This window comes from Bufo gargarizans, chromosome 9 (assembly GCF_014858855.1).
Source record: "Bufo gargarizans isolate SCDJY-AF-19 chromosome 9, ASM1485885v1, whole genome shotgun sequence".
In the NCBI taxonomy this organism is placed as follows: Eukaryota; Metazoa; Chordata; class Amphibia; order Anura; family Bufonidae; genus Bufo; species Bufo gargarizans.
This window is the reverse complement of record NC_058088.1, coordinates 167,928,681-168,000,769: the sequence shown is the minus strand read 5'-3', so window position 1 is coordinate 168,000,769 and position 72,089 is coordinate 167,928,681. Positions and strand designations below refer to the sequence as shown.

Here is a 72,089-nt window from a genome sequence, read left to right as displayed (position 1 = left end):
GAAAAAAAACACAAACCACACATATTAGGTATCGCCGCGTCCATAATGACAGGCTCTATAAATATATCACATGATCCCCCCTGTCCGATAAATACCATAAATAAATAAAAATCGGTATAAAAAAAAACATTTTTGACACCTTACATCACAAAAGGTGTAAAACCAAGTGGTCAAAAAGGCGTTAATAGTACCAATTTAACCGTCACCTCATTCCGCAATAAATGAGCCCCTACCTAAGACAATCACCCAAAAAATAAAAAAAACTATGGCTCAGAATATGGAGACACTAAAACATCATTTTTTTTTGTTTAAAAAATGCTGGTATTGTGTAAAACTTAAAGGGCTTCTGTCACCCCACTAAACGCATTTTTTTTTGTCTACTTATAATCCCTATCCTGCCATATTGCCATACATTATGTTATTAATAATTTTTGTTCAGTAGATTTAGCCAAAAACTTACTTTTATGATATGCAAATTACCTTTCTACCAGCAAGTAGGGCGTCTACTTGCTGGTAGCAGCCGCAGAAAACCGCCCCCTCCTTGTGTTGATTGACAGGGCCAGCCGCGATCTCCTCCTCCGGCCAGGCGCTCTGAGATAAGGAGGCTCGCCTCCACAGCACTCCCTCGATGACGTCACCGAAAGAAAAGACGTCATCGGCGCAGGCGCACTGAGGGAGTGCTGAGGAGGCGAGCCTCCTTAACTCAGAGCGCCTGTGCCGAATCAACACAGGCGCACGATTTTTGAAAAGCTGACAGGGCTGGCCGGAGGAGGAGATCGCGGCTGGCCCTGTCAATCAACACAAGGATGAGGCGGTTTTCTGCGGCTGCTACCAGCAAGTAAACGCCCTACTTGCTGGTAGAAAGGTAATTAGCATATCATAAAAGTACGTTTTTGGCTAAATCTACTGAATGGAAATTATTAATAACATAATGTATGGCAATATGGCAGGATAGGGATTATAAGTAGACAAAAAAAAAAATGCGTTTAGTGGGGTGACAGAAGCCCTTTAAGTAAATATAAAAAAGTATAGATATTAGGTATCGCCACGTCCGTAAGAACCTTCTCTATAAAAATATCACATGACCTAACCCCTCAGGTGAATACCGTAAAAAAAAAAAAAAACATTTTTTGTCACCTTACATCACAAAAAGTGTAATAGCAAGCGATCAAAAAGTCATACGCACCCCAAAATAGTGCCAATCAAACAGTCATCTCATCCCACAAAAATCATACTCTATCCAAGATAATCACCCAAAAACTGAAAAAAACTATGGTTCTGAAACTATGGAGACACTAAAACATGATTTTTTTTTTAAATGTAATCATTGTGTAAAACTTACATAAATAAAAAAAGTATACATATTAGGTATCGCCGCGTCCATAATAACCTGCTATATAAAAATATCACATGATCCTAACCCCTCAGGTGAATACCGTAAAAAAATATATAAAAACGGTGTAAAAAAAAGTTTTGGGTCACCTTACATCACAAAAAGTGTAGTAGCAAGCGATCAAAAAGTCATACGCACCGCAAAATAGTGACAAACCGTCATCTCATTCCGAAAAAAAATTGCCCCTACACAAGACACTAAAGAATCTTTTTTTTTTAAAATGCTTTGTATGTAAAACTGAAACAAATAACCAAAAAAAGTAGTCATATTTGGTATTGTCGCGTCCGTGACAACCTGCTCTATAAAAATACCACATGATCTAACTTTTCAGATGAATGTTGTAAATAACACAAAATAAAAACGGTGCCAATACAGCTATTTCTTGTTGCCTTGCCTCACAAAAAGTGTAATATAGAGCAACCAAAAATCATATGTTCCCTAAAATAGTACAAACAAAACTGCCACCCTATCCCGTAGTTTCTAAAATGGGGTCACTTTTTTGGAGTTTCTACTCTAGGGGTGCATCAGGGGGGCTTCAAATAGGACATGGTGTCAAAAAAACAGTCCAGCAAAGTCTGCCTTCCAAAAACCGTATGGCATTCCTTTCCTTCTTTTCTTTCCAAACGTCCAGACTTCAAAGACCTCTGCTCCAGTGCACTACATCCAACACCTGGCAGACCCAACAATCAGCTGCTTCAGGCTGTCGCCTGTGCCAGAAACTATACAGTGGACGCAGTGAGAAGCAGAAGGCTCTGTCCACTGTGTAGTGGCCATGCCAGTGTACTGCTGCTCAGCTCTCATTCAAGTGAATGGGAGATGAACTGCAGTATGCTGATGCGTCTACTGTATAGTTTCCCACACGAGCAGCTGCTATAAACAGCTGTTCAATGTGGATTTTGAGTTTTGGCCCCCCACAATCTTATATTGATGAGTTCTATCCTGAACTATCTGCAGAGACCCTCTGAGGGGCCGAATAGGAGTTGTATTAGTCCTGATGATGATGTGTCACTGTGTTGTTCCTCAGGCTGTCACTCCCTGGGGTTGGTGCAGTGAAGGATTGGCATCCTTTGTTCCACTGCCTGTAGCCATAGGTTCCCTGCCTGATGGTAGTTTGGGTGTGCCCATGGTGTTAATCTTCATGTGGGTGCTAGGCAGGGAATATGACGGAACAGCAATGGACACCATGTGGTATAAAGAGAGTCAGAGACTAAACCAGATTTAACATAACAAAAGTCTCTCTTGACTGCATGCACAATAGGAGTTATACTACATCCAGCAATTATCTGTACATAGTGCACATTTCTCCCAAATGTCCAATCATGATAGGCAATTTATTGCACCAATGGCTCTCTGGTTACTCTTGATTCAGTCCATGTTCTCTGGCTTACAATTGCAATCTGGTAATGTGGCTGTAGAATCCACAAATCTTAAGTATAGAGAGTGTCTTAACAGGTTATCCCTCTCCAGCAGCAGGGTCTGGAACTAATTATGCTGGGTTACCTTGCTGACTCTCACTCTATAGCCATGCAAATCTTCCTTGAGATCTTATTCTCTTTCATCCTCTGGAGCTTGTGTAGGTTTGGAAGGCTCCTGGGCTTGAACCCGGAGTCTGAGGGAGAAGAGCATATGGAGACTGCTCCTGCCTCCTCCCTCTCTATAGCTACATTTACTGGAATCTTCCAGAACAAGGGAGTGGAGCCAGCCCACACCCTAAGCATCAGAGAGGGCTGGACCAGGATTGTTAACTCTGGCTATGACTGGCTCTTGCTGGAACAACTGAGTTTACTCTCTCTTTGTTCTTCCTCAAATGCGCGCAAATGACTCTGGTAATGTAACGGGATTATCCAGGACTTAAATATTGATGACCTATCCTAAGTATCTGATCGGTTGAGGCTGCCTCCTGGCACCCCTGTTGACCAGGTGTTGGTTAGGGCTGTGGCATTATCAAATGGCCTTTCTGCAGGTAATGTGATTGAGCTGCAATATCAGTTATATCTGCTATATAATGAATGCCGCTTTGCATGGTGAGTAGAGGCTGCAGCACTCGTCTGAGCACCGTGACCCCTTCTAACAGCTCATTAGTGTGGGTGTTAGGAATCAAACCCCCATCAATGAGGTACCGATGGCCTATCCTGACAATCTGGTATATTTATGTCCTGGACAAACCCTTTAAATGCATTTCAAGCCACTGTCAACTGTGGGCAAGATTTAGGAGCCCTATTTCATATTTTGTTGTGAGATCTCGGAAATTCTTACCCCTGGTGCTCTATTCCACAAGGCTGCAAATGTCTGAAAACTAGAACTATCCTTTGAAAACCAGGGCAATTAGAATGCGCGAAGCCATAAACCTGAGGTTCTGTGATCACAGTTGACCATAAGCTTTGTACTGACGGCCCCTTGGAACTGTCTCCTCTAGTCATTTTCTGTATCAGCTTCATGCATATGCAAATGCTCCTTCCAGGTTAGAGATAACAGACCATATATGCACACCGTTATAATGTTTAATGCACAAGGTTTGCCAGCACCCGCCTACTACAAGTGCCCATATAAGTTCACCTACCTGCGTTCCAGTATCAGATCAGTATACAAATGCATACATATATCCAGGGAGGGAATGATTCTATTTACCCGAGCCTAATGCTTTTTATAATTGTTTTGAAAACAGATTTCGCTTGGTCCCAGGATGGCACCATCATTGTAAATTAAAGCATAATTAGCCTCTTCCCTTTTTATATTCATTAACTCTCCGGCGTTAATGATGCGGAGGGATGGAACGAGAAAGAGGGGAAAAAAGAGAGGAAAAAAAAACAATTTGGATTGGGGAGTCCAGGAATTAAAGCGGTGATTTAGATAACGCGCTGGATGTATTGCCGCTTACGCATAATTAAACAATTGCTCAATTTAAACTTGGAAACGGGAGTGAATGTTGATTATACGGATTTGAGCTTGTGGGCTTTTAACCCCTTGGCAACTAGAGAGGCCTGCGCAAACGCTTTCCTCGTATTACATAGGTTGGAAAATCACAGTCAGTAGTTTCATCATACTGCATCTTACCTCATTGATTTTATCAAAGTTAGGGTGGGTTCACACTAGCGTTATGGAGTCCGTTATGGCTTTCCGTTATAACAGGGTTATAACGGAATCCATAGGATGGAATGCAAGCCTTTAAGAGGCATTCCGTTTGTTTCCGTCCTAATGGAAGTCTATGGGAAAGCATAACGGATCCGTCTGGGTCCCCTTTATGCAAGACGGAAAACAAAGTCCTGTCGACGGGACTTTGTTTTCCGTCTTGCATAACGGGACCCAGACGGATCCGTTTTGATTCCCACAGACTTCTTTTTGGATGGAAAGGAAACGGAATGCCTTTTAAAGGCGTCCGTTTTGCATTCCGTCATAATACAAGTCTATAGGCAGAAGAACGGATCCGTCCTTCCGTCTTATGGATTCCGTTATTTTCCGTTATAACTATGTTAAAACGGAAAGCCATAACGGAATCCCTAACGCTAGTGTGAACCCACCCTTAGGCTGGTCAAGTAATGTTGGACAATAATTCCCATCATGCCCCACATTATGCTTCTTTTATTACATGTAATTTGCATAGCAATAGCTATAATACACATGCAAACCCACCTGATAACAGCAGCATCCAGCCAATGGAGGCAGACCACGCAGTTGCTATGGAGCCTGCCAGGTTGGGGGTCCATATGTGCTGAACAGCCCAGCCCCCAAGGCTGTAGGGGGTCCCTGCTCTTCTCTGTGCAGTCATGGTTTAGCCCCTTCCACTTTGAGAGTCTGTATGTCAGCACTTTTTTCCAGATTATCTCTGCTGGGTGTTGCTCACAGGACCTGCTGTATGGGGGGCAGAAACCTTACCAGTTAAGCCACAGACTAAACTGTAATCAATGAAATGCCTTTAATTTTTCTTTAACTTCTAAATAAATCACACTTTTGCTTTTGCTTTTACTTTTAATCTTTAAGAAAAAAATATTTGTACTGCAGTGTACTGGTATCTATAGGGAGGCATCTGTAGATACCAGTACAGTATGCATGAGAAAAATACTATCAATGCTTTATGTGTACCCCCCTGCCTAATAATATGATGGTAGGCAGGCTAGTCATTACCCAACATATCCCTATGGCATTTTTTGAGAATGCACTACCAGCCATGACCAGTAGACAGTGTTTTACTATTCTAATTTCTATAACCACATATGACAAGTCTATATTACCATCTATGGCGATTGGGGAGTACCCTACCGCCACACAGCATTTGTTTTCATATCTTCATCATTAACTTTAGCCACCAAGCCGTGCCATACCATTTCTACTGGTATAACAACAAATATAATACATTTTAGGCTCCCAAAGCCAATTACTGTTGGTTCTAAAGGAAAAACACTACCTAAGTCAAGAGCTAGGTTGACTTGTTGTACTATAGTATTAAGGCCGTTTTTGTACCACGCCGGAGGAAAACTACAATGGATGACAGGCAGGATATATGGGAAACCAGCCTAAGTCTTCAGTCGACAGAAGATTGGGAGTCTGTAAAGAGTTCAGATCATGTTGGTACAGGGTTTCTCAACTCCGGTCCTCGGGACCCACCTACCAGTCTGGATTTGAGAAAATCCCACAGAATGAATACCTGTGGTAAGTCCTGATGCATTGACACTAATTATATCACCTGCTCAATACTAAGGAAATCCTGAAAACATGACTGGTAGGTGGGTCCCGAGGACCAGAGTTGAGAAACCCTGTGTTGGTAGGACAATGTGGATGTTGGTAGCTTGACGTTTAACTCATTTGGTTGTTCATTCATCTTACTGTTGACATATATTAAAAGTTTTCTAAGGCCAACTTACATCTATGCATCGTGCTCGGTGCTTATTTTGTACTTGTGGAAATATGTAATACCAACATAGCCAGCTTTAAAAGATATCATAACTTGAATGAATATTCTGGTTGGGGAAGGATAGGTCAACAATTTCAGATTGGTGGAGGTCTATCTCTCGGCACCCCTGCCGATCAGCTGCTTGAAGGGGCTGCTGCGCTAGTGCGAGCGAGCTAGTCCTTTTCAATCCACCTGCATGCCGTACGGTGGCGGTGTAGGTTAATTACAGCTGTTTATTCCATTCAAGTGAATGAAAGAGGAAGCTGTAATTACGCTAAACCACCACTACAATGTAGACCGCGTGCAGGTAATTACTGGAGAGGACACAGGTCTAGCTCATCAGCACAGTCGGACCTTCACTAATAGGAAATTGTTGACCTACTGTATCCTGGGGTTAGATTATCAATATGAAAAAAGAATACTCCTTTAAGTCAGCACAATACCAGTTTATAATAAGGGGTTAAAACTATTTGGACTTTTTGGCTGCTATGGTGGACCCTGGCTCTCATTAAACAGATCCATTGGTTGTATGGAGGCTTATTTTTCAGGCAGTGTTTCATAAGGAAATTGCGGCCGAAACCAGAGACTCCTCTAAGAGAGACCCATTTTTGGGCTGCTGTCTTGGGGTTTTTGCCTCATAATTGGTATAGATAAGGTACAGGTTGGCTTGATGAAATGCCTTGTGTGTAGCTTGGAGGGCGGAAGGGGGGGGGGGTGTTAGTGATTCTCTAATTTGTGGACCTTTTGACTAGTGAGACAATACAGTTTAGAATTCTATAGCAGGATACACCAGTAAGCAGAATTTACTAGGGTTTACAGTGAGAATAATGTTGCCTTGTCACCACCTCTGTAAGAGAAGTGGTTGCCTACATGTGGTTGTTTTCTATTATAGTCAATGGGAAGCATACTTCCATAGCTGTTTCTGCATAGCCCCATAGAATTTAAGAAAGGGCCATTTACTGTATGACAGTCAGAATTTATACCAATTTAACCAAAATAATGTGTACATTTGTACTGCATGCAGTAAAGATAGTGTCTAACTACCATTTGTAAAGATTTTGTTCTGGCCTATGTAGGTAAATAATACCATCTTAAAGAGATAGTGCACCTTTGGGAGGGGGGTTGGGAAACCCCCTCTTGGGCAGACCTGCTGTCACGAGGGTGTCATGACCTATCACTGACCCTGTTGTCAGAAGGTCGCAGCGGGTGGCTATGCGCTCCGTTTCACAAAGGGATCGCTCCATGACCTAATGGTGAGAATGGATTCCGGTCCAGGTTTTCCTGCTTATGTTTCCTGCTTAGGTTTGCGATCCTTTTTGTCCCATTTAGGAATCTGTAGCTTTTCCTTTCAGTTTTTCTCTGTCAGCCACTCCCAGCTACTATATATTCTCCCTTTCTGCTTCCCTAGTTGCCAGATATAGACCTTCCTTCCAGATCTTCTATTCTCACCTCAAGTGGACAACTGCTGCTGTGGAGCCGTTGGAAGTGGAGCTGTTGGTTCTCTGGTTCACTCCTGTTGTTGTCTCCTGTTGATGCTGTCTCCCTTCGGGGATTGTATGTGGTGTTAGTGTTTGTCCTTTCCCTGTTGTTACCCTAGGTGTCAGTGGTGAGGACTAGTGCTACTACCGAGGCACGTGATTGGCGTACGGGTGAGCAGCCCGTCTAGGGACGCCAGGGCAGCCAGGTGCCATTTCCAGGTTAGCTAGGGGTCACCACTCCTCCCTCTCCCTAGTGGACGGGTACTCCTCTTCCCTCCCTTCTGCGCCGCACGTCTGTTACCTGCCATTTCAGACATGATACCTGCAAAGGAAAGACAACTTACCTGCTTCCCAGCGCTGGCTCCTCACTCCTCCTCTCCTTGGCCTCAGCTGCTCCTCTGGCTCCCAGGATGTAAACTTCCCTTTTGACACCACTACAGCCAATCACTAGCCGCAGAGGTGACCTGCTCCCCTTGAGTCATGTCAAATGATCACTTGATGCAAAGGGAGAATGCCAGTGACTGGCTACAGCAGTGTCAACAGGGAAATTTGACATCCTGGAAGCGCAGCAAAGCAGCCAAGGCCATGGAGGGAGGGACCTTCGCAGGTCTGCCCAAGAGGGGAGGGGTTTGCCAACCCGCCTCCAATTTGTACGACCCCTTTAAAGGGACACTTACATTAAAATCTATTGTATCAAATGCTATATTAACAACATACATGTAAATATTCTATGTCATTCTTTTTTAAAACAGGGTGAATGGTTTTCTAGGTTTAATTTTGTGAAGTCCCTCCATGTATTCTACTTCCTGTCCTGGCTCTTTTAGTTCCTCTTTGGTTAGCATTTTGCATGGCAAACAGCTTTGCTTGGCTTTCTCAATCAGACCATCACTGTGGTCAGAGACATCCTCCCTGTAGTGATTAAATTTAAGCATCACACACTACACTGATTCATGCAATGCCCTACTGTACAAATGTCATACTATTATCCTAATTGTACACATACTTTTATCAAGATGATTACCCTTCAGATAACATCTTCCCCACACAATTGATTCCCTATATATTCTATATAGGAGTTGTATCCCTCCATGCTGACTGGTACAGAAAGATGATTTTTAAAATGAACTGAAAACAGCCAAAAAGTCTTAAATGTATTTTATGAATAATGGCTAAAATTGTCTAATGTGTCTTCACCAAAAATCTGTCTAAAAAGTGGTGCAAATTGGCGCATCTAGGGTTTCTACACTTTTTTCCAACCTGTTTGACAAGGAGATGGGGTCAGGGGTGGTTTGGCCATAGACTTTACTCGGAAATATCACAGTGGGTCGATGCCCAGGGGGCCGCCTGAGCCCTCCCCATGGCCGGCCAGTGGAAGTTTTTGGGGATGTAGTTTATGCTGCTGGCAGCAGCATTTTGTGATGGGCTGTAGTATTTGACTCTGTTGGGGTGGTATAATGTGCCACAATATGGTACTGCGGGCCCTGCTGGACCCGACTACAAAACTGGACCACTTTTAGTATTTTTTCGAGGGCCAGTTTTAGTTTCCAGTCTGCCCCTGGATGTGGCTTAAAAGAATGAGAGTGGAGTTTTGTGGAAATGGGCAGGGCCTAAGATGTGCAATTTTGCACCAAAAGTGCACCACGCTACTGGTGAAAAAATTCTGTCTCAAAGTAGGCCAACCATTAGTAGGTAAGTGTCTATCCCTGCACCAGATTTACTATCTAGCCTGAACCCCTGTGATAAATGTGGTGCAGATCTAGACAGCCTGTCTACGTTTACTTTATTTATAGCATTAGTAAATGCTGACTACCCTTTTTTGGTAGAAGTGTCTCTTTACCCTTTAAGGTTAGTTTGATATGTCTGCAGTATAACATCCATGTTACGGCCACAAGATCTGTAATTCCCAACACCCTTCCCAAAAATTGAAGCCTTTTCTGCAAATGCAGCTTCATTAGTAGAGGTGCAGTGACCATCCATCTCCATATGCAGTAGGGTGAGCTGAACTGTCGTTTTAGACACATGTCTTGTAGCTCCCTGGTTCATTTTGGTGGCGAGCTCTTCCACTTTAGCGTGTCTGTCCGTCCGTCCTCACACACCTTCGTAGCCGACATTCACCTTTCACATCAATGGCACGTGGTGCTCCACAGTTTCCACGTCACTTATTCACAATGGTGCCATTTGTCCACTCACCACATTCATCAGAGCAGCACAAGAACAGTTAAAAAACTGTGCAGTTTCAGAAATACTGCCACGCTTTGCCCAAAAGCCAATAATTATCCTTTTGTGCTGCCCATGACAGCAACGAGGGACATGTTTGCATGCAGCCTATCACACACCTTATATACCTACCAAGCACATGTGACTTCCTTCATGACTATGTACTGCTAATGTCGAAAGTAGGAAGAGGTCATAATAATGGAGTTTTTGCTCTGGTAGACAGGATTAGCGGACGCAATATAGAGGCAACAACAAGTTCTTTGGATCAAACAGTTCAGTGTTTTTTTCACACTTTAGGCAAGTGACAAAACAAGCAGTCATAAACAAGCAAAAAGTCACCTTGCGGTGTTGGTGGTACTTGAGAGTACAAAGAGTCCTTGAGCATAGCAGCACCAACCTGTTTTCACGCCAAACAGGTAGCAAGCCTTTATACAGACACAAGGCTCCCAGATCCGAACACAGAGACCTTGCTTCGGGAAAACATCTCCATTAACTCCTTAGCTATGAGTTTGGCCGAGGTACAGTACAGACCAAAAGTTTTGGACACACCTTCTCATTCAAAGAGTGTTCTTTATTTTCATGACTATGAAAATTGTAGATTCACACTGAAGGCATCAAAACTATGAATTAACACATGTGGAATTATATACATAACAAAAAAGTGTGAAACATCAGAAAATATGTCATATTCTAGGTTCTTCAAAGTAGCCACCTTTTGCTTTGATTACTGCTTTGCACACTCTTGGCATTCTCTTGATGAGCTTCAAGAGGTAGTCACCTGAAATGGTCTTCCAACAGTCTTGAAGGAGTTCCCAGAGATGCTTAGCACTTGTTGGCACTTTCGCCTTCACTCTGCGGTCCAGCTCACCCCAAACCATCTCGATTGGGTTCAGGTCCGGTGACTGTGGAGGCCAGGTCATCTGGCGCAGCACCCCATCACTCTCCTTCATGGTCAAATAGCCCTTACACAGCTTGGAGGTGTGTTTGGGGTCATTGTCTTGTTGAAAAATAAATGATGGTCCAACTAAATGCAAACCGGATGGAATAGCATGCTGCTGCAAGATGCTGTGGTAGCCATGCTGGTTCAGTATGCCTTCAATTTTGAATAAATCCCCAACAGTGTCACCAGCAAAGCACACCCACACCATCACACCTCCTCCTCCATGCTTCACGGTGGGAACCAGGCATGTAGAGTCCATCCGTTCACCTTTTCTGCGTCGCACAAAGACACGGTGGTTGGAACCAAAGATCTCAAATTTGGACTCATCAGACCAAAGCACAGATTTCCACTGGTCTAATGTCCATTCCTTGTGTTCTTTAGCCCAAAAAAGTCTCTTCTGCTTGTTGCCTGTCCTTAGCAGTGGTTTCCTAGCAGATATTATACCATGAAGGCCTGATTCACACAGTCTCCTCTGAACAGTTCAAGAGATGTGTCTGCTGCTAGAACTCTGTGTGGCATTGACCTGGTCTCTAATCTGAGCTGCTGTTAACCTGCGATTTCTGAGGCTGGTGACTCGGATGAACTTATCCTCCACAGCAGAGGTGACTCTTGGTCTTCCTTTCCTGGGGCGGTCCGCATGTGAGCCAGTTTCTTTGTAGCGCTTGATGGTTTTTGTGACTGCACTTGGGGACACTTTCAAAGTTTTCCCAATTTTTCGGACTGACTGACCTTCATTTCTTAAAGTAATGATGGCCACTTGTTTTTCTTTACTTAGCTGCTTTTTTCTTGCCATAATCCAAATTCTAACAGTCTATTCAGTAGGACTATCAGCTGTGTATCCACCTGACTTCTCCACAACGCAACTGATGGTCCCAACCCCATTTATAAGGGAAGAAATCCCACTTTTTAAACCTGACAGGGCACACCTGTGAAGTGAAAACCATTTCAGGTGACTACCTCTTGAAGCTCATCAAGAGAATGCCAAGAGTGTGCAAAGCAGTAATCAAAGCAAAAGGTGGCTACTTTGAAGAACCTAGAATATGGCATATGTTCAGTTGTTTCACACGTTTTTGTTATGTATATAATTCCACATGTGTTAATTCATAGTTTTGATGCCTTCAGTGTGAATCTACAATTTTCATAGTCATGAAAATAAAGAAAACTCTTTGAATGAGAAGGTGTGTCCAAACTTTTGGTCTGTACTGAATATATATATATATATATATATATATATATATATATATACTCTGTAAAGCGCAGCATTTATGTATTGTTCATCAGTCACATGCGGAAGCTTTGTTTCTGCATGTAAAGTTTTACAGAATCACTGTTTCACCACTGGCTATAACTTCCCTTGTTACACCATCAGATTGGTAACGACTCCATATAGCTCATTCTGTTAATTCAGTGTTGACCATTGTTCATTGCAAGAGGCAGCAGGTTGCCAGGTATTAGTTATGTCGTAGATGTAATAATACCTATTTGCCTGCAAGCAAATCTGCCTGTTTATTGCACATTTCCGAACACTTCATGATTTCCTCCAGCTATAAAGCAACTTCAGATACCTCTGTTAGGATTTTTTGAATTTGCCAGGAGCAGAACATTTAACAGAACTATAGACTTTATCCAGGCTGCCAAAACACGATGAGAACATGTTCGGTTCTCCGAGCAATCAGCGAGAATTTTATTATCCCCATCTGTTTATGCCAACAAACAATTTTCTAGCCAGGAACTTGTAAAAAGAAGATTTGGCTACTGTGACCTGCATCAGTTTATCCCATAAAATTGCAACAGCCAAAGCAATTTAGCTGCTAAACACTTACACCGAATTGTGACTCATTCATTCCCTAAAACAATGACCTGTTCTAAGGTTGAGTTGAATTCATGTAAGTAAAGTGCATAGTCAAGAAAAAAATAAAATAAACTAGCGTAAAATAAAAAAAAAGGAACACCTGGTAAATGTAATGTGATTGAGCTGAGATCCGCAAAGTATAAACTGCTAGTGGTGCTTCATCATACAATCAAGGTGATGCCCCCTTTATATTTGGTTCTGCAGCAAGATATATGTTGAGGCAGGGTTACATTAAAACTGGGTGGCATCTTCTCTTGGTGCGATAAAGGCTGCCACTCTGGTAGTAGGTCATTCTAAGCTCTTCCAACTTGAACTTGTAGTTCAATAAAATTGGCTATTGACTGATGTACATGGGATGTCCATCACACTATCCAGTCCCAGATATTCTCGATGTTGGAGAGATCTGCTGATCAAGCTGACCAGGGGAGCTGTGGGTCAACCTGAAGGGCAGTTTGTGGATGGGCGATATCTTGTTGGAACACCACTTCTCCGGAGTAAAATAAAAAGGCAGTAGTACTAGTTCCATGATGCCCTGGGCATACCGAAGTCTGGTCAATGTTTCTTCCATGAATGCCAGACTGAGACGGCCATGGTAGCTAATGGTGCCCAACACCATGACACCTGATGATGGCCTATGCACTATACATGATGGCAATAGGTGCTCTCCAGCCCTCCTGTCAACTCTGATGAAGTGTACCAAGCCAGAACCTGCTTTAATCAATAAACACTATTGTTTGCCACTATTCTTGCCTTCTATGTGCTCTCACACAGCATCATCTTGGCAATGATAAGTCAGTAGCAAATGAGTTAGTGGAGTGTGTGATAGCTGTCCTGCTTCAATTAGCCTTTTTTCTGGTCGAGGTGGTTACTGCAGGGGCTACCGCAGATCCAATTTGTGATGCATTGCTGTTTTTTGAGATAGTACAGCAGTTCTTATATGGTGATCTTGGCATGCATCTGTCTTGACCATCCAAAACCCTTTCTACAGTACATGTGTGAGTGCCCTCCTCTAACCACTTTCGACACCACTGACGCACTACAAAAACTTCTTGTCCTACTCTTTTCGAAATTTGACGGGTGTACCATTCACCTTCGTTAAAGAGGACCTTTCACTACTCTACAAACGAAAAACTAACTATACCTGTGGGCAGAGCGGCGCCCAGGGGTCCCCCTGCACTTACTAGTAAGTCTGGGCGCCGCTCCGTTCGCCCGGTATAGGCTCCGGTGTCTGCGCTCCCTCTGACTGATTTCTTGTAGGAGGCGTGTCCCTTGCTGCACTGCTGGCCAATCGCAGCGCACAGCTCATAGCCTGGCTATGAGCTGTGCGCTGTGATTGGCCAGCACTGCAGCAAGGGACACGCCTCCTACAAGAAATCAGTCAGAGGGAGCGCAGACACCGGAGCCTATACCGGGCGAACGGAGCGGCGCCCAGACTTACTAGTAAGTGCAGGGGGACCCCTGGGCGCCGCTCTGCCCACAGGTATAGTTAGTTTTTCGTTTGTAGAGTAGTGAAAGGTCCTCTTTAAGTCCTACTATTCGGCCCTTTTCAAACTCTGTTGATTGCAAAAATGGTGCACTCTTACATCTAGTAAAGATAGTGAACACTTCAGCCAATCAACGGTCCTGTAAGAGGGAATGTGAAAAACAGTGCTGTGAGACATAATACAACAACAGTAATGCCAGACAAAAACAAAGTCTGTGAAGCATCTGTATGTAAACTAAGGATCTTGGAATTTTGATCACTGCAACACCCTCCAGCATATTGTAAAATTTAATTTATATTGAAGGTTATGGACACCTTCGGGACAATTTTTTAATGATTGCATTTTACTCATTTTGGGTTAAAAATATTTTTTTTCATTTGGTCGTTATTAAAATGTTCAGCTGTTTCTGAGATACAAGGGTTAAAAATCAGTCTGTTTGCAACTAAGGCTACTTTCACATCTGCATTTTTGCTGTCCGGTTTTGAGATCCAGCATGGGATCTCAAAACCACAGCAAAACACTTCCTTTATAATAATACAACTGGCTGCATCCGTTCAGAAAGGATCTGGTTGTATTATATCCGGTGCCAATTGCCTTACAATGGTTTTAGTGCCAGATCCTGCTTCTACAGTTTCCCATGCCGCACACAAAAACACTGCTTGCAATGATTTTGTGCCCGGCATGGGAACTCAACATATTGGAACAGAATGCATTCTGGTGAACTCTGTTCCGGTTTGCTCAGTTTTCTCCCCATTGACACTGATTGTTGGAAGTGTGTTCTGATACTGCTGGAGGGACTACAACCCTCATTTTGTACTTTAGTAAAGAGACATTTATTTTTCTACATCTGGCCTGATTACTGTCTCCAATACCATCTGCCAACCACCGCACCAACATCTAATGAGGGGCCTGGCGAGTTCATAGAAATTTTTAATTTTTTGCATAGGTTAGCGGAAATTGATTTTTTTATTTTTTTTTCTCACAAAGTCTCACTTTCCGCTAACTTGGGACAAAAATTCCAATCTTTCATGGACTCAATATGCCCCTCAGCGAATACCTTGGGGTGTCTTCTTTCCAAAATGGGGTCATTTGTGGGGTGTTTGTACTGCCCTGGCATTTGAGGGTCTCCGCAATCATTACATGTATGGCCAGCATTAGGAGTTTCTGCTATTCTCCTTATATTGAGCATACAGGTAATGAGATTTTTTTTTTCCGTTCAGCCTCTGGGCTGAAAGAAAAAAATGAACGGCACAGATTTCTTCATTCGCATCGATCAATGTGGATGAAAAAATCTCTGCCAAAAAAAAAAAGGAGGGGAAAGGCATCTGCCAGGACATAGGAGCTCCGCCCAACATCCATACCCACTTAGCTCGTATGCCCTGGCAAACCAGATTTCTCCATTCACATCAATCGATGTGGATGAATAAATCATTGCCGGGATTTTAAATATTTTTTTTTATATACAAAGTGTTTGCCAAAGCATATGAACACCGCCACCTCCTCAGCTCATATGCCTCGGCAAACGTATCTTTTACTGCAGAGGAGAAATCTCGTCTTGCAGCGCCGCATACACCGACTTGTGTGTAATCTGACAGCAGCGCAATGCTTCTGTCAGAATGCACATCAGTGCTGCAGCTAGTCGATTGGTTGGTCCACCTGGAAGGTAAAAAAAAATAAAAAATAAAAAACCAGGCCGCAACGCAATAAATTTTATTAACTTTATAATAACTTTAGAACAGAACATATAAACTTTATTTAACTTTTGGAACTGAACGTTAACTTTTTTGCTTACTGTTTTTTTTTTTTTTTGCTTGTTTATTTTTACCTTTATAGGACAAACCTCTCTTTCCCCATAGGACAATGTGCAAAGCGCAAATCGCCCAGAGATGTGGCGAAGTACATTATGCACTTTGTCCCAGGTGAAAGGAGAGGTTTGCAGCAGCTGTGTGTGAATAGGCCCTAATAGCCCTGTGTGCCTGTCCTCTGAGATGCAATCCCTATGCTAGGTGTACCTGTGTGTGGTACTTCCGGAAACACTCCCCTAAGCATAGGGCAGGGTGGTCAGGGCAGTCAGGACAGAAATAGCGGGTGTCACACCTTATTCCACTCCTGCTACAGACACAACATCTTTTTCGGGGTGACGGTTGGGTTGAGGTACCAGCAACGACATTGGGGAAATGTCGCTCGTGTAGACGGCTAACTACACCGGTGGATGGGGCCACTGAACCTCATAGATACAGGAGGTTCTCGATGATCTCTTCCTGAAATTTGAGGAAGGATCGTGTTCTCCCAGCCTTACTGTAGAGAACAAAACTATTATACAGAGCCAATTGAATTAAATATACAGACACCTTCTTATACCAGCGTCTGGTGCGTCGGGAAACTAAATACGGAGACAACATCTGGTCATTGAAGTCCACCCCTCCCATGTGAAGGTTATAGTCGTGGACTGAGAGGGGCTTTTCAATGACACGGGTTGCTCGCTCAATTTGGATTGTCGTGTCTGCGTGAATGGAGGAGAGCATGTAAACGTCACGCTTGTCTCTCCATTTCACCGCAAGCAGTTCTTGGTTACACAAGGCAGCCCTCTCCCCCCTTGCAAGACGGGTGGTAACGAGCCGTTGGGGGAAGCCCGCGCGACTAGTTCGCGCAGTGCCACAGCAGCCAATCTGTTCTAGAAACAAATGCCTGAAGAGGGCCACACTTGTGTAGAAATTGTCCACATAAAGATGGTACCCCTTGCCAAATAAGGGTGACACCAAGTCCCAGACTGTCTTCCCACTGCTCCCCAGGTAGTCAGGGCAACCGACTGGCTCCTTGGTCTGATCTTTTCCCTCATAGACACGAAATTTGTGGGTATAGCCTGTGGCCCTTTCACAGAGCTTATACAATTTGACCCCATACCGGGCGCGCTTGCTTGGGATGTATTGTTTGAAGCCAAGGCGCCCGGTAAAATGTATTAGGGACTCGTCTACGCAGATGTTTTGCTCAGGGGTATACAAATCTGCAAATTTCTGGTTGAAGTGGTCTATGAGGGGCCGAATTTTGTGGAGCCGGTCAAAAGCTGGGTGGCCTCTGGGACGGGAGGTGGTGTTGTCGCTAAAGTGCAGGAAACGCAGGATGGCCTCAAATCGTGCCCTGGACATGGCAGCAGAGAACATGGGCATGTGATGAATTGGGTTCGTGGACCAATATGACTGCAATTCATGCTTTTTGGTTAGACCCATGTTGAGGAGAAGGCCCAGAAAATTTTTAATTTCGGAAACTTGGACTGGTTTCCACCGGAAAGGCTGGGCATAAAAGCTTCCCGGGTTGGCGGATATAAATTGAGTGGCATACCGATTTGTTTCTGCCACAACTAAGTCCAAGAGCTCCGCAGTCAAGAACAGCTCAAAAAATCCCAGGGCCGATCCGATCTGAGCTGTCTCAACCCGAACTCCAGACTGGGCGGTGAAAGGGGGAACTACAGGTGCGGCTGAAGTTGGGGACTGCCAATCAGGGTTTGCCAGCACCTCAGGGATTCTAGGGGCTCTACGGGCACGTCTTTGCGGTGGCTGCGACGGGGTCACTACTGCACGTGCCCACCGTACCAGCTTCAACTGCCCTTCTAGTGCTCGCCACTTCACCATGTTGTACGGCAGTGCTGGTACTAGGTCCAGGGTGGGCTGCGCTGCTGGTGTATGCCTCACTACGTAATCCGACAGCGCTAGCCCCACTCTGCTGCCCTTGAAGCGGATCCTGCGCAACCTGTGGTCTAGCGACACGGGGCCGGGTACGCCTGGTGCTATCAGGGACCTCAACCTCCTCGTCCGAACTTTGAGTCAGAGAGCCACTGCTTTCTACAGGTTCGTATTCTGACCCGCTAGATTCATCAGATGAGGGTTCCCATTCCTCATCCGACTGGGTCAGAAGCCTGTAGGCCTCTTCAGAAGAATACCCCCTGTTTGACATTTGGGCTACTAAATTTAGGGGTATTCCCTGAGACTACCCAAGAAAAAAAGCAAGCCTGTCTTACAAATGGGAGGCTAGCGAAGTACCGGAGGCCGCTGCGGTTGATAAAAAATATCAAAACAGATTTTTTTATCGCCGCAGCGCTTGTGAAGTGATTGTGCAGTGATAAAAAAAAATAAAAAATTTTGTCACTGCGACGGGGCGGGCGTGGGTGAACGCACGAGTGGGCGACCGATCAGGCCTGATCGGGCAAACACTGCGTTTTGGGTGGAGGGTGAGCTAAGGTGACACTAATACAATTATAGATCTGACTGTGATCAGTTTTGATCACTTACAGATACTATAAAAGTACAAATGCTGATTAGCGATACGCTAATCAGCGAATAAGTGACTGCGGTGCGGTGGGCTGGGCGCTAACTGATCCCTAAACTACCTAACCAAGGGGCCTAAACTATACCTAAAACCTAACAGTCAATACCAGTGAAAAAAAAAAAGTGACAAGGGGTTAATTGGGGTGCAGGGGGGTGATCTGGGGCTATGTGTGGTGTTTGGTGCTACTCACTGTGAAGCCTGCTCCTCTGCTGGGACCAACCGACCAAAAGGACCAGCAGAGGAGCAGGGAAGCCATTTAACACATGATATTGGCTGGCAGGCTGGTGACGAAATTGTGCTTGTTCATTTGCCGGCCCGCGATGCGCATGTGCGAGCCGGCTCAGTCCGAAATCTCGCGTCTCGCGAGATGACGCACGGATGCGTCCAGGAGGAATCAATCGACCGCCTCCCGGACGCATCCGTGCTTTACATGGTCCGGAGGCGGTTAAATGTGACCAACACTAATCAGGCTAACACTCCTATAACTCCTGATATTTGTACTGGTAAGTGTGGACACCATTGAGAAGAGAACATGGATGGATACTCGTTAAATGATTGTTTTCAAAGAGAGAGAGGTTTAATTTGTGGCAGCGACATTAAGTGGTTTTAAATTAATTTTGAGAAATTTAGAATTATTTCATGCGTTGAAATGGAACCTGTTGCATTTCCATAGGGAGACAGCCAAGTTGCTATTCATAAGACTGCAGCTTTATCAACATGTATAAGAATCTTCACAATGACCTGAGGCCACAAATTTGCTAGAATTAATAATTTATCTCTCTTACACAGGCGCTTGCACCTCCTAATTACTAACGCTGCGGTACTGCAGCGGTATCGCCGCCGCTGCTATTCACAAGTGACACGTATATTTTATACTGTGGTACTGCGCGATGCACTCCCTGCCACCTTCACAGTCTACAGTAGCTATACAACTTCAGATTGGTGATTACCTGTTTCTGGGTTCTGGTTTATTTGACTGTATATTCTTGCCTTTTCTCTCGCTCTCACATCAACATGAAGGGGATTCAGGAGGCTAGACCCTATTACTTTTACTGAGCTTGCCCCGGCCTGCCGCACAGCTCTTATTTAAAAGTTTGTTTGCTCGCGCTCACACGGAGCGTTGTGTGACATCACAGTTTGAGCTACGGATGGTTAGGAGGACCAAAGTTACTCCAACGCGTTTCAAATAAAACGTTATTCTTCGTCAGGGATACTAATTTGGGCTCCTCATGCTGCTTATATAGGTCCGTTTCTCCTCCTTCATTTAACCCCCTCTTATCTTCTGCGCTCTAGCCTTCATTCATTCAAAGGCAAACAGTTCGATTTCTGAGTTCAATCCTGATGGTACTAATGTGTTTAGATTAAAGATCCAGCGGGTCTCTTCTCGGGACATTTTTTTGATCTCTTGCAATGGTGGCTGTAATGTCCACTGAGGGATACACGGTTTTAGCGATTCCACTGGCCAGGTCATGTCTTAATAGCATTCGGTGGCAGGTTACCTCACTAACTCCAATGTCATGCAGACTCTATGTTCTCTAGTTATCTCCTTTATCTTACTTCTCTCCATAGGTAGATCATGCAGAGATCAGTCAGTCTCTGTAGCTTTTTGGGCCTAAGAAAGCATAGGCGTCGCTACAGCGGGGCAAGGGGGGGGGGAATTGCCTCCCTAGGTTATTCCTTGCCCCCATCCCCGCTGATTCCCCTTTAAAATGCTGGCCACCGCTAGTACAGCCAGAGCCGTCTATGGGGCACCTGTTACTGGCACATGATTGGGGGGCATCTATGGGGGCACCTGTTACTGGCACATGATTGGGGGCATCTATGGGGCACCTGTTACTGGCACATGATTGGGGGGCATCTATGGGGGCACTTGTTACTGGCACATGATTGGGGGCCATCTATGGGGGCACTTGATTGGGGGCATCTATGGGGGTACTTGTTACTGACACATGACTAAGGGGCATCTGGGGGAGCACTTGTTACTGGCACATGATTCTGGGGCATCTATGGGGGCACTTGTTATTGGCACATGATTGGGGGCATCTATGGGGCACTTGTTTTTGGCACATGATTGGGGGCATCTATGGGGGTACTTGTTACTGACACATGACTAAGGGGCATCTGGGGGAGCACTTGTTACTGGCACATGATTCTGGGGCATCTATGGGGGCACTTGTTATTGGCACATGATTGGGGGAATCTATGGGGCACATCTTACTGGCACATAATAGGGGGCACTGTGGGGGCATCTATGGGGGCACTTCTTACTGGCAAATTATTGGAGGCACTATGATGACATCTACTGAGGCCACAAAGAAGGGGTATTTTATATGGGGGAAGAGGGGGAGAGGAACACTATGGGGGCTTCTACTGAGGACACAAAGAAGGGGTATTTTATATGGGGGGCTCTGTATAGGGAATTTTATACTGGGGAACATTATGGCGGGTACTATGGGGAAGGGGAGAGAGAAGTACTATGGGGGCACTAAGAAGGGGTATTTTATACTTGCAAATTATAGGGGACACTGAGGGCATCTACTGGGGCACTATATATGGGGCATTTTATACTGGTACATTATGGGGTGCACTAGGAATAAGGAACACTATGGGGCATTTACTGGGGGGACTATATAGGGGTATTTTATACTGGCACATTATGGGGGCACTAAGGGGACATTAGTTCAACTGGGGGCATTAAAAGGGGGTATTTTTTGCACTGGCACATTATAAAGAGAATTATTACTACTGGGGGCATTATGATGGGCTTTATTACTACTGGTGGTCTATGGGGAACATGATTACTAGTATGGGCACTATGGGAGCATTATTACTTCTGGGGCACAGTGGGGACATGTTGGGGGCACTGTAAGAGCACTATTGCTACCATGTGTGCTCTAGCAGAGAATTATTTCTACTGGTGGTACTTAGTATATAGTATAGATAGTATACCTTATTAAGTAATATTACTTTAATTTGTGGACACAATTTTTGTGAATTGTTGTGGTGACAGTATTTTGTGGCTTGGGGCTGCCGCTCCCTACTGCTGCTGGCACCACAAAATAACAACCTATGTGTTTGGTACCAATGTTTTTTTTTACTATAGTACTAGATGTCCCTGTATTTGTGCTATAGGATGGAGTTGATGCTCCCAGCAGCTACTAGCATTGCAATATACATATACTGGTGTGGAGTGGGGGTGACCCTTGCTGGCCACACTCCCCACTATTTAAATTCACTAGCACCTTCCACCTATACAGGGACCTTCCCACTGCAACTTCTTCCATACAGGCCCACTGTTTCTGCCATATGCAATAGACTTAAGAAAGGTCTATATTTGGCTTTTTTTTAATTTTATTTTGGTGTGACCATGTAGATTGTCACAATATGATGTGATCTTAAAAATGTATTTGTTTTTGGGAGAGAAATATTGGTATATAAGAAAATTTCAAATATGATAAAAACAAGATTTCAAAATTTGTGTACATGTTAATTCATATATTAAAACAAGCATGAAAGTATGTCATTCAGGAATTGAAAAAAGAAAAGTCCTGCTCTTTTTTCCCCAAAACAGTGCCACTATTGTCCACAGCCTGTGCCTACTATTGCAGTTCTTCTTCTTTTCCAGGACATAGGTCATCAGTTAAAAATTCTTGGAAAACCCCTTTAAAACATAGTAGAAAAAAAGAACAGAATAAGTAAAATGAAATGCTCATTAGGAAGCCAAAAAGATGCGGTTTCTATTTAAGCCTGGCATGTCAGTGAATAACTCTTTATACTTTTTATACTATATCCAGGTTAGGCCTTATGACGATACTTGTGTTGTCTGGATTTGTAAAAAATAAAATAAAATGGTTATTAAGTTCTTAATGTACAAGACATAGATAGGTCCCACCTTTCCAAGAAGTTTTAAAGGGTTTATCCAATGTCTTCAACTGCCCCCCCCCCCCCCCCCGCCATGTGCCGGGCCCCTCACAGGTAATATACTTAATATACTCCCTGCGCCGCTCCTGGTCCCCGCACCGCTACTACTGCTTCTCCCTGTACACGGATGAAAACATCCAGTGTTGGGGGGGAAAGCAGCCAATGGCAGGCGGGGACAGGGACGTCACCCGCTATGCTAGGGAGGCTCATCTGCGTCCCCGCCTGTCATTGGCTGCCACCCCCCCCGACACTTGATGTTTTCATCTGTGTACAGGGAGAAGCAGCAGCGGCGGTGCGGGACCAGGAGCGGCGCAGGAGCCAGGTAAGTATATTCCCTGTGAGGGGCCCGGCACATGGGGGAATAGTTGAAGACACTGGATACCCCTTTAAAGCAGTAGCTTGTGTAATAATGTTATGGGAGCATTTCTTACAAGGGTCTTCTAAACCAGACGCTCTCATTTGGTATAACTTGATATTGTAAGACTTAGTTGACATTTATTTATTTTTTTGCTGCGGCTTTGCCAGGTATATGAACTGTACAATAAGATCCAGGGACAATTAGAATTTCTGCCTCATTATCGTGGTAATCGTATCAGCGGGATAATGAGGTATTAATGGAGATTTAATGTGCATCTCAAAGCAGAATCCCTTGGAGAAAACACATGAGGAAATTGCTGTAAATTCAGTTAATGATGGAAAGGTCCCGAAACGAGATATTTCCACTGGATGAAAAATGCACCATGTAAATGAGATAGAATCAAGGTCATGGGCTCAGCGGGGACCGTGCAGAGAGAAGGTTTTAGAGAGAAGGGAATATGTCTGATGAAAAAAAGAGACAAGACATCTCAAACAGTTCCTAATTAGAAGGAGGTGTGTATTTAAGTACATCTTCAGGCTAAGCAATCATAAGACAAACCCATTGTAGAGCTCACCATTGAAAGACCATTCAGAATATGTCAGAGAGCCATTACAAAGAGTATCTTTCACTCTGGAGGACCTGGCATTTCAATAATAATTCTCATTTCACCTGTGGTGGCACTGCAGGGAAATTGAGCATGGGATACCAGGTTCCTCCACAGATTATAGGTGATCAATGAGCTTTTGATCATCTTATGGTTGGGAGCCCTTTGAAGAGTATAACAGAAGACGAATACAAATTTTCCAGATAATATTAAAGGGATTTTTTGGGAGTTTTATACTGATGATAGGATAGGTCATCAGTATCTGATCGGTGAGGGCCGACATCTGGGTCCTTCACCTATCAGCTGTTTGAGAAGGCACCAGAGCTCTCAGTAGTTGTGGCCTTCTCGCATCTTAGCCTTGGCTATATGACGTTAGGTTCAGTGGTCACATGACCTATGTTCAGCTCAGCCCCATTGGATTGAATGGGACTGAGCTGCAATACTAAGCACAGCCACTATACAATATATTGTGCTTGGTCAGTTGACAGAAGGTAGCAGTGCTACTGCGAATGCCGGTTCCCTCTCAAAGTTTTCCCTCATACCAAAAATACTAAATTGCAATAAAACTGACCATTGCCCTTGGTAACCATCTTTGTCGCGTTGTCATGTTGGCCATTGGAGTTGGTAACCAAACTTCTTCAGAAATAGGACGATCACCTTGAGAAGGTTGTCCCTATACCAGAACCTCACTCTATTTTACTCTGTTTTACCCCTATTCTTACTACAATTTCTTGCTGAAATAGCTTAGGATTTTTCATGGGAGATAGAGATTTGGGCCCATGTACAAGAAGAAAAAATGGGAGTATCTGGTGTGTTTCGCAGATACTCAAAAGTCAACATTCTACCATCCCACCACCATCAGCAGAATTGGAGTAACGCTACCACCAACAGCAACAGCCATCTGACATATGTTACTGCTCCATCGTTTTATGTTTTTTTTTTAGCTATTTTATTGTAGTTCTGTATTTTTGGTATCAGGAAACACTTGATTTTGTGTTTTTTAACCATATGATACAATTTTAACCTTTTTTTTTTACTTTGGATAATCTGTGTCAGTTGGCTGCATACAGTTAACCAGCATATTTGGAACATGTATTCGTTATTTTTGACGAAAGTTGCATTTCCTCCCCATTAACCATATCAATAGCTTTAAACATAGATTCAGAGTACAAAGTGAGGCTCACAGCTCAGTTGGTTTTTGATACTAATTAATGAACCAAGACTTTTGCTTGTGACTTCTGAGCATCAATCATCTTTTTATTTAATGGACTGAATCTGGAAATTCGTTGAATGGCTCATTGCCTTCATCAAGGTCTAGATCCCTTTTTATAGAATACCCTCAAGAACTACAAGGTGTAAACCTGAAGACCTTTGTAGTTCCAAATGACCTCCCAACATTCCCTCCCAAGGCCCTTGCCTAGGAGCTGCAAACTGCTGTATTCCTATGGGGCGGGCTATATAAAGGAACACAAATCTATGTGCAGCTTGTTCTTTATGATAAGGTGTGCAATATAGTTTTAGTACTATGCAATCCACTGCAAAATGGCTATTCCTCGTGTTGTTAGCTCATATTTTTCTGGGCATAGTTTGTGCTTTATAGTTTTTATGTATTTCAGGCATGTCCAGACTTAGGGATATGCAGCTTGTGTAGTCATACTGGACATATGACATGTCATTGCAGAAGGACATGGTGGCCTGGGCATTTGGACCTTGCACTTTTGGTCCGATATATCATGTAGGCGCAACTACATTCTCTAATCCAAGTTTATTGATTGGACAGTATTATGTAGACATCTGCTAGGAAATGTTATTTGGCCACTGTTTAAAGAGGACCTTTCACTAGAATAAAAAATCTAAACTAAGCATACAGACATGGAGAGCGGTGCCCAGGGATCTCCCTGCACTTACTATTATCCCTGGGCTCCGCTCCATTCTCCCGGTATAGGCTCCGGTATCTTCATATGTTTGGCTCAACTGGGTGGAGCCTGCCGGCGTCTCCTTCTCCCAGGCTGTAGCGCTGGCCAATCGCAGCGCTCAGCTCACAGCCTGAGAGAAAAAAAAACCCTCTCAGGCTATGAGCTGAACGCTGCGATTGGCCAGCGCTACGTATTTGGTAAATCATAAGAAAGGACTTCAATGGGAAGTACGGCACAAGACATCAATCAATCTATGAATGGTCATGTTGAATTGTAATGATTGAGATATAAATAACCTTCATTCTGGCCCTAAAAATAATTTCATGCCATCACGACTACACCAATTTATACTGGATTTAGAAGTGCTTTATCCATTTTAGACAAATTTGGAATAAACTGATCCCAAAGTGTTTCCCTGCTTAGACCTCCAGTGATCAACTGTAATCTGTGAGGAAACCTAACAGTAATTGTTCAATTTCCCTTCAGCACCACCCATTGGCGGATCCGGAGGGGGGCAACGCCCGAGAATATAGTGAGAGCCAGGGGCAGACTGACCATTCCGGCGGTGGTGGACTGCAGGGGAAATTAAGCATTTCACAGACTTCAATCAAATCAATGGTTGGCCTGCGGGCAATGTAGAGTGAGAGACACTCTTTATATCTGCTCTCTACTCTGGCCAAGAGACAAGAATCCTGAAGAAGGGACTCCTTCTGTTGATTTCTTAATAGGGTATATGACAATGGGTTTTTTAAGCTAGACAACCCATTTAAGCTGGGGCGGACTGGGAATTTATAGTAGCTCTGGAAAAAAATCCTAAAAGTGGCCCCATGTTGTAGGAGGGTCCAAATTCACAGAAGGCAGGGAAACACAACTAGGCAGTGTCAGCAATACCATAGTGCAAAATACCATCTTTTTTTTTTTTTTTTTTTGGTTGTAATTGATGTCTATTAGAATGGTATCTTGGAATGTCAGAGGGCTTGGGGAAAAGGTAAAAAGACAGGCTATTATGGATGCATTAAAAAGATACCTCCCAGCAATCATCTGCATAGTAGAAACCCATCTAACTAAAGAAACCGTGTCCCGCCTGACAACGGGATGGTATTCCCAATCTTATCATTCTACCTTCAGTGGCTCTGCTAGGGGGGTTTCAGTTCTTATCCATAATTCTATAGATTTCACCCTTATAAAATCCCATATAGATGATCAGGGTAGATTCATTTTCCTTCATGGTGAGCTGTATGGATGCAGCTATATCCTCGCTTTTTTTTATATACCCCCGCCATTTTCAATGTATCCACTGACCCAGTTGATGCTCTTTTCTGAAAAGAGACCAGAATCTCAGTTGATCTTAATGGGAGATTTTAACGCGGTCATGGACCCTAACAGAGATAGATTTTCATCAGATACAGAAAGGCGGAGGAATTCCTGTAATTCCCCGCTGTTCCAGTTTTGTTTGGAAGTAGGGCTGGTGGACATATGGGAACATCTTGGCGGAGGAAAGAGAGTGTATTCCTGCGTCAGCAGGGGTGGTAGGATCGATTTAGCACTTACTAATGAGCGTAACCTGAGTAATATCCGCAAGATGCGATATGGAGTAAGAAGAATTTCAGACCATTCACCCGTTCTGATTGAGGTTTGCACTGGGGAGAACAAGGATATTAGGGGGCTGGGATTCAAGCTGAATCCATATTGGCTCACTATTATGGATAATCATCAGGTCATTAAACTGCTGATTTCTTCCTTTTGGGAGGTGAATCTACCCTCTGCAAACATCAATATGGTATAGGATGCCTTGAAAGCATACTTGAGGGGGGCCTTCATAAGTGAGATTGCTGCACTAAAGAGAACATTCAAAAGGAAGGAGGAGGAATTGGCTAAGATTGCGGCATCTACAACTGAGCGATTCACCAGGCAACCCACTGAGCACAACAGGGAAGAGACGCAGAAGGCCAGCTGTCTCCTGGAGAGTTGTGTAACAGAGAAGGCAAACCATAGGGTATTCTTTAAGGGGTTAAACTATTTTTCTGAGTCTGGACGACCGGGTAAGCTTTTAGCTAGAATAATCTCACAACAAGATAAGAAAAATCAATCTATTACCTTGATCCGGAATACAGAGGGGGAAATTATAATAGATTCAGAAGGAATCAGGAATACTTTTCTGCATTACTTTGCTCAGATATATAAACCCTCCTCTGGCTTGACATCTGAACTGGCGATGCGGTTCTTGGAGAAAATTCCACTCTGTACCTTAAATAAAGCTCAAATAAAATATCTGGAAGAGGAATTGTCTCTCTCAGAGCTGCAGGAGGCTCTTGGGTCTATTTCGGGGAACTCATCGCCAGGCTTGGATGGCCTGCCATATGAGGTTTACCGTAAGTATAGCGATGTGATTCTGCCGCAGCTGCTAGAGGTTTTTTCCCAAGCAACACAGGGAGAGGGATTACCAAACTCCATGATGGAGGCTCTCATTGTTTTAATCCTAAAAAAGGATAAAGACCCGGCAGAATTGAGCTCTTACAGACCAATCTCCTTATTAAACACGGATGCTAAGATACTATCCAAAGCTCTGGCTAGAAGGCTGTCGCGGGTCATATCCACCATTATCCACCCAGATCAAAATGGCTTTATGCCAAAAAGGGGTACTCAGCATAACTTGCATAGATTATTTACGAATATTCAGTCCCCGGGAGGTGGTGCCCGCTCCATCCTGTCGTTGGACGCTACCAAAGCCTTCGACAGGGTGGAGTGGACTTTTCTCTGGGAGGTAATGAAAAAAATGCGTTTTGGACCAAAATTTATGGCAATGATTCAGCTGTTATACAATTCCCCAGTTGCTAGGATCAGGATTAATGGGACAGTGACAGAGAGCTTCATCTTAGGAAGAGGTACCCGTCAAGGCTGTCCCCTCTCCCCCCTGCTATTCAATATTTATATCGAACCTTTAGCAACTAGTATAAGGCAGGACTCAAAGGTGGCGGGCTTCGGCATAAACGGGGAGTATGATCGTGTTTCACTCTATGCAGATGACATCCTGGTTTTTATGCATCAAACAGACACCACTCTCCCTCGTATAATGGAGCTGGTTGGTCTCTTCTCCGATCCATCTGGTTTGGAGATCAACTGGGATAAGACCGTCCTCCTTCCTATAGACGAGTTGCGTGGCGAATGGGATAATCAGTTAACGATTACCGATTCAATAAAATACCTGGGGATAACAGCTTCTGCCAAACCGCATGAATATCTACAACTAAATCTGATTCCGCTGTTGATGAAGGTGAGGGCTAAAATTAAGGTATGGCAAAAAATCCTGCTTTCTAGAGCGGACAGAATTTCATTAATAAAAATGGTAGTACTGCCCCAGGTTCTTTATATTCTGCGCAACTCGCCTGTATGGATCGCAGATAAGTACTTTAGATTGATAGACCGGATGCTCAATGATTTAATATGGGGGAGGAAGCGCGTGAGACTAAAGGCACTCTATTTTTCTATGCCCTCCCCTATTTTAGGGGTTACTTTATGGCCTCCCAATTATGCCTTTTTAATGACTGGGAAAATATCCCTTTCTGCAGCAGAGTGGTGAAAGACTCAGGATTCTCGGATTTCTTTACTGTATTGGAGTCTGATTATCTAGTAAACACACTGAGCGGGTACACACTTTTCTGCAGAATGGCTATGAGGACTTGGTTGGCCATAAGGAGATGGTGTGGAGTTAAGGCGTCACTTATTTGTACCCCATTGTGACACAACTCAAAGCTCCTTAATTTAAATGATTTAAACTGCTGCCAGTATTGGAGGAACAAAAATGTTCAGTATCTACACCAAGTGGTCAGTGAGGGACAAATATTGCCCCTCATGGAACTAAAGCAAAGGGCAAATTTAGGTGAGGTGGTTTGGTTTCCATACTTCCAACTGAGGTCAGCACTATCTTGCACTTCGGACAGTTATTTTCTTATTGATACCCCTTTATTTCTACACGATTTAATTTGTAAGAAAACTGCCACGAGAATTAAAGTATCACACTGCTATAAGCACTTAATGAATAATTTTTTTTCGGATGTTCTCTCTCCAGGACAGAGAGCCTGGTCTTCTCTACTTTTAGAGGTGGGTTCTCCAAACTGGGAGAACATGGGGGATAGTTTAAAGTCGGTCTGACACAATTTTAATCACATTGTTGTACAATTTAATATTTTGCACAAAATTTATGTGACACCCACATGGTTACACAAAAGAGGCCTTAGGGCCTCTTCCGATTGCCCACGCTGTGGCGATCCCGGGGCAGATCATTTACACCTGTTCTGGGACTGCCCAATGGTGAGCAGATACTGGAGCCTGGTCCAAAATAATCTGGCTCATAAACTTAACATCTCTGTCCCTTTGTCCCCCAGGATATGGGTCCTGGGGGACTTATCGGAGCTCAACTGTCAGCCTACAAAACGCCAACTGTTGATCAAGGTTATGTTCTTGGCTAGGCTCCTGATCACTAGATTATGGTTTTCCCCTTCTGCTCCAGAGTGCAACAACTGGCTGGGCCTGGTCGAGAAAGTGAAAACCTATGAAAAGATTCTGTACAAACAAAGAGGATCTTACTTGAAGTGGAATAAACTCTGGAAAGATTGGAATAGGGTTAACTAATCAGAACCTTTTTCCCCCCTAGGCTTTATGAAGGGTTTTCTTTTTTTTTTTTTTTCTTCTTCCTTCCTGCAAGGTGGGGTTGGGTGGGGGGTTGGTGAAGTCTGGTCTCCTCTATGTGCACTGCACTGGAGTAGAATATGAAGTTATATTGGAGCATCTCTAGGAACATTGGAGGATGGCAGGACCCCCCGGCATTAAATAATGGAAAAAAAATAAAAATCTAAGAGGATGCTTAGCTCATCCGCTTTATTAAGCTCAGGATGTCGGGCAGATCCTATCGATCTTACCAGCAAGAGATCTCCACTTGTTTTTGTTTTTCTTCTAGGTTTATATAATTCTCGACATTGGTATGAAATCAATGTCACTCATGTTCATAGACTAGAACTGACGGGCTTATGAATTTTATAATATTGCAAAGTAATATGGATATAAAGTTTTGTATTACAACAATAAAGTATTTTGAAAATCAAAATACCATCCCACCAGAACCATATACCGCAGTGCAGCACAATATATTGCCCCAAAAGCTATCCCTCTGTGGTGGCCATCAATAGATGCCATCATCTGTCCTCCTCCTCCTCTTCCAGTTCTCTCTGATTAAGATATGGAGCAGGGGGCTTAAGAAGTTAGATGTGGGACAGAGCAGTTAAATCCAGGAGGGCATGTCGGTTCTGGCAGAGAGACGTGCTTGAGCAGCCCTCTGGGCATTGGCCCACTGGGAAATTTCCCTGTAAGATCTATGGCCAATCCGCCCCTGCATTTAAGGTTTACTTATCAGCTATGATCATATTAGTAGTACACGAGATATAGGCAAGCAATTTATAAGCTGTCAGGTTTAATGGAACTCGCTAGTCTAAGGCCAGCTGCTGGCAGAGATGATGATGGTGATGATAATGTTGGTATTTCCACAGATGGAGCTGTGAAGAGACCACAGGAATTTCCTAAAATTCTAGCATTCAGTTTTTGCTTTAATTTATCTTCAGTTCACTTCCAGTGTTCACCCCTCCGCTGAGATGGGACCCAGCGGTGCCATCATAATCCTCACTTGTCAGCCATTCATCTGCTCACGTTACAAAGGTAAATTTGTTACTGGCATCAAAGAAGCCTTGAGAAGTACAGACAATTTATCTAGTGATTTCAGATTTCAGTTAATTTTTGTAGACTTTCATCTATCTGTTGTTATATCTGCTATGTTGTAACCTGTTAACCACACAGTTGGCATTTTTCTTATAGGACATGTAATATATTGATAAATTCACAATCACCACCAGAAAATCAAAAAGAACACCTGGAAAATGTAATGAAATTGAGCTGAGATGGACAATGTATAAACTGCTAGTGGTGCTCGGTCAATGATCACACAAGTGGAGCACTCTTTGCTTTGGGTTCTGCAGCAGGGTCATGTTGAGGCATGGTCACATTAATACTGGGTGGCATCTCCCCTTGTTACGATAGAGGCTATAACTCTGGCATGATAACGGTCATACAGATCTTGGATATCCTCGTGTGGTATGTCATTCCAAGCTCTTTCAACTTGGGCACAACCAAGGTGGTTGTTGGCTGCTGTGCAGCCCCTTCACCCCATTCAGTCCCAGACATTCTCAATGGGGGAGAGATCTAATGATCAAGCTTTCCAATGATACTGCTGGATAATCTGAAGAGCATGTTGTTTGGCGTGGGCAGTGTTTGGGCAGGTGTTATCTCGTTGGAACACAACATCTGCAGTAGGACTGGTTCCATGATGTTCTGGACATACTGAAGCCTGGTCAATGTTCTCTCCACAGATACCAGATAGGAACTGTCATTGTAGCAAATGGCGCCCCACAACATGACATCTGGTGTTGGTCCTGTGTGTCTCTTCACTATACATGATGGCTGTAGGTGTACTCCAGCCCTACTGTGAACTCTAATGCAGTCATCAATGGCAAACAATAGTGTTCAGTGATGAAAGCATGGCCACATCAGAGTTTGCAGTTAATACTTTGTCAATCTAAGCTCAATTAAAGAGTAACTAAACCTTTGCATGACATTTTTATATGAAAAAAACTTTTTCCAATATACTTTATTTATAAATTTTGTGTTTTTCTTACTGTTTTTCCTACCTAAAGCGCACCATTCACTGTGCGCTTAAAACTCAGTTTACCGTGCACCGATAACAGCTCAGTGGTGTACAGAGTACGGAGTGTGAAATTTATTAATGGGCAGCAGCGCTGTAAGTACGGGCAGGAGCGCACATTGCTGCTCCTGCCCGGGGCCCCCTGAAAGATTACTAACTCCTGGTATAGCACATGTACTAGGCCAGGATTAGCTGAGCGGAGCGGGCTCCTCCTTCTGCCTGCTCTGCTAAGCTAAGAGCTGACATGCAGGACTAGCTTAGCGGAGCAGGCAGGAGCAGGAGCCCGCTCCTCGCAACTAATCCTGTCATAGTACATTAGTAATCCTCTGGAGGGCAGGAGCAGAAATATGCGCTCCTGCCCATATTCACAGCGCTGCTGCTGCCCAATCATGAATTTCACACTCCGTACACCGCTGAGTCTTAAGCGCACAGTGAATGCACCAGTGAATGCGCTTTAGGTAGGAAAAACACAAAGAAAAATACAAAATTAATAAATAAAGTATATTGGAAAAAGTTTTTTTTTAGGGCATTAGGGACATCATATTAAAATTTCATTCAAAGGTTTAGTTACTCTTTACAGGGAATCTGTGACCAACGACCTCGCTATCCAGCTGTTTGCATAGACACATAGCTGTGGTTCACCTGATTAAAATACTAGGGAGAGCGGTTCCATTACAGTCAATGGGTCCACAAAAAATGCGGATGCAACATGGATTACATCCATATTTCACAGATCCATGATTTCCAGACCACAAAATGGATACAGTTGTGTGCATGAGGCGTTACTCAGATATCACAGCTTCTCGCTAATGTGGCAACCTCAGTCAAACATTTGACTATGGATCATCATGGTTCCTAAATGCAGAATAGGATCTGGGTGCTGGCTGTTTATTGCTTGGGTATAATGTTGTGTATGCAATGCGGGGGAAGTCTGCTGTGTTTGCCAGTCGCTTACAGAAAACCTTCTCCAGAGGGGGTTGGAAATGTCAATGGGGGTTAATTAGGGTTGACATGCCAGGTGCTGTCCATCTTTATTCTGGATGATTATATTTTATAATATACTAGCAGGAGGACCCGGCTTCGCACGGGTATATTTCATCTATTTAATTTAATGTTTGTGTGTGTCGTTAAAAGATATCGACAGTATCCCCCATAACAGTGACCTCTACAGCACCCCGCCCCTTTAACAGAGAACTCCACAGTCCCCCATCCCTTAACACTGACCCGCCCACAGTGCCACGCCTGCTTAAAATGGGATTTCCACAGGAGCTCATCCCCTTAACTTTGACTTTCACAGGGGCCCGCTCCTTTAACAGTGAGTTTCGCAGCACCCTAGTCCCTTGACAGTGACCTCTTCAGGGGCCCACCCCCTTAACAGTGACCTCCACAGTATCCTGCTGCCTTAACAGTGACCTCACTGTATCCTGCTGCCTTAACAGTGACCTCCACAGCAGTTGCCCCTTTAAAAGGGGCCCCTGCCCCCTTAACAATGACCTCCACAATGTCCGCCCCTTCAACAGTGACCTCCACAGCGCCCTGCCCCTGTAATGCTAGGGCTACATGATGACATGTGTCGCACAACATTTTGTCTCAACAATTTTTATAATAACAGGCTATGGTGTCGCACTGCAACACCATAGACTATCATAATAAAAATTGTCGAGCGACTTTGGTGCGACATCAATGTCGCGCGACACATGTAGCAGCACAGTTGTGCCCTATGTGTCGTGCCACTTATTGTCGTCGTGCAGCCCTAGCCTATAGCTGACCTACAGCAGTGAAGAATAATGGCTGGGTTGTTTTTAGAAAGCTTGAGTAAAACTGTGTGTATGTGGAGACTAAGGGCCTGCGAGCTTCTATTGGCTGATAAGGGACATGTGACCTTGTGTAGGGCAGTTGGGATATGAAGAGAAAGACTTGCAGGCTTGTATTGGCTAATGCAGGTCATTTTTGGGGAATATCTCAAGAACGGTACGTCCTAGAGAGCTGAGACCCCCACAAGATTTCTTTCCAGGTAGCAAGGGATGTGTATACCAAGTTTCGTTGAAATCGATGGTTGCGTTTTTGAGTGATCGCGGAACATACATACATACATACAGTATATACGTCCTTTATATATATATATATATATAGATTTACAATTGGACCTTAGGCACAGCAATAGAGAGTCTTGAGATCTTATTAACATGGTTGTGCTCTTTGTAGATCTTTTATTTAATGTAAACAGGTCCCTCAACGATAAGCTTAACCACAGGGTGTCCTTGTGCTGGAGCCCTGAGCGATCACCTGTGGAGAACCTGTCAGCAAGTGTTTACTTCTCCTCCAGCGTCATCACAGGTCAAATGTATCATTACACAACTCCAGTGAAAACAATAGGCAGTCTGTGTAATACATGGACACGGCAAGTCCTCCAAAGCAAAAAACACTCTTTCTAGCCTCTCTCATCTCTGGCTAATAGATGCCGATCCTAATGGGGGAACCCCTCTATTAACTCTATTTTCATATAGGTCCTCTTTAATTGCATCGATCCTCATTAGCACTAAACGATGACATTGCCCAGGATGAAATATTGAGACATGGAGGGAAGGTGATAACACCATTTAATTAATGACCAAACATATGAGAACCAGGTTCTTTAGTAGAAGAGGAACCTATCTGTTAATATATTCCTTCACCAAGGTAGGTGCAACCACCCAATGACATGAAATGTACGTGCTGTGACACAGTGAGAGGTTTGGTCTGGGAAAACAGGTATTTTCCTCCCAGCATGTGCTGCTGGACTGATTTACAGCCAGGTGAGGTCAAATACTGGACCGGATTTTAAATGCCAGGTTTTGGCAGCACCTGGCTGTCCTTAAATAGGCAGCTGAGCTCAGAAGCTATGTCTCTGTGTTCAGATCTGGGAGCCTTGTGTCTGGATAAAGGCTTGCTACCTGTTTGGCGTAAAAACGGGTTGGTGCTGCTATCAGCAAGGACTCTTTGAGGCAGAATTGCCGCATGGTGTGAATTACCACCGTAAGGTGACTTTGGTTGATTATGACGGCTTGTTTTGTCACTTGCCTAAAGTGTGAATAAAACACTGAACTGTTTGATCCAAAGAACTTGTTGTTGCCTCTATACTGCGTCCGCTAATCCTGTCTACCAGAGCGGGTCCCCATCAGGTAAAATATTAAAATGTTCTTCAAGGAGTTTGTATGGTGCTAAAATGACTACTACATAATGTACTGTATCAGCTTTGAATCATAATCCTAGCTTAGAGGGGAAATTCCAGGCCCCAATAACTATCCTGCACTTGCCCGTGAAATAAATGAACTTCGGTGATTTATATTCTGCATGTCACATCCTGCAATGAACATTTCTTTTATAGTGTACATTTGTCCATTAGATGCCCACTAGATGTCAGTATAATAAAACTATTATCTCATTTTATGGCCAAAGAGAAGAATTCTCCCCGATAATGACTACTCTAAAAGCAACATTTTGCATTGTTATGGCCCAGAAATTCCGTGTATGTTCCTGATAAACAGAAACGAGCATCTGGAGGAAATTTTTGAAGATGGACAAAGTTTGCTCTTTGGCTTACAGGGCTACAGAACAATAATTTGTAATGAAAAAATATATAAATTTCTGTGCTGTTAAGTGTACGGTATACAGAAAGTAATTACACAGTATCAGGCATATAGTGATAAAAAAAAAAAATGCAATACGTCAAAGGAACTATCATTAGAGCTATAGCCTGGGGCTCCTCGGCCACCCACCCAAAAAAGCCTTGAAGGTGTAACACCATGCACTACTATGCTGTACCAAAGTAATCATATTGTGTGTGAGATAGTGTTCATAAATATCATTATTAGATCTCATGCACCCAACTGTATTTTGCATCCCTGTCCGATCCACATTTTTTGTCCCATTCATTTCTATGGGTCTGCAAACAAATAAGACTGCACACAGATGTCATCCATGCTATCCACATCTGTACAGTACATCCATATTGTGGACAAGAATAGTCTAGTGATGGGTGTGAGAAAAATGCAGATTACACACAGAGAGTATCTATATCTTGCAGATTAGTGGTTTGCGGACCGAAATATGTATATGGTCGTGTACATAAGACCTAGCTTATATATTGCCTCATCCCCCCCAAAAAGTTTGAAATAGTTTATTTATCAGTGTTATGCTCTGCTCCTTTGTCCTCATGACAACACTTCTTGATCAAGTGATTCTGCTTTGTTTTAATATATGCAAATGAGCCTCTAGGAGCAACGGGGGCGTTGCCGTTACACCAAGAGGCTCAGCTTTCTCTGCAACTGCCACGTCTTCTGCACTTTGATTGACAGGACCAGGCAGTGAAAATGTCATCGCGCCTGGTCCTGTGAATCAAAGTGCAGAGGGCGCAGCAGTTGCAGAGAGAGCAGATCCTCCAGGTGTAACGGCAACACCCCTGTTGCTCCTAAAACACTGGACAACCCCCTTTAAGTATTTATGTGTCATTTTTATTTAGACAAACTGTCACATTAGTTATAAGAAACTGTATGTAATTCTAAATTGTACATCATAGGGCAGTATTATTTTGGAAATTCAAGGCACTGGACATGGACAGGTAGCAAAACTCTTCACTGTTCATACAAAGTCTACAGATATGTTGTTGTTGATTTTATTTAAAGCATGATACCAAAAAAATACATCTTTTTACTATTTTCTATACACTATCCTTCCGTTCAATGGCTGGACAGGCCTGAAGTTGTTCACCATTGGGATTTTTTCTACAGCGGTACTTGATGTGAAGTAGAGCGAAGAAACAATAGCTTCATACTGTGAGAATAAAGGAAACAATATTAGACAATTATGTTACTTGTAATGTCAGGGTTAGGCCTCTCAGGGTAATGTCAGGGTTAGTAATGTCAGGGTTAGGCCGGATTTAGGTGGCGTTACCGACTTCCGTCTGCAAAAAGTGGTCACATCTGGATGTGCCTCTTATAAATTTGGCACATTGCCCTTTATGAAATGCCAGTCTTTAAAAAATGATCCCCTGTACCTGTAGGCCAAATTAAAATACCACAATGGAGCACCTTTCTCTATTAGCCAAAGCAGGTGCCAGGAGTGACTCCCAACCATGATGACCTGGCCAGTCTGTGCCATTGATTTGAATTGGAAAAGTCTTATATAATAACAAGCAAGAAACATTACCTGTTCACTGCTAAGCTGCTGTGGTATCCTTATCACATGCCAGGCGACATTCTCTGAGCATGGTGGAGTAGTGAGGGACCCCTGGTACTTATAAAAGTTCTCAGTATGAAGAAGCAGTTTTGATAATCTGATGGAAATTGTTGCTGACTGTCCTAGAAATCAGAACAAAAATTCAAGGCAATGACTAAGAATTCAATGAAATATTTAAAATTATTGTGCTAAATTACGGCAAAAAAACTGCTTCTCTTCCAAGTCAGGGCAAAACAGTAGAGTAAAAAACAAAATGTTTTTTATATCAATGGACAAGGTCATATAAGAGGAGAAGTGTTATGTGGCGTGCAGTACACATAGGGTAAACTTAAAGGGGCTGTCCAGGATTTTGATATTGATGGCCTATCCTCAGGCATACTGTAGTTGATCACAGTCCTAAATATGTAGGAACTGTCTCTAGTTTTCAGAGACAGTCGTTGCAAATTCAGGCTGTCTCAGGTCAAAAATGGGTGGGTCTTATATAAGCCCCAACTGAAAAATGGGTTGTCCCATCCAGTTTGGGGCGTTCCCAGGGGCAGACCTATGTGTCTCTAATTTACCAACTGCAATGTTGATAAGTATGTCCTCAGGCATCCCAAAGTGCCACCAATAAGCTGTTACCTTGTAGCACCAGCTCCTTCCATATTGCCATGGACAGGGTTTTGAAAGGCATTGCAGATGTACCACACTGTTCATAGTAGACAATTGTATAGAGAATTGTATGTATTGTATATTGCATGTAACATTGGTGGCAGTGAAAGGGTTAACTGCTTGGTAATGCATTAAAACACTGACTGTCCATGCTAGAAAGTACATCTCCCCAGAGGTCATAAGTACGTAGATGTCCCTCCAGAGCCTTGTTTTAAGAGACACAGAAGCAAAGATTAAGAGTGAGCTGGGAAACACTTCTGTGATATTCCTGCATGTAACTAGTTAGCAGTGGAGGTGAATGGCACTACCTATAAACGTGCACCAACTCAGGGCCTACACAGGGCAAGAAAGCAACTGAGCACGGCAGAGAAGACAGTAAACTGAAGCACAGAGACTACCTAGCTACCATGAAGCAGCTAAAGACCTGTGGAGATACCAGGATTGTTACAGAGACCAGTAACTGGAGCACAGAGACTACCTAGCTACCATGAAGCAGCTAAAGACCTGTGGAGATACCAGGATTGTTACAGAGACCAGTAACTGGAGCACAGAGACTACCTAGCTACCATGAAGCAGCTAAAGACCTGTGGAGATACCAGGTTTGTTACAGAGACCAGTAACTGGAGCACAGAGACTACCTAGCTACCATGAAGCAGCTAAAGACCTGTCCATGGAAATGCCAGTGATAGGGGAGTGTCTATGTAACTAGCTGGGTGGGAGGAGCCTTAGACCTATCTGGGAGGAGTTAGGGGCAGTGATAGGGGAGTGTCTATGTAACTAGCTGGGTGGGAGGAGCCTTAGACCTAGCAGGAGGAGTTAGGGGCAGTGATAGGGGAGTGTCTATGTAACTAGCTGGGTGGGACTAGCCTCAGACTAGCTGGGTGTTGTGCATTATGGGTTTAGTTGAATACAGCAACAGGAAGTGCTACATACAGGATGTAAAGAAACCAAACCAGAGTGATAGGTTTACATGGTGAAAACAGGTCAGGAAAGTCTAAATTGGCATGGGGGGGGGGGGGGTCTACCTGGGGTAAGCAACTACATGAGCATATCTGTTAAAAAGCAATTCCAAAAACTCTTTAATGGTGGTCAGTAGGGGTATATGGTACTAGACTCAGACAGAGTTTATCTTTAGGCTCCGTTCACACGTCCTTAGCGTGTTTTGAGGATCTACGGATCCGCAAAACACAGACACCGGCAATGTGCGTTTTGCATTTTGCGGACCCCACATTGCCGGCACTAATAGAATATGGCTATTCTTGTCCGCAATTGCGGACAAGAATAGGACATGTTCTATTTTTTTCGGGAACGAAATTCCGTATCCGGGTCCGCAATTCCGTATCCGGGTCCGCAAAATGCGGAACGAAATTGCGGACGTGTGAATGGGGCCTTAACCAGTTTTTTTTTTGTTGTAAAAGTGGATGTCCCTTTTAACAGAAGCCATAATGGAGGGTACATTTTATCTATTTTACCTTGGTAAGCGACATCAGAGAGGACATTGACTACATTTTGAAGTTCTCCATGTCTTTCACCAATCTAAAAGGAATAAATGATGATACAATTAATAATACATATTTATATAATACACAGGCATTACACGTTCACACATCATAAACTGCACTCACTAATTAGTCTTGCAAAATATTTGAAGAGAAAATAAAATCTTATCAATTAAGTAAAAATGTAGTAAAAGGGCTGGCACCATACAGATTTATTATACTGTACAGTATATTGTCATCAATGTCTGATTGATGGGGGTCTGACTGCTGTGAATCTCCTCGGTCAATTGACCCCACGCTACTGTTTTTTTGAATTTGTCATTTTGCAGCTGGTCTCTACTTTCTTCCTATTACATTAATGTGCAAATACTTTCATTCAGTAATCCTTACTTCAAATAGTACTCCAACTACAGCCAGACCATCTGGTTTGGTTTTCGCTGTTGCTAGATCCACATATTTCGTATTGTAGAACACAAAATGCACCTAAAAAGATAAAAGAAAAAACATTTGTATACGAGATAAAAGTGTAATCCCTTAATCTTAGGCCTCATGCACACGGCCGGGGAGGAGCGAGATCCATTCAACTTGATCCATTAGCACCGTCAAAAAATAGAACATGTTCTATTTTTTTTTTTTGCGGTGCGGAAGCACAGACAGAAAAATCATGGGAGCACTCCGGATGGCGGACCCATTATACAGGAAGTCAACAACTGATAGACAATTATTATTAATTATTATTAAAGCGCCATACATACGCTGTACATATGAAAAGGGGTATACATACATAATACAGACAATTGCACTAAGCATAAACAAGACGAGTTACAAAGTGGTACAGAAGGAGAGAGGGCCCTGCCCGTGAGGGCTTACAATCTACATGGTATGGAAGAAGGACACAGTAGGTGCGGGTTAAGTTGGTCATGGCGGTATAGAGGCAGCAGGGTCACTGGTTGTAGTCTTGTCTGAAGAGGTGGGTTTTTTAGGTTTCTTTTGAAGGATTACACTGTAGATGAGAGTCTGATATGTTGGGGTAGCGAGTTCCAGAGTATGGGGGATGCGCGGGAGAAATCTTGGAGGCGATTGTGGGAAGAGGTGATAAGAAGAGAGGAGAGAAGGAAGTCTTGTGAGGATCAGAGAGTGTGCGTGTGGGGATGTATCGGGAACGTAGCTCAGAGATGTAGGGAGGGGACAGGTTGTGGACGGCCTTGTATGTATTTGTTAGTATTTTGAACTGAATTCGCTGGGCAATGGGGAGCCAGTGAAGGGATTGGCAGAGGGGAGAGGCAGAGGAGTAGATTAGTCGGGCAACAGAGTTGAGGATAGATTGGAGGGGTGCGAGGGTGCTAGATGGAAGGCCACAGAGGAGGATGTTGCAGTAGTCTAGGCGGGAGATGATGAGGACATATACAAGCATTTTCGCAGACTCAAAGTAGAGGAAAGTGCAGATGCGGGAGATGTTTTTGAGTTGGAGGCGGCAGGTGGTGCAAAGGGCTTGGATGTGCGGTCGGAAGGAGATAGCAGAATCCAAGGTCACTCCAAGGCAGCGGACTTGGTTGACTGGGGAGAGTGTGCAGCCATTGATCGTGATAGATAGGTCTGTGGGGGGGGGGGGGGGGGGGTTGAGCAAAATGGGGGAAAGATGATGAATTCTGTTTTATCCATGTTAAGTTTTAGAATCAGACAATCAGTTATTATGGACTTTATATGATCATAGAATAATAGGCAAACACTGGAAGAAAATCTAAAGCAAAGGGGACATGCTACAACTTTTTTAATCAGAGGGTTATTATAATTAGTAGTGTTAAGTCTTCTGATTCTAATCTTGTAAAAGTTTTCACACCGATACAGATCTCTTGTTTCCTACAAAGTGCCTATTTTGGGCAATGTGTTGTCATCAAACACCTTAAAGGGGTTTTCAGAGACTTTTATACTGATGACCTATGTTCTGGTTAGGTCATCATATTCTGATCGGTGGAGGTCTGAGACTCGAGACCCCTGCTGATCAGCTGTTTGAGAACGCACCTGCACTCGTGGTAGTGCTGCGGCCTTATCACAGCTTCTTCGGTCACGTGGCCTAGGTGACCGATGAAGAAACGACATATTCATCGGTCACGTGGCCTAGGTGCAGCTCCGCCCCATAGAAGTGAATGGGGCTGAGTGCGATACAATGGTATTTGTGAGCTGAGAGAAGGCTGCGGCACTAATGGCAGCGCCAATGCCTTCTTAAACAGCTGATCATCATTGGTCCCAGGTGTTGGACCCCCACCGATCAGATACTGATAACCTGTCCAGAGGATAGCTCATCAGTAAAAAAAAAAAACAGAAAACACCTTTTAATTACAGTAGATGCTATAAATGTGGCATGAATAGGTGTGAAATCCACCACATCCTTTGTCAAGGTCAGGTGATAACAGATATACAATTTTTGTGAACGTGTTATGTACTGGTTGCAGTAAACAGTGCCTCTATATTAGTTGTACAACCGGAAAAGTAAAGATTTGCATAGGTGAATATCTATCTAATATCACCAGGCCGAATAAAATGGGAAAACTGTATCTGGTGCTTCCGTGCATGTTGACAAGGTCAGGTACACCAATAAAATCCAAAGGATATGCGCCGCTCTTTCCAACAATCTCAATGTGAACTAGGTGATACATATCTCACTTCCAGATTTCCCCAGAAGATGTGAATTCATTTCTTGGGGCGATGCGCTTCTTTCTTGTGAACCTCCTATCAACTCATATATCCTTCTCTCAGTTTTTTCTTATTGTACATAAATATGTGAAGAAACTTAAATTGTGCTAATATGCTGGTTCCAATCCATTTTTCTGACCCATTTCATAAATATGCGGGTTCCGTACCTACAGGTTTAAAGAATAAATCTTCCTTTCATCCTAAATACCACCAAAATTAGTGTATTGAAGAATTTAAGCAAGCGGTTTTAAGAGATTTGGAAAAAATAAATCTATTTTGACCCATAAAGAAAAAGACTAAAATACTAAAATAGTGGTTAACCCCACTGATGGGGATGGGGGGGGGGGGGTTAGTTGTGATTTTGGGAATTGAATATTTAGATAAGGAATTTAAGAGATTACTACCAATTCAAAGTACATATGACATATTAAGAAGTGTGTGTACATGAGAAATAACACTATTTCTGGACATTATATCTTTTTTTTTTTTTAGCAGTTTTTCCTTTGTGCATAGTGAATGTCTAGTTTCCAGTTCTCTCAGATGTGGTAGATGGAGACTTGCTGCCATCCACTGCACACAGAAAGTAGAGGAGAATCTGCTTCCTAACCATCTCCTATGCACTCAGAATCAGCCCTAGGATCATGGAGGATATTATAGAGAGGTACTGACCTGTATGGTGGGAATAAAGCACTTAGGAAGTTTATATCTCAGCCTATGTAGCTCTAGCAGTCTGCTTGTCTGTGTGTGTTCTGCTCACCCGTCCCCCCTCTCCTCTCCATATTCTTGCATTGACATGTATAATATGATCCTCCTGTGGAGCTGCTCCATCTTGGACAGTATTAAGGCATTTTTCAGAGTGAAAAGCATTTAGCAGTGGGGAGAGGTAAACAGCTAAGGGCTACTTTCACACTATTGTTTTGGATTTCCGTTTGTGAGATATTTCTCACTCCTATTATAAAGTTTCTTGTGGTCGCTTGTACTACTTTATTTATGCAAAGTTGTGTGAAAAGTTAGTGACCATTTAAATGAATAAAAATGTGACTGTATATAAAACAGCCGATTGCATGTGTACTCTATAATCTTCCCAAATTGCATAAGGACTCCAATTTCCCCATGGAAGGGCAATTGTGGCTGGTATTTCCACTCTAACTAGTAAACGGGGGGAATAATTTGACTCTTCTTTAAAAAAGTATGTTAATCACCCTCATATTTGAAAGATATGGGACATACTATTGATTTATTGCAGACTATTCCTTTTTCGTTTTTCTTATGACATGTTTAAGTTAGAGTTGATGTAGTTTCCTTGTACATAGTGATTCCTAGGAAGTAGGGTTTGGAAATGGTTAAATTCTATTTGACATATGACATTTCTATAAGGGAAGAACACAAGCTATTCATTGTGGACTGTATTGATTAATTTATTTTGGTATCATAACACTTTTTAGTTACAGTTTTGCAGAACCGGTGGGGACCCATTAATTTCAATGGGGGCGCAAAAGATGAGGACAGCACACGGTCTGTTCCATGGCCCCACAAAAAAGATAGAGCATGTCCTATTCTTTGTGGACCGCAAAACACTTACGGCCGTCTGAATGAGCACTAAGTGAGTTTCAATGGAAGCACAATTCCCTCCTAGTTTTGCTAATATTTTTATGGATTTTTGGGAAAGGGAATTTATCACTAATTACTGGCAGAATTTTGAGGAACTGGGTCTTATTTTTTGGAAGAGATATATTGATGATTGTTTAATGATTTGGAGAAGGAGAGAGGGGGTTTGGATAAGTTTATACAATTTATCACCTTTTTTGTTTTATTTTATTTTTTATTATTATTTTTTCTTTACAGATTCATGTAGAAAATAATGTATTGAAAACATTAAACCTGTAGATTTGAATTCTTATATTGATACATCAAGCTGCCATTCTTCCATTTGGTTAGAAAATATTCCTAAGAGTCAATTTAAGAGAATACTTTGGGATTGTAATGGTGAAGATCAATATTTTCTACAGAGTGAGGTTATTAAAAAGAGATTTGTGGAAATGATCTATGATGAGAAAATCATTGATGAATGCATTAAACAAGTAGCAGAAGAGGGCAAGTTAATAATAAATCTACAAGGAAAGTAATTTGAGGTTTGCCTTTTTGACTGAATATAAAAATCATGTCGGATCAATCAAACGGATGGTTAAAAGGAATAGGTCTGTATTAAAATGTGACCCACTAAAATCTGCCCTTTATTTTTTCTAAAGCACCAAAATTCTAGAAATAAAATAGTTAAAAGCTATTTAAAAACTAATGGAGGAGTTAGTAAAAACGGAAATTCGGTGTGGGTTTTGTAAATTGAAAATATCAAGAAAATAAAACTTTGGATATGAACATGTGGGAGGGATCTACATGCTGGAGTGTCTTTGCACCCTCCAGTATGTTGGTAGAACTTTTTGAAAATGTAAAACTTGTATTAAAGAATATGGGGGTCATTTATGAAATCAGATATGTCAGTTTTGTGGCGTAAAATAAGTCATGGCAAAAGGGACATTTTTGCGACATTTCTTCTCCTCGCCACTTTTCACAGTGGTCTATGTTTGAGAGTAGTGTTGAGCGAATTGAAGTCCACAAAGTGGATTCGATCCGAATTTCATGGAAAATTCGATTCGCCGTGAAGCCAAATCATACTTAAGTTATCCGTCTGAGTGCAAAGAGCCAGATGCCGCCATCTTGCTTGAAGATCCCGCACTAAATCCTGTGCACGGTGACGTATGACGTCACCGCGCCGTCCAACGTGATGAAGTCATTATGGGCCGTGCGAAAATTCATCACACTGGATCTTCAATCAAGATGGCTGCGGCTGGCTCTTCGCGATCAAATGGATGAGGGTAAGTATGGTTTTATAAATTTTATTTTACACTTTAATATTAATGTCAGATGGCGTTATCAGCTATGAACGCGGCATCTGAGGGGTACAATGACGGGGAGCTGCGCAATCGCAAGCTCCCTATTATTGCACCCACTACTTACAAAGTAATGCGCTTCGTGAAGGAAGGAATCTGAAGGTCCGGAAAAAGCATTAACTCAGGTGGTCAGGTTCCTGAGTGTGAGCCAGGACTTTTTATTGATATGCGCTGATGTTATTTAATCGCGTGAATCAATTGTGAGATTGTGATCAATATTGCTGTGGACCTTCACTACTGGAGTTTGCGATCTTGTCTCCTGAATATAGGAAGCGCAAGACTGACGGGCTCATGAAGGATATTTGAGTTATGCGCTGATAAGAGGTGCACGAGAAAGAAGGATCTTGCCCCAAGGAATAAATTCACACCTTCTGAGGAAATCTGCCAGTGAGATATCACCTAGTTTATATTGAGACTGTTACAAAGAGCAGCGCCTACCCCTTTCGATTTCATTAATTGTTTGAGACTAACCTCATCTCAGTAGGTGGTAGTGTGAACTCGCTGCAAGACCATATCATTTGAGTATGGTCAGGTACAACGCTTTCTGTTGGTTTTGAGATGAGTGGGAAAATGATGGGCAATTCATTATTCTCTGTAGAATTACTTACCTCCAGTGGGTAGGCTTGGCCATCAATTTGATGCTCTGACCCTTCTCCAGCAAGCAGACTGCCGAAATGGAGGTGAAACCCAGAAAACTTATAGATATTAGGAAGTCCAGCACCGGCCAAAAAGTAATCTGAACTCAAGACCACCTCAACTATAGAAATACAAAGAACATTAGGATTTATATCATTTATGCCATTATTCTCTTTTCTCGTGTAATCCGTAGCAGTTCTACACCGGCAGATTATCTACAATGAGCGTTCGTACATAGTGATTTTCTGCTTGATTCTCAGGCTGTGTAAAGACCCCTTAAAGGACAAACAGTTTGTTGCCCATAGCAGCCAAGCTTTTATTTTGCTACTGCATTTCTTACAGTACTATTCCCCAACCTGTAGGTCTCCAGTTGTTGCAAAACTCCAACTCCCACAATTCCCTGACAGCCTGGAGGCATGATAGGAGTTGCTCTTTTGCAACAGCCGAAGAACCACCAGTTGCTTTTTTTTACATGCACCTTGGATATATCAGAAGATTCTGACTGTTTCAGTGTTACGGCAGTGGGTGTGGAACCACTGTGTCAACCAACAGATTGGGCTTTGGGCTCTTTTTAAAGGAGTTATTCTGGCAGTTTTCACAATTTAACCCTTGTACAGGGAATTCGCTGCAGGGGAACTACCAAGCCGCTGTCTCCTGGAGTAGTGTCTGTGTGAATGATAGATGACCCATGGGAGTCAGAAACACTGGTGCAGGGCACCGAGGGGTCAGGCAAAATCATAGTCAGGGAAATGGGCAAAAGTCAGTTCATGGGCAGATAAACAAATGTAGACAAATGCAGCCCTCCATTGCAGGGAACTAGCAAGCTAGATAACCTATTGGTTGTGCAGCCTTCTATTAGGGAAGGGGACTTAAGTACCCATAGATGACTAGCTATTGGCTGGTGTGAACTAAGGTATGCACACACTGGCCCCTTTAAGAGCCGTAGAATTCACATGCCCTACAGGTTAAGAAGGTGATGCTGGGCCGGCCAGCCTGCCACCGCCTGCGTGGAAGGACAGAGTGACCCAGGCAGCCAGGCCCGCCAGCAAGAAGAGATGTGTGGAAGGCGGGTCCATGCCACCACGAGACCAGGAAAGGTGAGCAAGTAATAATTGTTGGGAACCGGTACAGGTTGTGTGTGCACTTAGTTACAGTAAATACATTTGCTACTATAAATCCCCCTTCAGAAATTACAGGTGAACAGAATTTAGTAAATTATCCTAGACCTAATATAACAAACTGGTGAAGAGTTGTATACGTCCCTCAAATTTATAACTAATAAACTTAACTGAATACAATGTTAAAATAAAATAATAAACCTTTATTGTGCAATGTCACTTTAAAACTGGAATCAGACACTCTTGCTCACGAATGGAGCGACTCAAGATAGGGTGTAACCCCAACTAGTAGAGGGGAGGCACTATTGTTTTGCAGTAAATGCTTACTATCAGGAGATAAGTACCTTTAAGGACCCATGACGTAGCTGTACGTCATGGGTCCAATCCCTAAACATGGCGCCCGCTCACACGTGCATCGGGTGCCTTAGCCGCGGGGTTTCTGCTATTTTAAACAGCAGAGACCCGTGGCACATGTATGCGATAAGCTATGAGGCTTATCGCATGCATCTTACCCTTCAGATGCCATGGTCAAATGTGACCACGGCATCTGCGCAGACCGGAACCGGAAGTTGCGCGCTTCCAGTCTGGTAACAGCGTTCCCCGGCTGAGATCGGGGAACCTGTTACCTTGCGCTAATTGACCGAAGCCTCAAGCAGATTTCAGAGTCAGTTAGATGTATTTATCAATACAGGCCACTAGGTGGCAGCCTTGTATTGATATAGTGCAATTTAGGTTTCAACGATGGCTAATTAGCCATCACTGAAAACTATAGGCAATCGAATGATTGCCAGTTATTGTCACCCAAGGTGACAAAAAAAAAGTTTTTAAGAAATATAAAAAAAAAGTTCAAATCACCCCCCTTTCCTTAAAATAAAAATACTTAACCAATAAAAAAAATATAGGCATATCATGGGCATCACCGCGTGCAAAAATGCCCATACTATTAAAATAAAACAATATTAATGGAATACGGCAAATTGCGTAGCGGGAGGGGAAAAAAAGAAACAACCAATTTTCAATTTTTTGTCACTTCAACTACCCAATAATTTTTCTATAAAAAGTGATCAAAAAGTCGCACACACTTAAAATTGGTATTGATCAAAAGAACAGATTGTCCCGCAAAAAATGAGCCCTCGCACAGCCCCGTACATATAGCTACAAAAAAGTTATAGGGGTCAGAATATGGTTCTGAAAAAAATAATCCTGAAAGGTTTTAATTTTTTTTTTTTTATATTAAAACACAAGAAAATGTATACAAGTGTGGTATCGTTGTAACCGTACTGACCTGGAGAATGAAGATAACAGGTCAACTTTATCGCTTAGTGTGCCATTAGAAAGTACAACTTTTCCCGCAAAAAATAAGCTCTCATAAGGCGAAATGTGAATAGAAAAATAAAAAAGTTAGGACTATGGGAAGGCGGGGAGTGAAAAATGAAAACGCAAAAATGGAAAATCCCAGGGTCCTTAAGGGGTTAAAACACAAATCACAGTGCCTGTTAGCATGTGAAGCAGACACTATGTTACTAATAACTGCCTATTAGAGCAGGTTTCAGGAATTATTGGGCTCTGTATCTAAGCATTATTTGTTTAGGGTACTTTCACACTAGCGGCAAGGATCTCCGGCAGGCTGTTGTCCGGGTGAACAGCCTGTCGGATCCGTGCTGCCGCTAGTGCACACGTACCCCCGGACTACCGCTCCGGCCTCCTTGACTATAATGGGGGCGGGCCGGAGTTCCGGCGACAGCATTGCAAACATGCCGAGAGGCGGCCGGAATAAAAGTACGACATGTCGGAATAAAAGTACAGCTAGCGGCAGCGCGGATCCGACAGGCTGTTCACCCGCCGGAGCAGCCTGCTGGAGATCCATGCCGCTAGTGTGAAACTAGCCTCAGATTGCTCTAGACACATGCCGCGTCATTGTTACAACACCTTCAACTTATATTCCTAACTCTGTATACCGGCCCTTTATATCTCCCTCCTGCTCAACGCGTTTCTATGCGGTGGTGAACGCACACTTCATCAGGAGCAGTTGAGTACAAGATCAGCTGAGGGCCGGTATACAGGGTTGGGAATATAAAGTGAAGGTGTGGTAACAACGCTGCGTGTGTCTAGAGCAATCTAAGCAAATAATGCTTAGATACAGATCCCCTCTACTAATTGGGGTTACACCCTAGCCTGAGTCACTCCATTCATGAGCGAGAGTGTCTGGTTCCAGTTTTAATGTGAAATTGCACAATAAAGGTTTATTATTTTATTTTAACGTTCTATTCAGGCAAGTTTGCGAATTATCCTATACCCTGCGGACATGGTTGTCAACAGTATCATGTGAGGAACTGGCTGAAAGTGAAAGTGGCACATAAGGAGTAATGAATGCTGCAGCCAGGAGCGACTTGGAGAGCAGGAGTAACTAATACACCAAGAGTGGAGTTACTCTGGTGTCATATATGAAAACAATGTGGCTTACCTGTGTGTCCGTTGTTAGTTACAACACCTGTGGAAGGCAGTGACCACCCGAAAATGTGAATACGTTGCAATTTATTATCGAGTTGGACTTCTGAGTTTATGATATTGATGGGTGACTGGGAAGAATTTCCACACGTAGGGTAATTCTGCGGCCATGTATTGGGTTCTAGTAATCATAAGATGTACACATATTCAGTACATTGTTCCATAAACTTTACGATTCCATAAAATTATGATTTTTAGTAGAATGACAAGAAACAGGAGTAATAATTACTGTATAATAAAGCGTATCCTTTTTATATTATTGGAGTATCCACGTGTCTGAACATGTTACTGGGATACTGATAGAATTTGTCTGCATCAAATACTCAAAAGGTGTATCTACACATAATCATACTAAAAGATGGGGAATTTAGGGAGGTATACATTTGCAAAGTCCAGGGGCGTAGCTATAGGGGTGCAGAGTGCTGTTTCAATTTGTGCCTCAACCAGCATGAAGGCGATGTGCTTCCCTGCCCCTGGCCACAAGGTACTGTAGGAAGGGGGGGCCCAAGCTGACCTCTTGCACCAGGGCCCATGAGCCTTTACCTACACTCCTGGCAAACTCTAAACTGATACAGGTTTGTTTGCTTGTTAGGCTACATGCACACGACCGTGCCGTTTTTTGCGGTCCGCAAACCGCGGATCGCCAAAAAACGGAAGCCACCCGTGTGCCTTCGGCAATTTGCGGAACGGAACGGGCGGCCATTAATATAACTGCCTTTTCTTGTCCGTTTTGCGGACAAGAATAGGACATGTTATATTTTTTTTGCGGGGCTGCGGAACGGAGCAACGGATGCGGACAGCACACGAAGTGCTGTCCGCATCTTTTGCGGCCCCATTGAAGCGAATGGGTCCGCATCCGTGCCGCCAAAACGGCGGCTCGGATGCGGACCCAAACAACGGCCGTGTGCATGAGGCCTTAAAGAGATTTTTCCATAATCAGTGTCTGACCCGTGGAGGTTTGACCTCTGGGACTCCTACGTAACATTAGAGCAGGGGGTCCCATGTTCCCTTTTTTGAATGGAGCAGCAGTCAAACTTGCACAATGCCATTCTAATCAAAGTCAGTGGGACTCCCAGAATAACCAAGTGCTGCAATCTTCTGAAGTCACATAGATTCCTCGGCACTCCATTCAAATGGGCGAACAAAGAGCCCCCATTCTCATGATCAATCCAGCAGTTAGTCCCCCACCTATCAGACAGTTGTCACCTATCCTGTGGACAGATGATACATTTTGGTTATTGGAAACCCCTTTAAAAATTTCCTGTGAAATGTTTAATCCACCCCTTCCATGTACTTTCCAATGGTGTGGTTGTAGGGACAAGCAACTAACACTGCATGACAGCCTTGTTAGCTGAGCGGAGCAGGGAGAGGCAGGAGCCCTCTCCGCTCAGCTAATCCTGGCATAGTAGATGGGTACAGGGTACCAGCAGTGAGTAATAGTCCAGGGAGCACAGGCAGAAGCCCTCTCCGCCCGTACTCCCTGCGCTGCTGCGGTCCCCTAGGATGAGTACTCCGTACTGCATACATCACTAACAGCTCAGTTTTAGCGCATGGTGCTCTTTAGGGGTGAAAAAGTATGGTAGAAATAGAAAACTAATAAATAAAGTATATTAGAAAAATATTTTTTTAGGGGGTTAGGGACAACATATTAAAAGTTAGTATAAAAGTTTAGTTACTCTTTAAGTTAGTTTTATTTGGTTAATCATTTATAATTATTATCTTGTGTGCATCTGTGTTTTTTCACGGACCCATTGAAAGTCAATGGGTCCGCAGAAAATCACGGAAAACGAAACAACGGACACGGGACACAACAACGGTCGTGTCCAGTAAAAGGGTGGCATAGAAAGTGGAGAAACATCTCAATACAAAAGTGTTAGACCTAAAGACCTAACAGATTTATCAAACACTGGGCAACTGCAAACTGACTTCAAAAATTACTCTCATAATAATTGTCCCCCAATTTTTTTTATTCCACCAATTTATCTAATTTATTGCCAATGCTAAAATGATGTCCATAGCCTTCAAAATGCCTTTGTAAGAGCCGAGGTGATAACAACGTGAACCCCATCTCTTTGCTTACACATGTATTGCTATGCACACAACATATTACTGTAAACTGTTAGAATGTAAGACATAATGCACATACCGCATTCCTCGCGTTCATAGCACCAGTTCCCTGGGAAGGAAAAAAATAGATGTAATGTACTGGATTTGTGTAATCGGTGTAAATGGTGCCAACATTTGTAAAGTAAGGAAATAACCCAATTATATTCTCCCCAATTCTTAAAAATGTAAGGGTTAATGAATGATTACAAGGCAAACTGGGATGATACTAAGCGTGTTGCTTAAAACATCTTCTATGATATACTTAAAAGGGTTTTCCAAGATTTTTTACTGATCAGTTGGGTCTGACACCCAGGACCCCCGCCGATCAGCTGTTTTGAGAAGGCAGAGGCGCGTGAGCGTACCAAGTACACAGCGCCATACATTGTATAGTGGCCGTGCTTGGTATCACGCTCAGCCCCATTCACTCCAATGGTGCTGAGCTGCTCCTAGGCCACATGACAGTTAGTGGCCTAAGAAAATCAGAGAGAAGGCCGCGGCGCCTTCTCAAACAGCTGATCGGCGGGGTTCCTGGGTGTCAGACTCCCACCGATCAGATACTGATGACCTATCCTGAGGATGGGTCATCAATAAGAAAATCTCGGAAAACCCCTTTAGATTTTCTAATGGCTCTTATAAACAAACGCAATGTCACGGGTAGCCATAGGCCTTGTTCACACCAGTGTAATATGGTAGATTTTTTTTAGACCCTTAGGGCGTTTTCACACAAGTGTGTGCGGTCCAGGGAATGTGGTCCATCTCTACTGTCCCGTACTCACATGATGTGGGTACGGAACAGTAGACCCACGCTCAGGCTGGAACGTACAGCGTCATTGATCACTATGATCTTCAAACAGATAACACACACGTGTGAAACTGGTGAATTTTGGTGCATATTCCACACTTACAATTTCACCTGCCATTGTTTTCAGTGGATTGTCCACACTGTAGTTTACACCATGTGGATTATTATGCATGTGGGTTAAAATTCCAGGTTGCGGGGAAAAAATCAACATGTCCCTCAGGGTCCAAAACCCATGTTTTTTTTTTTATTAATTGACCAGGATTATAAGAACCTGGCTATGTTTTTTTATTTTTATTTTAAAGTGCCTACTGGTGTCTACTGGTTGTGTGGTATTACAGTTCAGCCTCGTTCTGTTCAATGGAGCCGAGCGGCAATACCAGACACAACCAATGGAAAGGAATAGCACTGTTTTTGTAAGAAGGAAGCCATGTTTTTTCTTAATCCTGGACAACACCTTTAAAAGAGGGGGAGTGATGCGTTACTAACGTCCTCCTGATTTGTTATATCCATTAGTACCAAATGAATGTGACTATATCTGATCGTGCCTCTCACCTTCTGCATGGTATCCCAGGCTGAGGTACAGCACCCCAATACACACAAGTTTGAGCATCTCCAAAGTCGTCTTTAGTTCTGAAATAAAAAAGTAAGGGTTTAAATCCAGAAACTGATCCACAATCCACCTCTAGTTAGGAATTTGAAAGTGATTCCCACTTGTAACTGTTCAAGGAACGCTAAAGATTCTGAGAGTACTATTTCTTGGAGAGAACCTGGTAGGCATAGGCAGTGTCGGACTGGGGTACTTAGGGCCCACCAGTGTAACTGATTCTGGGGGCCCACCTTAGGGCTCCTGCACACTAACTTATTTTTTTTCCATGTCTGTACCGTTCACTTCAATGGGGCCGCAAAAAAAAAAAAAGACTCTGTGTGCATTCCATGACTGTATGTCCGCACTGGCCGTTCTGCAAAATGATAGAACATGTCCTATTATTGTCGGCATTACAGACCAGGATAGGACGGTTCTATTAGAGGCCGGCTGTTCTGTTCTGCATAATGTGGAATGCACACACCCGGTATCCATGTTTTGCGGATGCGCAATTTGCGGACTGCAAAACATCCAACGGTCGTGTTCATGAGCCCTTACAGTGATAACAGAAATATATGATGAAGTATGATGGCAGACACTCACAGCAAAATGCACAAACATACATGTGGCAGGATTTACACATATATGGATATCCTGCTTTTATGTTTATCACAGTATTAAAGGACCATTAATAAATCTGACTCTAGCCAAAAGTGACTTTGGACATATGTAAAAGTGGAGTAAGATGTAAGTGTAATGATAAATATGGCCCATGGAGCGCACACCAATCACTTACTAGACAGATGTGGGACACAATAAAACTGATGCATATGTCACATACTGCACATACACCACTGATACATAGATCATACATAGCACACACCTATCACACATAGGAAACACGCAATGCACACACCAAGACATTTATGCCTAACCCTATTAAGTGTAGCACACTTAAAGGGGTTAAAGGGGTTGTCTCACTTCATCAATTGCCATTTATCACGTAAAGAAAGTTAATACAAGGTATTTACTAATGTATTGTGATTCTCCATATTGCCTCCTTTCCATCACATTACATACAGCACGTATCCGTAGTTACGACCACCGTGTAATCCAGCAGTGGTGGCCGTGCTTACACACTCTCCTTCACAGCCAGCAGCCCCAGAAGTCTAGAAGATGCTGCGGGGCCTCCTGTACAATGTACACCAGTAGAAGGATGCATCGCTGTGTGATACTGCCACCTAGTGGCTACAATAATTATCTCTCCTGAGAAATAAGAGAAATAATTACTCCTCCGTCTTATCTCCGGCGCAGAGACTGGGGGCCTACTGAAGAATCCCCCGCCTCCCAAGTGGGCCAGTACGAGCCTGGGCATAAGGAGTCTTCTAGACCAGGCAATGGTCTTCTGAGAAAAAGATATGCAAATGAGCTCTTCTTCCAAAAAGAGAAGGAAAAGCTTAGCCTCTGATGCCACCAGATGTAATGTAGCCATCCTATAAATTGATGCTAGGCCTTTTATACAGGCCTTGAGGGATAACTTGGATAGCAGCTAAGCGAGTCAGTCAAGAATTGACTGGTCGTTGGCTGCCTCATATATATACCCCTTGACAGGTGCCATTGTCACCAATAATGTTTCACCCCACCTGTATAAATTATTGGGATTTTTATTTTTAGGTCAGGCCTAGTTCACACTTCAATGTTTTGGCCAGTGATTGTGAGCCAAAACCAAGAGTGTAGCCTACACAGATATAAAGTATAGTGGTCCTTTTTTGTGCTTTTGACCAACAACTGGGTTTAGCTCACAAACAATGGCCTCATGCACACGGCCGTTGTTTTGGTCCGCATCCGAGCCGCCGTTTTTGCGGCTCGAGTGCGGACCCATTCACTTCAATGGGGCCGCAAAAGATGCGGACAGCACTCCGTTGCTCTGTTCCGTGGCCCCGCAAAAAAAAAAAATAGCATGTCCTATTCTTGTCCGTTTTGTTGACAAGAATAGGCATGTCTACAATGGGCCGCCTGTTCCGTTCCGCAAATTGCGGAAGGCAAACGGGCGGCTTCTGCAAAAAACAGCACGGTCGTGTGCATGAGGCCAATCACTGATGGAAATCACTGACCAAAAACACTGAAGTTTGAACTAGGCCTCACCTGCAACTTGCTTTCCATGAAGGAAATAATGAAGTCACCCGCAAGTGATGGTAATGCCATGATGGTGACAAGAGCTGCTGTGGAATAATAAACTTTCTTTGTGCCTTTGGCAGAGATGGTAAGATGTCCTCACCCAAATTATACTCACTTCCTATATATCATTCAACCTTGGGTGGTTTGAGGGTAGTGATGCTGGTTTAGCATACCTAGTGGACTAGAGAGGTTTAGGTGTTATAAACCCAGAATACATTGATCTAGGATGAAGAAGGGGTTAAAGGAGTTAGTTTCTCTACAGGATAGGTGGTAAATCTATGATCGTGGTGGGGTGTGCACCCTGTGTGAATGTAGCGGTAGTGTGCAGGGGTCACCACAATTCCATGCACTTCTAAAGGACTGGGGGTATATACAGTTAGGTCCAAATATATTTGGACAGAGACAACATTTTTCTAATTTTTGTTCTGTACATTACCACAATGGATTTTGAACAGAACAATTCAGGTGCAGTTGAAGTTCAGACTTTCAGCTTAAATTCAGAGGGTTGAACAAAATGATTGCATAAAAATATGAGGAACCAAAGCATTTTTTAAACTCAATCCCTTCATTTTAGGGGCTCAAAAGTAATTGGACAAATTCAATCATTGTAAATAAAATGTTCATTTCTAATACTTGGTTGAAAGCCCTTTGTTGGCAGTGGCTGCCTGAAGTCTTGACCTCATGGACATCACCAGACGCTGTGTTTCCTCCTCTTTAATGCTCAGCCCGGCCTTTACTGCCGCGGTTTTTAGTTGCTGTTTGTTTGTGGCCTTTCTGTCTGGAGTTTAGTCTTTAACAAGTGAAATGCTCTATTGGGTTCAGATCAGGTGACTGACTCGGCCATTCAAGAATATTCCACTTCTTTGCTTTAATAAACTCCTGGGTCGCTTTGGCTTTATTTTTTTGGGTCATTGTCCATCTGTATTATGAAATGCATGCCCAAGCCATCACACTGCCTCCACCGTGTTTTATAGATGATGGGGTCTGCTTTGGATCATGAGCTGTACCATGCCTTCACCATACTTTTTTCTTTCCATCATTCTGGTAGAGGTTGATCTTGGTTTCATCTGCCCAAAGAATGTTCTTCCAGAAGTGTGCTGGTTTTTTAAGTTGTTTTTTTTTAGCAAAGTATAATCTAGCCTTCTTATTCTTGAGGCTTATGAGTGGCTGCACCGTGCAGTGAATTTCCTTTCATGCAGTCTTCTCTTTATGGTAGATCCTCCAAAATGTCTGGAGATGCTCCAGAAATAAAGGAAGACACACGGAAACAAAAACGGAAACGGAACCCCTTTTTGTGGACCGCCAAAAAATACTTTTGTGTGCATGAGGCCTTACATTGATTTTGCTGCCGGATCCAGTTTGTTCCATTTCGAAGACCTGACACAAAAACGCACCTTGGAGCGTTTTTGTGTCCGGTCAAAAACTGCAACAAAACGGAATGTATCCTGATTAGTGATGAGCGAAGCGAGCTTCCGATGTAACATCCGAAGTCGCTTTGTTCAAAACTTCAGATTAATACTGTACGGAGATCCGTCTCTGTACAGTATTAAAATGTATTGGCTCCGATGAGCCAAAGTCAGTTATTCGCGAAGTCGCGCGTGACTTTGCTGAATAATTTCGGTAATTGATTTTTGAATTGGAAAACCACTTTAAAACATGGAACCAAACTCGGCTTCGGTTCCGACTCGTACCTCGGAACCGAAGTTATTCACACGCGATTTCACGAATAACTAACTTCGGCTCATCAGAGCCCATACATTTTAATACTGGGTCTCAATACACTATTCATCTGAAGTTTTGAACAAAGCGACTTTGGATGTAACATCGGAAGCTCGCTTCACTCATCTCTAATCCCGATCAGTTTTGTCCCCATTCACAATAAATGGGGACAAACGGAACCAGTCCTCTGCCGGATCTCAAAACCGGAAAGCGCTAAGTCCTGACGGCACCAGGACGGGACATAGTGATTGTAGGAGCCGATTCTGTGTGACGTCAGGTGACAGTGTAGCGCCTGCCTAGACGCATGCGCTGTATGAAGAGCGAAGGCGCCCACAGGAGAAGAAGACAGGTTTGGTTTTGTTTTTTGGTCCAACGTGACGTCTGCATAAAGGGGACCAGGAGGGGGGGTCGTTAAAAAACTTGTTCAGGGGCCCAGTCAGTTCTAGTTTCACCACTGGCGGGGTCCCCTTTGGTCGGACTCCCAGCAATCGTACATTTGAGTGTGCACAAATTTTCTATGTGGAATCTGTCGCAAGAACAAGCTGTGGATTTTAAAGTTATTGCATTATCACGTGCCCATTTCTTTTTCTAGACCATTTGTCGTATTTTGTCAGGAAAAGGGGAAAAAATCCAGTGTAAACTTTCACAGAACACAATGAATTGATAACACGCTGCCTGCCACTAGGGGGAGCCTGCTGTATAAGTGCGTGTGTACGGAGCTCCCCCTAGCGGCCATTACCGGCAAGAAAACATGTTATGGTTTCTCTCTGTGCACGTGCCTGTGGGGGAGGAGGAGGGGCCACGTACAGTATCCAGCCCTGCAGGAAGAAGCATGGAGGACAGGATTGCACAAGCCTGTGAGGATTTACAGTGAGTTTAGTGCCGTGGGGGCTCGTGCATTGCATGCTCCAGCCTCCTAGGTCCTATGTGAATGCACATGCGCAGTATACAGTGCTGACTGGTAATATACAGTAGTCTAACCTACTGCACTTTCACTGAGGTGGAAAAAATGATGCAAAATGCTAAATAAAATGATATGTATTTGGGTCAGTCCCATAGACATTGTGCAAAGGAAAACTGCCCCCAGCAACCAATCAGGTTCCTCCTTTCATTTTCCAAAGGAGCTGTCCAAAATGAGGAATCTGGTTGCTATGGGCAACTAAGCCAGTTCTACTTTACACCAGTTTGATAAATCCCCCCCTTGTGTATAGATTTAGTCAAATTGTGTATGTTGTGTGTTTCCTAAGTGTATGAAGGGAGTTTTTGAAGTCCGTTTCTCAGGGGTCTGTGTTGCTGCCATTCGTGGCACATTTATCGAACGTTGCATACTATTTGAGAAATATGGCGAATCCTCCTAACACACGAACGATACGGATTGTGTCCGGATCTGTTCAGGAAAAAAAACTGAAGGTTTTGCATGCAAGTTCAGTCAGTTCTGTCTGCGATTGCGTTCAGTGGTTCAGTTTTTTCCGCGTGGTTGCAATCAGTTTTTCATGCGCATGATGCACTGCGTTTTTTCACGGAAGCCCCATACAATTCTATGGGGCCAGAGCCGCGTGAAAAAAAAAAAGCGCAGGATATAGAACATGCTGAGATTTTCATAACGCAGAAATGGTGCGTGAAAAATCAACGGTCATGAACACAGACCCATAGAATAGGTCGGGATTCAGTGCGGGTGCAGTGCTCGTGTGAGAGGGCACTAAATTGATCAGATTGGTGGGAATCTGACACCCGATTTTCCCACCGATCCGCAGTTTGTAGAGGCTGAGGTGAAGCACAGCGCCGTCAGCTATATAGCGGCTTTGCCCGGTATTGCAGCCTAGGCTCATTCACTTGAACGGTCCGAGCTGCTCCTAGGTCATGCGACTGACGAACGTGATGTCACATGGCCTAGGAAGAGACTACGGCGCTCACTGGAGTGCTGCGGCCTCTAAAAACAGCTGATTGGCGCTGATTTGTGAGTAAAAAGGGGTGCGCCAGAATATGTGAGGAATGATTACCCCCCTCCCCCAATTGCCACTTTAAAAATGATGGTGCAACCTAATTTGCAGCATCATTTGTGGATTATGACTGCAGTTTGTTTTTATGGTATTTTTCAGCACCTTTGCCTTTTTAGTGTCTTTTTTTTTTTTTTTTTGTACCTGAATTTTTTGGGGTAAAAACCAGAGCACCAGATGTTTGCTGGGAAAAACGAAACGCAGCGGACACACAATGTTTTTTGTTCATTAAGGCCTCATGCGCACGGCCGTTGTTTTGGTCCGCATCTAAACCACAGTTTTGGCGGCACGGATGCGGACCCATTCACAGATGCGGACCCATTCACAGCACTCCATGTGCTGACCGCATCCGTTGCTCCGTTCCATGGCCCTGCAAAAAATATATAACATGTCCTATTCTTGTCCGCGCTTTGCGGACAAGAATAAGCAGTTATATTAAAGGCTGTCCGTGCCGTTCCGCCATCCGTGTTTTGCGGATCCGCGGTTTGCAGACCGCAAACAAACGGAATGGTCGTAGGCATGTAGCCTAAGTGGTGTTTTTTTACTTTTCTTGCTTCTTTTCAAAAACACAGCATGCTGGAGATTTTGGTGTTTTTTACACATTTTCACATCACCTTCTCTATGGGGAAAAACGCTAGTGGTAAGACACACTGGAGCAAATTTACTATTGAAAATGCATCAGTTTATTGGCGCAATTTGTGCCAAAAAAGTGACATACACATTTATCGACTGTTTTACAAACTTTTCTAACCTTTTTATGCCTCGTCTGTTAAGGCCTCATGGACACGGCCGTTCTTGGCCAGTGCCCGTATTGCGGCTCGCAAACAGCGGGTCCGCAATATACGCTGTTTGTGCACAGCATAACGGATGCGCACCCATTTACTTGAATGGGTACACAATCCTGAAGGTGCGGTGTGGAACAGAAGCAGAGATCCCTGGAAGCACCACGGACTCGGAGTGCTTCCATGAGGTTTCTGTCCGTGCCTCTGCATAGTAAAAAGAAGTAGTGCATGCACTACTTTTTTGCGGTGCGGACAGTCGGATGCGGATTGCGGACCCCATTCAAGTGGCCCTACAGTTGGTGCCCGTGCAATTTGCGGTTCGCATGAATGAGCCCAAAGGATGTGACTTTCTCAAAAGGGGTGTAACCTCTGTGTAGTTAAAAATGCACTTAGATCAGCTCGGCAGAGCATGATGGTTCCTGAATGGAGAGAAATCTGCGGTCAGGAAATTCTGGCAGCAGATTATCTTCCAAGAACAGAAGGAGGACCCGATACACATTAGCGGGTTCGGGGGATATGAATCTAATGTGTATGGTCACCTTTAGAAAAGTAGCAGCCATGGACAACTACTCCAGTTTTCCTTTGCACTACATTTTATAAGCACTTTCACCAGACACAGACTACGTCTCCCCTACACATTGCAGGTGGCTGATTATATATATATCTATATATATTTCCAAATTAAAGGGCTTATTTTTTTATTTTTTTATTATTAGGCTGCCCAAGTGGGTGAAATCCATTCTGAAGGTGGCAGCTAAGAAGAAGAATGACAGACTACGAAGGAGGAAGGCATACAAAATGCTGCAGAAACGACTGGTATGTAACGGAAAAATGATCACCAATCGTATAGTATGGATTAAACGCATTTTAAGACCACCCTTTATCCCCTTATTTTAACCCCTTCCGGATGCAGTGTTTTTTGTCGGACAAGTACCGCACAAGTACCGCACCAAAAAATTTTTAATGGCACCATTTCATATTGCATATGATGTGGTGACAAGCTGGAAAATATTCCAAATGGGCATGGGCATTGGAAAAAAAATGCAGGCCTTAAAGGGGTTCTGCACTTTCATTTAACCGACACCCGGGACCCCCGCCGATCAGCTGTTTGAGAAGGCAGCGGCGCTCCAGCAGCACTGCGTCCTTCTCACTGTTTACCGCCTAGCCGCCAGCCCACTGACGTCACGACTAGTATCAACTAGCGTGGGCGGGGCTAAGCTCTGTTCACTTGAATGGAGCTTAGCCGCGCCCACGCTAGTTGATACTAGTCGTGACGTCAGTGGGCCGGCGGGAAACAGTGAAAAGGCCGCGGCGCTGCTGGAGCGCCGCTGCCTTCTCAAACAGCTGATCGGCGGGGGTCCCGGGTGTCGAACCCCCACCGATCAGAAGCTGATGATCTATCCAGAGGATAGATCATCAGTTAAATGAAAGTGCAGAACCCCTTTAACCTTAGCCATGTCAGAGCCTCCCAAACAAGCGGTCTCCTCAGTCACTCATTTTGAAGATGCTGGGCCATATACCACTATTGGATCCCCAGATCTTCCATTTCACCCCCTAGGTGACATTGGTCTTAGGCGTGCTCTCCTGCAAGAGACACAGAGCAAACTCTAGATGAGGAACAGTCATCCAAGATCTTCTGTATGATGGATAGCCTTATTTCAGCTGTAGTTGAGACTCTTCAGGTCAGAGAAGGGTTCTCGTTTTGCTGCTCACGGCAGCTCCCCCAAATTTTTCCAAATCTCTCGGACTTCTATTCTTCTCTTTTAAAGAAGGAAAACTTCCTGGACCAGCGTTCTGTTATGCCCAAATGCCTGGACATACACACACCTTCCCTGAGCGACTAGTTAAAAAATGGTCCTAACCTTCATTGTGGACCTACCAATTACCCGCTTGGCCAAAATCCCACCTTGCCCATGGTGGATGCAGCCTCCTTACCCAACCAAAAGGATAAGAAGCTAGAGTTTTGCTCCAAATACTCATTTGAGGCGGTTGGTCAGCCCTCCTCCTGCTCTTTGCTTCCACCTGGGTTTGCAAAGCCATGGCCGAATGGGCATCCTGCCTCTGCACAGATATCCTGACAGAGGAACCCCTGAAGAACCTAGCGGATATCGCCCTGCAGATTTTCTGTGCCAGCTCCTACATCTGTGAAGCCTCCCTGGATACTGCCAGATATATGGTATGTTCCTCAGCCGGTGTTGGTCATCCGTAGGACCATGTGGCTTTCTTGTTTGGCAGCAGAGAACACTTCCAAGAAAGCCCTCCCTTTATCTGGTGCCCACAAGTTAAATGGATAGAAAAAACAGATACTATGGTATCATTTTTTTTTGCTGCATGGAATCTGTTCTTTCCCATCCAGTGAGGCTTCACGTATCAGTTTTGTGGTCCGCAAATCGCAGATCTGCAAAAAACGGAAACCAGCTGGGTGTCTCATGTTTTACTATTTCTCAAATCCCGCCCTGTGTTAAAAATGCCTATTTTTGTCCGTAAACCAGTAATAGGTCATGTTCTTTTTTGTGGGATGGCAGAAAAGTAGCCTATATACCGATTAAATACATGGGGGGTAATTTATAAAGACCGTTTCTACGCTGGTCTTTGTTTCCTGCCTGTGCTGGCAGAGGATTCACCTAGTTTATGACGAGGTGTGCGCCTCATCATGAATTAGGTGCACCTACGGCAGTCTGTGCGTCTGTAGTAAAACTGGAGTAGTTGTTACTCCTCTTATACGCCTTAGGCCTCATGCACACGACCGTTGTGTGCACCCGTGGCCGTTGTTCAGTTTTCCGTGATTTTCTGTGGACCCATTGACTTTCAATGGGTCTGTTGAAAACTCGGAAAATGCACCGTTTGTCATCCGCCTCCGTGATCCGTGTATCCTGTCCGTCCCAAAAATATGACCTGTCCTATTTTTTTGACGGACAACGGTTCACGGACCCATTCAAGTCAATGGGTCCGTGAAAGAACACTGATGCACACAAGATTGGCATCCGTGTCCGTGATCCGTGGCCGTAGGTTACTTTCATACAGACGGATCCGAAGATCCGTCTGCATAAAAGCTTTTTCAGAGCTGATCCGACAGTATATTCTAACACAGAGGCGTTCCCATAGTGATGGGGACCCTTCTAGTTAGAATATACAACGAACTGTGTACATGACTGCCCCCTGCTGCCTGGCAGCACCCGATCTCTTACAGGGGGCCGTGATCCGCACAATTAACCCCTCAGGTGCTGCACCTGAAGGGGTTAATTGTGCGTATCATAGCCCCCTGTAAGAGATCCGGGGCTGCCAGGCAGCAGGGGGCAGACCCCCCTCCCTCCCTAGTTTAAATTCCATTGGTGGCCAGTGCGGCCCCCCTCCCTCCCTCTATTGTATTAATAACATTGGTGGCACAGTGTGCGCCCCCCCGGCCCCCCCCTTCCTCCCTCTATTGTATTAATACGTTGGTGGCATAGTGTGCGGCCTCCCCCGGCCCCCCCTCCCTCCCTCTATTGTATTAATAACATTGGTGGCCAGTGTGCGCCCCCCCCCCCCCCCGATCATTGGTGGCAGCGGAGTTCCGATCGGAGTCCCAGTTTAATCGCTGGGGCTCCGATCGGTAACCATGGCAACCAGGGCGCTACTGCAGTCCTGGTTGCCATGGTTACTTAGCAATAGTAGAAGCATCGTACTTACCTGCTGGCTGCTGCGCTGTCTGTGACCGGCCGGGAGCTCCTCCTACTGGTAAGTGACAGTTCATTTAGCAATGCGCCGCACAGACCTGTCACTTACCAGTAGGAGGTGCTCCCGGCCGAACACAGACATCGCAGCAGCCAGCAGGTAAGTATGATGCTTCTACTATTGCTAAGTAACCATGGCAACCAGGACTGCAGTAGCGTCCTGGTTGCCATGGTTACCGATCGGAGCCCCAGCGATTAAACTGGGACTCCGATCGGAACTCCACTGCCACCAATGATCAATGCAATAGAGGGAGGGAGGGGGGGGCCGCACACTGGCTACCAATATTATTAATACAATAGAGGGAGGGAGGGGGGGCCGGGGGAGGCCGCACACTGGCCACCAATGTTATTATTACAATAGAGGGAGGGAGGGGGGGCCGGGGGAGGCCGCACACTGTGCCACCAATGTTATTAATACAATAGAGGGAGGGAGGGGGGCCGCACTAGCCACCAATGATATTCAAACTGCGGAGGGAGGGGGTCTGCCCCCTGCTGCCTGGCAGCCCTGATCTCTTACAGGGGGCTATGATACGCACAATTAACCCCTTCAGGTGCGGCACCTGAGGGGTTAATTGTGCTGATCACGGCCCCCTGTAAGAGATCAGGGGCTGCCAGTCAGCAGGGGGCAGTCATGTACACAGTTTGTAGTATATTCTAACTAGAAGCGTCCCCATCACCATAGGAACGCCTCTGTGTTAGAATATACTGTCGGATATGAGTTTTCACGATGTAACTCAAATCCGATGGTATATTCTAACATAGAGGCGTTCCCATGGTGATGGGGACGCTTCAAGTTAAAATATACCATTGGATTAGAGAAAACTCCGATCCGATGCTATAAAAGGGACTCCTGACTTTACATTGAAAGTCAATGGGGGACGGATCCGTTTGCAATTGCACCATATTGTGTCAACGTCAAACGGATCCGTCTCCATTGACTTGCATTGTAATTCAGGACGGATCTGTTTGGCTCCGCACGGCCAGGCGGACACAAAAATCAAGGAAGACCCACGGACGAAAAAACGATCACGGACCAACGGAACCCCGTTTTGCGGACAGTGAAAAAATACTGTCGTGTGCATGAGGCCTAAATCATAGTAAATTAGTCAAAGTCTCGTCTCTAGCCATTCCTAAGTGGTGAGGAGGGCGGAAAAATGCCTATGTGAAAAAATATTGTTGCACGAATGTTTGAAAAGTGGGTCTTGCAATTTTATTTTAGTGCCAAAAATTAGCATATTTTTTTTTTCGTAAATGACCCCCATTCATTTCTCTACAAATATGTTTAATGGAAAATAATAAACATGGTGTGAATGAGGCCTTAGACAGGCATCACAGTTTATCACATTGCTTCATGCTGTATGATATTTAGTTCATGGCTGCACACTTATGCCTCATTCATACATCAGTGTTCGGTCAGTGATTTTCATCAGTGATTTTAAGCCAAAACCAGGGGCGGCTTTAAACACAGAACAGGTGCAGATCTTTCCCTTATACCTGATCTCTGTGGAGGCTCCGATCCTGGTTTTGGCTCACAATCACTGATGGAAATCACTGACCAAACACTGACGTTCAGTTCAGTTACCATTGAAGTGAATGGAAGCACAGCTGCAGTAGAGATGGAGCAGGCTTCAGGTCTATAAGAAGATAGCAGGGGATTCTGGAATCTCTGAGCAGGTACATTTAACTTTGGGGTTCAGAAGGGTGCCTTAGCTCTATATAGAAGCATTGATTTAGTACATAACATAATGGGGGCCATTTCTAAGGAAGCCTACGCCAGTTTATAGTGTAGCAAAAGGCTTGGGAGTGGCGAAGGAAACAGGGGTAAAAGAGGAGCAAAAACCACTGCAGCCAGGCCTCATATACAGGGCTCATGCATGCACACAACCCTTGTTTTTGTCCGCATTCCCCTCAGCGGGGCCGCAGAAGACACGGGTGGGCTTTCCACATCCGTATATCTTTTCCATGGCACGGGAAAAAGAATAGAACATGTCCTGTAGAGGGGTGGACGTTCTATTCTGTAAAATGCGGAATGCACGACCAGGGGCTGTGGTAGTTTTTATGGCAGACGCACAGACCGCCATGCTGCACACCTGGTCATTAAGTAGCCAAATCTTATAGCAGCGTAGGGGGAATCTAATCTTAGGAAATGACCCCCACAGTCTGCCTGTTGGTCACATCTCCTGACAGACAAGGACTCCCGAACTGGCTGCATCATAGCGATATTTGATAGTCCGTCCCTATCTGATCAGGGGTCTATTGTACTGTACTCAGGGAAAGCTCCCGACACATACTCCAGATGTATCCATAGGGCTTCATTCACCTGACAGAGGCCGAAAATAAGTCCTTTTGACATCGGTCATGCAGGTATACGTCAGTGTGCAGGTCTATCAACTGTATAGGAATAACAGATATAATGGGTTTTTTTTTCTATACAGAGACAACCTGGCAAAGACTTAAAAACATTTACCACTTTTTTAGATTTTTGTTTTAACATGGCAGACCATCTATTACAGATATATACGGCTGTACTGTATGTCTATCCATCAGCCTTCCGTCAGAGGTATATGTCTGAGGATCCTCACGTCTACCTCTGATGGAAGGGTCAAACTACAAGTGGGCCAAACCACAGTTATTTTTTGGGCATTTTCGGCACACCAATGCCTTTTTCATACCATGATTATGAACAGCCATGCTAACTGGTGCTTGTGGTACCTGTCTTTTTTTATAGTAAGGTGTTGCACCTCATTAGTACTTCTACATACATAAAATATGACATATGTAACATAAAGGTTTCTAAAAACATCTAATATATTCATATAATATATAAGAGAACATATACTCACATTTTCCAGCTCTGATGAGCTTCACATCAGTTTTCGGTCTTTATATATCATTATCAGACTTCCTTCTTTTGCACAATGTATACATTTGGAAATACTGCTGCCTGAGTATATTCTCAGGATACAGTAATAAAATGTTGCCCATAATTACAGAGCACTTCCCTGTGTATGAGTATTAATAATATATGACAACACGTAATAAAAATGCTAAAATATACTCACAGATTCTGTCTGATTGACTCTCCAACAGTTCTTACTCTTGATGCTGAGTGTATATAGCAGTAGGGTTTAGAAGACCTCCTCTCTCCGCACATGGAAATCCTGCCACCTGCTTACCTATTGTTCTTGAACTCTAAGGGTCCATTCACACGTCCGCAAAATGGGTCCGCATCCGTTCCGCAATTTTGCGGAACAGGTGCAGACCCATTCATTTTCAATGTGCTGTCCGCATACGCATTTGCAGATCCGCACTTCCGCATCTGTGCTTCCGTTTCCGCCAAAAAATTGAACATGTCCTATTCTTGTCCGCAATTGCGGACAAGATTAGGCATTTTCTATTAGGGTCCATTCACACGTCGAGAAATGTTTTGCATTTTGCATTCCGCACATCGCAATTTGCGGACCGCACATCGCCGGCACTATAATAGAAAATGCCTAATCTTGTCCGCCTAAGGGTCCATTCACACGTCCGCAATTTCGTTCTGCATTTTGCGGAACAGAATTGCGGACCCGTTCATTTTTATGGAGCAGTACGATGTGCTGCCCGGACACGGAATTGCGGACCCGCACTCCCGTGTCCGCAATTCCGTTCCCGAAAAAAATAGAACACGTCTATTCTTGTCCGCAATTGCCGACAAGAACAGGCATATTCTATTAGTGCCGGCAATGTGCGGTCCGCAAAATGTGGAACGCACATTGCCACTGTCCGTGTTTTGCGGATCCGTGGATCTTCAAAAAACGTTGCGGACTTGTGAATGGACCCTTATTCTTGACAAGAATAGAACATGTTCTATTTTTTTGCAGAAACGGAAGCACCGATGCGGAAGTGCGGATCAGCAAATGCGGATGCGGACAGCACATTCCAGCCCCATTGAAAATGGGGGTGGACCCATTTTGCAGACGTATCAATGGAGCCTAATAGTGCCGGCGATGTTCGGTCCGCAAATTGCAGGAATGCACATTGCCAGTGTCTGTGTTTTGCGGATCCACAATTTGCGGATCCGCAGAACACTTACGGACGTGTGAATGGACTCTTATATCGTTTATTCTATCAGTTTGCCTAGAGGAATTTTTCCAGTAAAATTTGCAGCCGCCAATGTTACTTACTGTAAGTGAGAATATATAGGTTGGAGGGCACTCGGTTCATCTGGTGTTGCATAGAGTAGTCAGATGCGCCAGATAACCAAGTGCCATCCAACCGAAATATTCTCATTTCTTTGTTAATTTTACAGTGGGTGTGCCGTGGAGAGTGCACCTATACCAGGCATGTCCAAACTGCGGCCCTCCAGCTGTTGCAAAACTACAACTCCCAGCATGCCCTAATAGCTGTACGCTATCCAGGCATGCTGGGAGTTGTAGTTTTGAAACAGCTGGAGGGCCACAGTTTGGACATGCCTGACCTATACCATAATTCTAGGTTGGTAGAGCCACTGTAACCTAGTTAGATGTGTCCTACACTTACTGTATATGTTGTACTAGACAAAACACAAGGTAGGTCATTTATCAAAGACCGGCTTTTCACATGGTCTTTGATAAGCCCCTGTGCTGCCGGAGGAAGCGCCTAATTAATGCTGAGGGTGAAGGCCTCGTCATAAATGTTAGTTAATGCCTTTCCAGATGTAAATGTTAGTAAATTTGCCAGGGCTGATGCCCAGCCAACCCCAAGGGGCGAAGATACTGTAAAAAAAAAATTGTCCGCATGGGCATTTAAAAAATTGCAAATCAGGGCGCTTTTTGTGTTCTCCAGGGCAGCACACATACTCACTGATTTTATAGGGGCTATCCGCTAATATATATTGATGACCTATCCCCAAGATACAGGCATCCCTGTATGAAAGGTCAAAAGCGTACGTAGCTTTATGTATTACTCTAAATTGCATATCTCTCCACAACTCGCTACTGATAGCGTGTCTTACTTTTTCCATACCTGCCCTAATTTTAGGTGTTAAAGCAGGATCCCCTTACTCAGTCTTCAATTTTTTGAATACTCCGATATAGGTCAGATAATGAGCCTACTTCTCCCTCCTTACCCATCAAGGCCCCAAACCACACCATTCTTTCATGGTCCCCCAAGTTATCTGCTTGCTCTTTGCAATATAAAGTAGGGGTACTTTCACACTAGCGTTTTTCTTTTCCGGCATTGAGTTCCGTCACAGGGGCTCAATACTGATCAGTTTCATCCTAATACATTCTGAATGGAGAGCAACCCGTTCAGGATGCATCAGTTCAGTCCCTCTTACGTTTTTTGGACTGAGAAAATTCCACAGCATGCTGCAGTTTTCCTCTCCTGCCAAAAATCCTGAACACTTGACGGAATGCCGCTATTAATTTCCATTGAAATGTATTGATGCCGGATCCGGTATTAAGTGTTCCGGAAAACCGGATCTGGTTTCCCAATCTGCGCATGCGCAGACCTTTAAAAATGAGAAGAAAAAAAATCACGGATCCGTTTTTCCGGATGACAACCGGAAAAACGGATACGGTATTGCAATGCATTTGTCAGACTGTTTCGCATCCAGATCCGCCTCACAAATGCATCTGTTTGCGTCCGGATTGCCCTTAGGCCTCTTTCACACTTGCGTTGTCCGGATCCGTCGTGTACTCCACTTGCCGGAATTACACGCCGGATCCGTAAAAACGCAAGTGAACTGAAAGCATTTGAAGACGGATCAGTCTTCAAAATGCGTTCAGTGTTACTATGGCAGCCAGGACGCTATTTAAGTACTGGTTGCCATAGTAGGAGCGGGGAGCGGGGGAGCAGTATACTTACCACCCGTGCGGCTCCCGGGGCGCTCCAGAATGACGTCAGAGCGCCCCATGCGCATGGATGACGTGATCCATGCGATCACGTCATCCATGCGCGTGGGGCGCCCTGACGTCACTCTGGAGCGCCCCGGGAGCCGCACGGACTGGTAAGTATACTGCTCCCCACTACACTTTACCACTGGCAAACAGAACTTTAGCGTCCTGGCGCCATGGTAACCATTCAGAAAAAGCTAAACGTCGGATCCGGTAATGCGCCGAAACGACGTTTAGCTTAAGGCCGGATCCGGATCAATGCCTTTCAATGGGCATTAATTCCGGATCCGGCCTTGCGGCAAGTGTTCAGGATTTTTAGCCGGAGCAAAAAGCGCAGCATGCTGCGGTATTTTCTCCGGCCAAAAAACGTTCCGGTCCTGAACTGAAGACATCCTGATGCATCCTGAACGGATTTCTCTCCATTCAGAATACATGGGGATAATCCTGATCAGGATTTTTCTGGCATAGAGCCCCGACGACGGAACTCTATGCCGGAAGAAAAGAACGCAAGTGTGAAAGAGCCCTTAGTTGTCTGAATGTCATGAAATGTGAATTCAGGAGCTGGAATTTACCTTGAAACTCCTGCCAAGAGAGTATCATTGTTCCTGACGGTGATAAAAGTTGTCCCAACTTGTTAATACCTTTATCCCTCCATTTTTCAAACATTTTGGATTGTCTCCCTTGCGGGAAGGCCGGCAAGGACCATAGTGGCATCTAATATACATAGGTAGGCTATATATTTTCCTGACCGCCCTCCATGCTGCTGTTGTGTCTTTTATCAGAGTATAAGATTTGACCAAAGGTGGTGTGTCTCTAATTCTGGTATGTGAAAGTGCCTCTAGGTCCCAAGGGGCCACCAGTTCCCTTTCCAAAGGAGTATTCGAGAACTGTGATGTATCCCAAATCCAGTCTCTGACATGTCTAGTGAGGGCTGCAGATTATATCTCCTTATGTTGGGTAGTTGTATTCCCCCCTCCCACTTCAGCAAGCATAGTTTTTTATAAGCTATCCTAGGTCTTTTCTTTTTACATAGGAACAAAATAAAGGGTCTTTGTAGTTTGTTAATATCTATGTGTCTTAATAAAGGTATTGTTTGCATGGCATAGAGTAGCCTAGCTCTAGAGATGAGCTCTGCCGAAAAGGGAGAGCGGTAAGGGTAAGTTCACACCTGAGCGTTTTAACCTCTACAAAATCAGTTTTGACAAGATTTTCAAATCTTGCTTAATTAGTGAGATAGGCCTATAGGAGCGAGTCAAGGCTAAATCTTTGCCTTGTTTGGGGATGACCTTTATGTGAGCCATATTACCCGATGGCATTATTTTCCCTCCCTGTAGGTAGGAATTAAATATGGATACTAGGGTTGGGGTCACTTGTGGACCCAGTGCGTAGTAACATTCCGCCAGATATCCATCTGGGCCCGATGCTTTCCCATTTCTCAATGACTTAATAGTTGTCGTAACCTCTTCCGTTGTGATCTGGGAATTGAGATGGCTCAACATGTCCTCAGTGGCCTGTGACAAGCAAACCTTGGCCAATAGTTCCTCCGCCCTAGCTGTATCATATTGTTCCTGGTGATATAGTTTAGCATAGTATTGTCCAAAATAATTTGTAATGCTTTTTGAATCAGTCTCCCCCCCCTCCCCCCATCTCATTGCATATACCATTAATTCTAGTGTAGCAATTCTGTGTTTTTGTGAGCTGGGCTAGCATTTTACCAGCCTTATTGCAAAATTTAAACAGGTCTGCTGACTTTTGATCTAAAAATAATTTAGTTTTTTGTTCTAGGTAATAATCATAGGTATGTTTTGCTGTCACCCACTTAGTTTTGTTTAAGGCCTTGGGCACACGACCGTTCCGTTTTTTGCGGATCCGCAAAACACGGAAGCCGCCCGTGTGCCTTCCGCAATTTGCGGAACGGAACAGGTGGCTCATTGTAGAAATGCCTATTCTTGTCCGCAAAACGGAGCAACGGATGCGGACAGCACACGGAGTGCTGTCCGGCTCGGATGCGGACCAGAACAACGGTCGTGTGCATGAGGCCTAACTCTGTGGGCTCTGCTAAAAAAGCTGTATATGTATTTCGTAACTTATCAGTAGCTTGTTTATAATGGGCTTGTATGTTTTTTTTTTTTAAATCTGTGTGTATGGAATTATATTCCCTCTTATGACTGCTTTTGCCATCTCCCAATATAACAGATTTTCTTCTTTGTGAATTGCGTTATTGTCCGAGAATTCCCACCACCATCCCCTCAGTCTATCTATAAATTCTTATCAGTGGCTAAATAGCTAGGGAGTCGCCATATATAGTCTGTCCCTCCAGGTGTATTTTCTGTTATCTCCATAAGTACCGGCGCATGGTCCGATATTATCATATGTGTTATTTCTGCCATGTTTGTTTTCCGCATAGGTTGTGGTGAGGCCAATACATAATCTATCCTCGATCATGACTTTTGGGCATAAGAATAGTGTGTATACTCTCTTTCTATCGGGTTATAGAAACTCCAGACATCTGTTAGGTTTATAGAGATCAGGAATGATTCAAGTGTGTATGTCACTGATGGTTTTGTGTATGTCCCTCATCTATGGTCTCGGCGGTCTTCCTATATATTTCGAACCACATTAAAATCTCCCGCCACCAATATTTTTCCCATACCTGCAGGATTGCTGTTTCCAGTTCCCCAAAGAAGGGCTGAATTAGGCCCATATACATTATATATAGTGAGCTGTCCTGCTTCTGTTTCTATTTTCACCTGTAATAATCTTCCCTTGTCATAATGCTGCAGTAAAATTATTTTATGGCTTAAACGTTTGTGAACAAGCATCAAGACTCCTGCTTTTCTACCTTCTGAAGGAGAGCCAAGTACCAGCCCTACCCAAAGACGTTTCATACGCCAGAAGTCAGCCTCCTCCAGTTGGGGCTCTTGCAGTAATGCAATATCTACATTTAGACGTCTAAGG

At 43.9% G+C, this 72,089-nt stretch overlaps 1 protein-coding gene across 1 annotated transcript; it reads right to left on the bottom strand.

Annotated features, from left to right (window-relative positions):
• Positions 1 to 36,762: 36,762 nt before the first annotated feature.
• On the bottom strand, positions 36,763 to 52,929 carry LOC122919434 (carbonic anhydrase 12-like). The gene is made up of 8 exons (XM_044268466.1): positions 52,854 to 52,929; positions 51,540 to 51,569; positions 49,350 to 49,514; positions 45,740 to 45,888; positions 39,880 to 39,972; positions 39,463 to 39,526; positions 37,310 to 37,461; positions 36,763 to 36,934 (listed from the first exon to the last, which is right to left on the bottom strand). Exons 1-8 carry the CDS (start codon positions 52,909 to 52,911, stop codon positions 36,815 to 36,817), a joined length of 831 nt encoding a protein of 276 aa, XP_044124401.1. The 5' UTR covers positions 52,912 to 52,929; the 3' UTR covers positions 36,763 to 36,814.
• Between the last annotated feature and the right edge of the window lie 19,160 nt (positions 52,930 to 72,089).

Excerpts from the sequence above, each read along its gene's own strand:
- LOC122919434 (XM_044268466.1), bottom strand. The coding sequence starts at position 52,911 with ATGCTCAAACTTGTGTGTATTGGGGTGCTGTACCTCAGCCTGGGATAC. Across the intron at positions 49,515-51,539 it reads CTATGAACGCGAGGAATGCG|AACCCAATACATGGCCGCAG; the intron begins GTATGTGCATTA and ends TATGATTACTAG. Across the intron at positions 39,973-45,739 it reads GCCAAGCCTACCCACTGGAG|GTGCATTTTGTGTTCTACAA; the intron begins GTAAGTAATTCT and ends TTATCTTTTTAG.